This window comes from Agelaius phoeniceus, chromosome 3 (genome assembly GCF_051311805.1).
Source record: "Agelaius phoeniceus isolate bAgePho1 chromosome 3, bAgePho1.hap1, whole genome shotgun sequence".
In the NCBI taxonomy this organism is placed as follows: domain Eukaryota; kingdom Metazoa; phylum Chordata; class Aves; order Passeriformes; family Icteridae; genus Agelaius; species Agelaius phoeniceus.
In genome coordinates this window covers 106,512,027-106,578,677 of record NC_135267.1, presented here as the reverse complement: position 1 = coordinate 106,578,677, position 66,651 = coordinate 106,512,027, and the positions used below count along the sequence as shown (strand labels likewise).

Sequence of the window (66,651 nt, the reverse complement as noted above, 5' to 3'; positions counted from 1 at the left end):
GGCACTGCCGGGCCACCAGGAGCCCTGGGCTCACAGAACATCCAGCCCAGGCAAGACCACAGCAAGGGAGAGTATCTCCTGTGCAGCCTTTTCCAGCCTCCTGCCTCTTGGATTAGCCAGTGGAGGTCAAGCATCCCATGAGGTCTTTCAGGCAGGATTGTGAGGATCTCTGAGGACTGTGGCTTGAAAGCTCCCAGAGAAGCACAAAACCCTCTCCTCGGACACAGGCTGCTTCCAGCCCCGGCTTTCCTTCCACCTGGCTGTCTCTGTGTGTGTTGGAACCCAGGACATTCCTCTGGCTGCCCTGGAGGGCTCAAGACCCTGGCAAAAGGCTCAGAGATCTTGGCACAAAGACACCCGTGCCTTCGATTTTAACCCTTGGAAAAAAATTACCAGCTTTGTGTGAGGATTTACAAACCACAAAAGTTTGAGTAGAAAGATAGCGAATTTATCACAAAGTGAAAAAGTAGAATTTTGGGGATTTAGAATGGGGGTTCAAGAGGCAAGATGAAGGAATCTGGGCGTGTCCTGTCCTCCTTCTTCTTCTTCTTCTTCTTCTTCTTCTTCTTCTTCTTCTTTTTCTCCTCGTCCTTCATCTTCTGCTGTGATGGTGACACTTCTAGATTGGTTTAAGGTAGAGACAGACTGTCTAACATAAATAATAGGTATTAGAAAATTATTGTAAATAAAGTACACGTGGTTTCTAGTATAAAACACTAACACTGCTCCAAGGGCAGTCAGTGTGCCTCAATCCCACCTGCTGGACAGATCTCAGTGGGTCAGAGAGAGAATGTATTAGATAAAAGAAAATAAACAACCTTAAAAACCGGGCTGGGTAAAAAAAAAGACTCTTTAATACCTCGAGAGCCATTTCAGCAGCCCCAAACCCGAGCTCTGTGTCTGTGAAGAGCCGAGGCGCTGCCGGGGATGCTGCGGTGCTGCCCGCGGCAGCGGGGCTGACTCAGCCGGGTTTCGGCAGCGCCCGCCCCACGCACCGCGCCTCGCCTCGCCCAGGGCACCTTCCCAGCCACAGCACGGCCTTTGGGGGAGCACCGGCCCGCGGGGAGCAGGGGGATGCCGGCACTGCTGGGCAGAGCAAGGCTGCTGCCCCGGTCACCCCGTGTGCTGGCAGCGCTGGGGCCTGGCCGCTGGAAAGCGCGGCTTCCGAGCCAGGTTTGGCAGCTCTCCTGCTTGGATGAGGAAACGCTTCATTCACCGCAGCGGCAGGAGCCAGGGTGGCTCCGTGCCAGCATTATCTTGGAAGGAGGGAGCAGCGGCTCTGCAGGCTGCCCCAGTTTGGAGGGCGATCTGCTTTCCTTGACTGAGCAGGGAGGGATGGAGAAGGTGCCAGCTGGGGGGAGATGCCTCCCCGGGCTGCGGCAGAACCTGCCCTGCCTGTGCTTCGCTGCCGCGTTTCAAAGCACCCCAGCAGGCTGACTCACCGCGCTCCTGTCTCCCTGCCTCCCACGGCCCCTGCCACTCCCGGCGTCTCCCTGTCTTCCTCCACCTATGGCTCCGCTTCCTTCCCACTCTCCCCAGCGGCTCAGCCCCGTCCCTCTGGCCGCCCGTTCGCTGTGGCTCTGCTCCCTCGGGGCATTCAGCATCACCACAGGTTCCCACTGAGCCTACAGGTTCCCGTGCCTGTGGAAACAGCCCCCCTGTGAGGTCTGTGGTGGGTGCTGGACTGCAGCATCCCCTGAGCATCCTCCCCACTTGTATCCGTGGCCCTGTGCTTGGGGAAGGGGCTGCTGCAGGACCCTGTGTGCCTCACATGCCCTGCACGTGGTCCAGCACCAGTATGGGAGCAACCTGGGAGCATCTCTGCCTCTTGGAGAGATGCCCACTCTCACAAGGTGGCCAGCAGAGCCCTGAGCTCTCAGACTGGCATGGAAAGGTGATTGTGTGAGCATCTGTCTCTGGAGGTCTCTGAAGCCCCTTGACAGCTTTGCCTGCATTGTCTAGCTTGGGGGCTTTTTGTTGCTCGGTTTCCTGCAATCCTACTGCCCAGTGTTTCCTCCCTGGGAACTTCAGTGTGTTCCTACCAGCCTGATCCAGCAGCAGAGGTTCCAAAGGCAGTGAAATCCCAGGAGTATCCTGCAGGAGTAGCTAAGCAGTGGACAGGAAACTACTGCCTCTGAATGTTTCTGCTGTGCTTCAAAATACATCACCTTTTTTAGAAACCAGCAAATCCAGATGGGCTCTAACTTCCAAAAATTTCAACCAGTCAGTGCTGGTGCTGGCCCCCAATGCCCTGTGTTTCCCTGGTGCTTTCACAAGAGACCAAACCAACAGCTGTGTGAACAGTGAAGAGATGAGGCAGCAGCATCTCACCCTTCTTGCCCAGCTGTCTGGATTTTGGATTCTCTCTGGCAGGTCACAGGGAGCCTCAGCCAGGCGGGTTTGGCCTCTTGAGCAGCTTCCCAATTCAGTCTCTGGAGGGGGCTGCTGGAATGCAGTGGAAAGGATACCACAGGTGGTCTGCTGACACCCCACTCCCTGGCTTTACCCTTGTGAGAGGCATTTTCCCTCCTTGCATTATCATCATCATCACCACATCTCCCTGTTCCCATTTTGCTGCCCAGCCTGAGCCCGCTTCCCATGGGAGATGGGAAGATAGGAGGTATTGCCGTGGAAAAGACACATTTTCCCTGGCACTGGGATGCATGGGGATGCACTGCCACCAGGATGCACTGCTGTTGGGATGCACTCACGGAGGCTGAGAGCTCCAGGAAGGAATGTGAAGCCCATTAACTGACTGGGATGACAAGCATTTGTCGGCGTTTGGGGAAGACAAGGGGAAAGCTCTCCGTGAAAAGCTGGTGGAAAAAAGCTGGATGAGCCACAACTGGGGGCTGACTCAGTCAGTCTCCTTCCAGGTTCCTGAAAATAATGAGCGTGCCTTTGAACCCCGTGCTTCCCGCAGCTGGCACGGCGTGATAAGCTGTGCTTCCCCCCTCCCACGAGCCCTGCCATCTCTGCCATCCCCCGCCGAGCTCAAACCTCGGGGGTAGAAAATCCCCTGTCCCCTCCCCAAGGACAAATGGCACCTCTGGGGCCCCCCAAGGCTTCCTCATTCCTGCCGGATGACGGCTGCCATAAATCCCATTGTATGCGTAGGGAGTTCAAGCATTTCTTTACCATTTCAAAAATCTCCAGGAGGGGCTAGGCGCTGGCCCTGCCATCGCTCTCCTTTTGCAGGATTGTTGGAGTGAGAAAGAAGCGATAAGGGCAGAGAGGAAGGAGTAAGTGTCCCCAGCTGGGTGCTCTGGGACAGTCCCATCGCTGCCACCGCTGGCTGAGCACCCTGGCAGAGCAGCTCCCTGGGGTTTTGGCAGCAGGAGAAGGAGAAGATGGTTCTGCTGCACTCCTCCTAGCTCCTCCCCGATGAGGAAGACCACCAGGACAGCCTTGGCCACTGGCTGTGGTGATGCCAGCCCGGGCACAAACCGGCCCCAGGCAGGCCCAGGGGACAGGACAGGATGTCCCCAGCCCTGTGTCAGGCACTGCCTTGTTAGAGATGCACTTTTCCTGCTCCTTGTCCCGGCGCAGGGGCAGGGCCACTTCCAACGGGGATCCCGCGCTGCTGCTGGAGAGTCCCTGCCTGTCCCGCCTGTGCTACGGCAGAGCATGTGCTCCAACACGCCCAGGAGGAGCACACACACAGACACACAGACACACAGACACACAGACACACTGCTGGGAATGGCCATGGGAGCACGGTGGAGCCGCTCCCAGCTGGGTCCCTTTCCTTACAGCTCTGGTTTGACCACCGAGGGGGCTCAGAGCTGGCTGCAGCACCCGTGGGTGCTCTGGCCCCTCCACACCACACACACCCAGATGAGCCCTCCTCTCCCTGCTGCCTTCATGGCTGCAGCCCCGGAACCCCTCCTGCCCATGGGAGAGCCCTGGCAGGGTGTGGGCTGGGGGTGCAGCTCACCCTGCTTTGGGGGCCAGGACCCCCCACACCTTCCTGCCTTGCTGCAGCGTTACCCTGCCACCACTTTGGGGTTCTGTGCACAACGGGTTTGATCTGCCAGAGCCTTTGACAATGATTTCCAGGAGAGAACAAGCCCAGCCCTAAGCCAGCAACACCCCTGCCCGCAGTTCCCAGCAGCGCTGCCGCTGTTCCCACCTCCCGTGGGCAAGGGTCTGTGCAATTAGCACCAATATAATGATTACTGCTGGGGTTACATCCTCTCCCTGCTCCTGAGCAGGCAGACTTTGGCCTCTGCCCGCTTTTCATCCCCCTCTCAGGGGAAGCACAAGCAGGAGGGAGCCAGGCTGCACTCCCTGGGTCGGGTACCCTCTGCAGCACCCCAAAACGAGGGGCAGGGACCCACTGTGCCATGGGGAAACCAGGGAGGGATATGGTGGGGAGGCACATCCAGACCCCCCTCCTCATTCCCTCATGCTGGTGATGCCAGGGAAGGAGTTTGGGGTGTCTGGGGGCTCCTTTTCCCCCTCTGGCCAGGGCAATATGAGGTGTTGGTGCCCGGTGGCAGCCCCACAGCTCAGCTGGTTTAGCTGGAGGTGACCCGGGGCTGGCTGCCCCACTGCAATCACACCAGCCCGGCTGTAAAAGCAGCACGGCTCCGGCTGCCCGGAGCTCCTGCCCTCTCGGCTGGAAGGAGGAAGTGCAGGGGGAATTTAAAATCCCAAGTAACTGTTTCACAGGCTGTCCTGCAAATGGAAGGAAAGTTTCAGCGCTCCTTGCTCGTAAAGGATTCTGTCATCTCCCCCCCTAATTTATCTTTACTCCATCATTCAAATCTCAGGACAATCAGATTTGCTTCCCTCCAGCTCCCTGGGAAGAACTATCAGAGGGCCCTGTCTGAATGGGAGGAGCAACAAAATTCATCCAAATTGCTGGGGAGAACAGGTTCACAGAGCTTCTTTCTGTACAAGTGCTGAGGGTATGAGTTCCAAGGGCTCTCACTTCATTCATGCTCATCAAAAAATAAAACTCACCCAAGCCAGGCACACCTCCACCTGCCTGGAAAGGAGGCTGACCTGGTCAAAATAAAGCATTTTTAATACATACATTTCATGAATTTAAACTACTTTTGCTGTTTCTGTGCACAGAGAAGCCTCTGAATTACAGAGGAGGGACACAAAATTACACATTACAATTTTTTCCTCTGCATAATGCACTTTTGATTACAAACAACACGACCCTGGCCAGCAAATCCTACAGAAACATTTCCTGCAGGGCCAGGGTGGCTGCACCAGGGCCATCAGTGCCTGCACCACCACAGGCAGGTCCATCCCTGCTGCGGAGGAACGGGAATAATTCTGTTTCTGGGAGGGGAAAAGGTATCACGGTGAGATAAAAGTGCCTACAACACGGCAATTAGCTCTTTTTGCTGCTATAATTAGCACTGCCATAAGGAGAAAATCGATGCTAACAGCAGCAGGCACAGCCTGCCCCCTTCCCCAGCCCTGCCTCTACCCCAGACCTTGGCAGAGCCGTGCAGGCACCCACACCCACACTCAGCCACGCTCAGCTTCACAGGGCAAACGGAACTCGCTGAATTCAGGTTTTGGCTTTCTTTTGTCTTCTTTGCCACTGAGGCAGGCGAGCCCCTGTGTCCCCGTGGAGAGCTCTGGGTGTGTGCAAAGTCCCCCGTGTGAGCACACACACAGACAGACACACAGACACACACTGGGAGGGAGGGAGAGCTGCCTCTGCAGAGAGGGAAGGACAGCCAGCACCTCACCAGAACGCTGGGGGAAAACCCAGAAAGGTTTGTGAAAATGTTCCTTGAGGATGGTTTCTGAAATTTTTATTATTATTTTTTGTTGGCTTGCAGTTTGATTAGAGAGGTTGGCTCCTCACATTACACAGGGCAAAGGGAGCAGGAAGGGGCTGTGGTTCAGGACCAAACCTGGAAATATGGGCTGTGCTCAAACTTTTCTCCCTCCCCTTCCACATCTCGCAGGGGTTTCCTTAGGCTTCAGTCCTTTTTCTTTTGCCACAAGTGAGCAGCCCGTTTTCTGGATTCTCTTGTGGTGGCTCATACAGGCTTGAGCTGACATTGCCACCCCTTCTCCTCTCAGAGTGACCACCCCTGGCCCAAAGCCTGGCCAGAACTCCTCCTCATCCACCAGAACGGCTGGAACAGGGAAACAAACATGGGAGTCTTGCTGAGACAGGGCCTGCAATGCAGCCCTATCAACGAGGGTGCCAAATGCCTGTGAAAGAGCGTGGAGGGTGGATGAGGCACACACGGGTTGCACAAGCTGAATTTTCTTTGAAATCTGGGATAGAAATGCCCCCTAAGGATGGACTGCAGATGTTATCCGAGATCATTATCCAGATCTGAGCTGTTTGCCCAGGGGGAAAATGGCCTTGAGCTTTCCAGTCTCCTTCAGGTGTGACCCAACCCTTTTCTGCCTGGCGCTTGGCCCCACCTCCATCAGCGCCGCTATTCCCGGGCCAGCTAAGGAGGAACCAGGCACGGGAAAGAGGGCACCAAAGCTCTGGGCATAGCACAGGTTTCGCCAGCAGAGAAACCCTCCTGATCCAGCTCTGCCTCAGCCTGAGCCCATCCTCTGCCTCTCCGTTTGGGAGTCTCACGGACACAGCCACGAGGCTTGTGTTTGTCGGGCTGAATTCTTCTCTCGTGTCCTCCTGCCCACCGACAGCTGGGAAGGTTTTCCCCAGCAGGAAAACATCCACCAGTGGTGCACATCCATCCCCTCTGGGCACTCCTGCCCTCCCAACTCCATCACATCACTTCCCCTGCCCCTGCAGCCGGGCTGAGAAAGGAAAATGGGATTTAAACCAGACCAGCTGCTAATCCGGGCCTGGGAAAGGTCTCCTCTCACCTCAGAGCATGGAAGGGGGCAAAGCAGAAGAGCAGGACCAGGGCAGAGGAGCTGAGCCCTTGGGAGAACGGGAGGAGCAGGAGCACCTGCACCACCAGGGCAGAAACAGATTGTGAAAGCGCAGCCTGAATGCTCCCTGGGGATTTTAGCCCCTCCAGGGATTAATGACAGGGTTGGGTAGAGCTGGGGGAGCTACACCCTTCCCCAGTGCCAGGGGTTCTGTGCTGGCTCCCATCCACCAGGCTCCACCCCGTTCTTGGCACTCCAGTGGCCTTGGACCCCTCACATGCACTCATGCACAAACCCTAATGAGAGGAAACACAGCCATGAGACTCCATTGGATATTATCATCCCCACTAATGTCACCTTTCACTTTAATCACGTTCATTCAGCAGAGAGATGGAAAATATTATAATGAGGAGGGATCAGTCTTGTTATAGATGGATAATGAGATGATTGGCTCTCACAATTAAAAGATAACTATTGTGTGAATATTAAGAAAAGCTTCAGTGATGTGTAGTTATGTTATTGTAGTTTAGATGTCCTCTGTTCTCCCCATAGTTCCCTTTCCCCCCCTGTATTGTTGCCATCAGACAGCCTGGGCTGTCTAGGACAGGTACAAAGAAGGCTGCACACGTGTCCCTGGCATGGGGCAGTGGGGAATGGAAAAGCTTGGGGGTGCTTAGGGGCTGGGCATGGCAACACCTGAGCTCCACTCCAGTGAGAAGCAAGCAGTCTCCACCGATAAATGGCAAAGAAGAGCTGACTGACAGACTTTGGGAAGGGCCAGGACTGGCTGATGTAACCCCCAGGGGTATAAAAGACTGAGCATCCATCTTGAAGACAAACTGACCACATGGAATGCACGAGGGGCAGTTCCCACTGCTGCAGCTTTTTCCTTATGTAGTGCTTTGTTGCATTTTTGTTAAAATCTTAAAATTTTCAAAGTGAGCAGTTGTCTCTCACAGCCCAACGTGTGTTTGATTTCCCTCTTCCACTGCAGACAGGGCTGAGGATGGAATAATTCTGTGTTCAGAGCACGAAAACCTGGCAAACACGAGGCCTTAAGGCCACACACTGAACAATGAGAAGAAACCAAACAATTGAAGAGCAGCTTTCTCCAGCTGCTTCTCCCATGCAATTCGGCATTTCTGGGAGAGAAGAGCGCAGGACTGGTGGTCTTCACTTGACAAAACCAGAAATGTTTCTTGCACGCACAAGAAAATTCCATTTTTTCGTGTTGGCTGCCAGGAAGCTCCAGGGAGCAGCCCCAGGAGACGCGGGCACAGCTGGGCACCCAATCCCCAGCGGCGCTGAGGGAACAAAGGCCCGTTTTTTGGGGTTCCCGGCCAGCAGGGAGCGAGTTTAGCACCCATGCCAGGGTTTCTGCCCGGTCCCGGGGCGGTATCACCGGGGAACCGCTCCCGCCTCCCGCCTCCCGCCGCCCCGCCCCGCATCGGCGCTCGGCTGCTCGGGCCTGGCTCGCTGCGCTCGGCGCTCGACAGGGGCGGGGCGCGCCGCCTCACGCTCTCCCGCTCCCCCACCCGCCCGGCGCTTCCCCCGCCGCGGCCCCGCGCCGCCCCGCCGGCCATGTCGCGGGGCTCCCGCCTGGCGCTGGCCGTCTCCGCGCTGCTCTCCGCCGCCATCGTGGCGGCCGTACACATCCAGCAGCGCCAGGAGCTGGAGGTGAGTGCGCGCCGCGGGCCGCGGGGGGGAGGCGGCGAGCGGGGCCCTGCGCCGGCCCTCAATGCGGCCCCGCCCACCGGCCGGGAAGGCCCCGCCCCCTCACCTGGCGGCCCGGCATGCCCCGCCCCCACCTGCGGGCTCCGCGCGGAGCCCCGCCCACTGCCAAAAGCCCCGCCCACCGCCAAGCCACGCCCCATGCGCCCACCTGAGCCCACGTGTCCCTGCTCCATCCCTCCATCCATTCCTCCTTTCCTCCTCCCATCCCTCCATCCATTCCCGCAGCTCCGGGCCCTGCCCGCGCCTGAGCCGTGCCCAGCCCTGGGGGCTGCGGGCACTGTGTGTGCCCAGCCCGGCTCCCAGAGGCCCTCCCTGCCCAGGGCTGCCCCCGATGGTGCTCTCTCCACAGGCCACCCCTTCCCCGCGTTTTCCTCCCTTGGCCCCTGTGCTTTCCGTGCTCTTTCAGCTGCTCCAGCTCCTCAGTGCTGTCCTGTGCGTTTCCCTGCAGGGGCAAATAGCAGCGGGGAGCTCTAGGTGAGAGGTGCTTCCCGCCCTCTCCAGCAGCCAGCATGGAGAGGGGATGTGATCCTGCAGCCTCTAGCCAAGGTCACCCCCTTGGCAGCGTTCCCAGGGCTCTCCCCTGTCTGGCTGTGCTGTCCCACTAGTGTGCCCTGTTTTTCCTCAGCCCCACAAATGCAGCCTGCTGGAGGACAGACAGCCCTGTGCTGAAGGACAGACATCCATTCCTGTGCTGTGCCATGCCCCTGCTCCCGTGTTCTGCCAGGGCAGGCACAGTGCAAGCTGTCAGAACCACCACGTGGTGATTGAACAGGGTAGTTCTCTGTGCTATGTTTACAAGAATCAGGGAATTCTTGGCAGGCCGCCTGTGTGCCAGGGATCCCACAGCCAAAAGGTGTCAGCTATGACCATGGTGAGTCCTAGAGCAGAGCAGTCTGGGACTGGAAGCTGTGTGTTCGTGTAGAGCTGTGCTGTGTGGGTAGTGATGTGCTGGTTTGGACCCTGCTGATGAGCCCAGGGTTATATGAGGGCACACAGCTGATCCTTCTCACTTACATACAAAAAAATCTAGAAAATGCACACAGAAACAGCCTGTGTTAAGTGACACTGAGGCAGTCAGAAGTTAAAGAACACCAGAGTTCAGCTTCCCAATCCATAGCTCAGCTCAGCTGGCTGTTGCTTGGACTTTATGATACATTCTGTAATTAGAGGATTATACTTTCTTCCCCTCAAGAGATTGTCTCTCAGTGCTTGAGAGGGATGGAATTTGGAGGATGAGAGTGGTCTGGGTACAGGAGAGGCAGGTTTGTGTGAGCAGGAGTGGGAGAGCACTCTGAAGGGCAAGGAGAGGATGGTTGGGATCCTGGAGTGGCAGCCAGCAATGGCTCTGCACTTCCAGAGCTGATGGATGTGCTGGGTAGATCACCTAACATATTTTGGGTGGATCACATCACATTTGTGTAGCTGTCTGCTCTCTGGTTCCGTGTGCCTGCCTTGAGGCACTGAGGATCTGGCAGGAATAGCTGCTAAATGCTCCTAAACCGAACTGCAGCTGCAATTAATGGCAGCTGTACTTTGAACATGTGCTGCAGAATAAACATCACCCTCGGCTGTTCCATGGGACACCTGAACCTCGTGGATCTTTTTGACCCAAATCCCATTGTAGGCTAATACCTATTCAGAAGCTCCAAGGCTCAAAGCTTATGTTTTGTAAATTGAATCTGAGATTTTCTTTTTATAATTCTTCATGGCCAAGTCAAGCAGTAGTGGCTTCATGTTCAACAGATCCAGTTATTTAGATAATGGAAATCAATAATGTGGATATTTTACAGTCCTGGCATAGAGATTATTTCAAGTTTATATTTATGCAGATTAATAAAGGTTTGATTTTAATGAATTGATGTTCCAGGCCCAGAGTGCTTTGAGATTGCACATGCTTTTCATGCCTGCAGAAGACAAGCAGGGCTAACTTCCAGTAATAGAGGAAGATGAGAAGATTAAGTTTTTTATTTCAGGTCTTTGTATCAAATTCTAAAGGTGTCTTTTGCAAAATGTGCATTTTCAAAGTAAAAACATCCACCATCTGAAAGATTGCAGTGTTTTGTGAAGGAAAAAGGATTACATTCTTGGTGCAGTTGATCAGTTACCTTGTATCTCCTCACATCTTTATTGTTATTAACTAACAGTAACATAATAATAAGTCCATGAACTTTGTGTTCAGTTTCAAATTACTGATTTCTAGTAATCAGTGATTACAGTAATTTGTAGCCTGAGTTCAGTTGATGGAAGCTGGTGGGAAGGAGCAGGTTTTTTTAGATTAATTTCTGGAGAGTTTTGATTATTGGCAGACACGTGTGGCTGTGCATTTTCTAACAAGATAAAATTATTTCTTAAACAAAACCTTTCTGTTGATCTTGACAGGAGAAATGATTGCATTTGAAGTGTGCAGTCATTGGCATGCTAGGTGAGGCATTAAACCCTGTGATAACTTGTTAAATAATAGTCACAGACATCCTCTCAAGTGATTTCGGGGTCAGCTTTCAAATAAATTATTTGCAGGTGCATTTTGGCATCATTCAAACGGGTCAAAAACTATTGATCTTTCACCTAATTATCAAAGTATTAAAAATGTCCAGGTAAGAGAGAGAGAAGCATGTGGAGGAAGCAGCTGGGATTTTCCTGGGGCTTTTCCCACCCCTTGAGGGGTGGCACCCCAGGTTGAAAGCTGCTGGTGTTGTGTTGCACATGATGTATTTATTTATTTATGTGTCAGATATTTTCATGATTTATAACAAACATTTTGGCTAAAGGGGATATTTGTGAAGCAAGTGCTTTGCTTTTTCAAGAGTTTGGCATAAGCAGATTGTGGATTTTTTTTTTTAAGATTAAGACATGAGCAGAAAGAAGCAAATGAAGACACATGCCAGTTTTTCTTAAAATAGTTTCCAATTTGTCACAAAATTGCCTCCGAGCAGAGAAGTTTTGAGGAGCTCATTCTGATTTGGTAAAGATTTAGGCCAGAGACGACAGGGATTTTTTAGATCACATCCATCCTGCATGGCACGGGAATTACAGGCTCCGAGCATTCATTTGCTCAACAGCTTTGTCACTTAGTAAACCCAACCATCTGAAGTGAGTGCAAAGAAGGCACTTTGCATTATTTTTTTGCACACTACACATTTTTGGTGTAGTGATTCTGGATATCCTGAAGATTGCAGCCAGGTGAGTTGCTGTGGGAAGACCCTTGCGGGAGGGGTGGAGCCCGGGTGGGGTTGGTCCCGATCAGCGCCCCCCGGGCTGTGATAAACCCTGTCCTTTGTGCTTTCAGAGGCTGCGAAGTGGCGTGGTCAGAGATCTCGAGCGTCAGAATCAGAAAAAGGAGAACGTTCGCCTGTTGGAAGAGCAGATTGCTCTGACAAAGCAGCTCATTGAGGAGAGAGACAAGGCGCTAATGGAAAAACGCTCCCAGCAGCCCTAGACTCAGGCCTGGCTCCTTCGAGGTTTGATTAAAGACGTTTGGAGGTCGTTTGCGTCTCACTCCTTGCAGGTGTTGTAACAAACAGAGGTAATCTGTGAAAGACTGCTTATTTTGTATCAATTATAATCCAGCCTCTGCAGCTTTAGGGCAGATACAAACCCATTTGGTCTGTGATTGTACTCGCACTGTGGGGGCCTGGCTGTGCCACGTCCGAGGCTGGGGAGGAGCGGCTCCTTGTCGGGCAGGCTCCCTTAGGATGGCCAACAACGTTCACATGGGTGGGCTGCTCAGCCGCCACGATGATGAAGCCACCAGGACCTCCACCTCCGAGGGGCTGGAGGAGGGCGAGGTGGAAGGGGAGACTCTCCTGATCGTGGAGTCCGAGGACCAGGCTTCCGTGGATTTATCGCACGACCAGAGCGGGGACTCCCTGAACAGCGACGAGGGGGAAACGTCCTGGATGGAGGAGATGTCCTATTACTGTGAGAAGTGCCAGAAGTGGATCCCAGCAAGTAAGGCTGTGTGGTGCTGGCCGTGCTGGGTGTTTGTGCTGTCCTGTGTTCTTGTTTCACACCTTGTTGGGCTGCTCCCCGTCCTGCCTCGGTGGGTGATGCCTGCTGGCAGGGGCTGTGTTAGACACTGCAGTCCCAGAGCTGGTGCTCTCCCGAGGAAATCAAACTGTCTTCTTCAATTATTAGAGAACATCAAAGTTCAGAAATGTGCCCACCCTCACAGTTCTTGCAGCTGTTTGGGGGCTTGGGCCAAGCGACCTGACCTCTCTGCTCACTCAGATAGTGACCCTTGCTGTAAAGCTCTGGGGACGAAAAGGACTTTGTGTGTTACTTTTTTCCCCTCTCTGTTGATTTGTCACATCTGTGGAGCATATGGCTAACCCTCAACTTTAATGTTTTCCCAATAATGTGAATTTAAATTCGCTTACAAACATGCCCAGCCTTCAGCAGCCAGCCCTGGGGGGTGTTAGGAGCAAGCTGCAGAATTTGTTGCCTCTCCTCTGGCACAGATATAAGCTGTTAGGAGTGTAACAGACAGTTTTACATTCTAAATTCTGGATTATCTGGTCTGTTATTACACTTTAGAGCCAGATAGTGATAAACACCTTGGCTTTGGTTTTTTTTTGGTTTTTATGTTTGGTGTTGGTTTTTTTTTTTGTTTGATTTGATTCGGAGGTTTGTGGGGTTTGTTTATTTTTTTGTAGTTAGAAATAAGGAACTTTTTAGGTGGCACCTGCCTTGCAGATATGTCAGAGCTGCCCTTTTTGCCTTCTTAGGATTTGCTGAAATTTAGAGTGTAAAAATCTCTTCTCAAGGCATCTCAGTGAATGTTTAGGTGTTAATGTAATGAAACCAGCACCAGACTATTTAATTACTATGTACTAAAGGGAAATATTAATTTGAAATGTATTAATAGAAAAAAGTGAAGCAGAGTTAAAGGTAGCATGAGCTATCTCACGTGGAGCACTTGATTTAACACTCTCACTTGATTTAACACTCAACTTGTTTTATTTTACAAACATGCTCCTCTCTGCAGTTGCTGTGGAACAAATCCAAGGAGCAGAAAAGGCCAGTTGCAAAGCAACGGTAGCCACGTACGAACGTGCAGAGTAAACGAGCTGCCAAAGGGAGATACTGTGCTGTTTCCTAATAATTCAGTTCTAGAGAGTCCACATGGCTCATGTGAAAATGGCCAATGCGCTCAGGCAAATAATCACTTTATTACATTGAATTGCCACCTAGAAATTCTCTTCATTTACCAAGTGTGAGGGGGTTTCCCCCCCAGAAGATGCAGTTGCAACTTGAATTCTGTAATTCAGTATGGAAGCAGGATATCCATATGTTAAAAATTCTAAAATTATACATTAAAAAAGATGACATCCTTGTCGAGAAACATCTTTTGGGTGGGACTTTCCAGAAACACTCTAGTCTTAACAGTGTTTCTCTGTCCTCTGGTGTCATTTTTCAATTGTTCATGTTTATGTAAATTAACTCCTGGTGAGTGTAGAAGCCCTGATTTCTTTTTCCTCTGCTGTAGAAACATGGAATTAAAACCTGTAACTTTGGTTGCATGGGGGTTTACAGGTGGTTCTGTAATTTTTGTTCAGACAAACCTGATCTTGGAAGAAATCCAATTTTCTTTTGCAGCACTTCTTCCTATAAAAGGGCCAAAAGATTGATTTTGACCTTTTCATTTTAGGTCAACTGAGAGAACAGCTCAGCTACCTCAAAGGAGATAACTTTTTCAGATTTACTTGCTCTGATTGCTCAGAAGATGGGAAGGAGCAGTTTGAACGCCTGAGATTAACATGGCAACAAGTAAGTGAAATGTTTGTGCCAGCACAACTGCCGTGGGACTTTCTGAAATTGTTGGTTGTTGTGTACATGCTACCTGGAAAAGGAGGATCAGGTATTGGTAACAAAGGACCATTTGCATGAACTTCAGAAATTAATTAGCTTGAGGATTGCCTGCACATGAGAACTTCAGCATTTGGCAGGGAAATTGAAAGAGAATAATACAAGCCACATTCCTTTTCTTTTTTTTTTTTCCCTTCCCCTTATGTTGCTCATGAATTCATGGCTTCAAGCAGGTTTGGAAAAGCAAAATAAATGCAATTTGGCTTCTAGGCATGAGCAGTTTTTTGTGTCTGAGAAAATGTAAAACTGGTGAGGTGGCAACATAGAAACAGAAAGCTTGCCAGCTCCCTGGGTATAAAGCTCCAACCTGGCTGCCTGTGCACTAGCTGGAATTCACTGTTCCAGTCATTTGCACACCTGAGCAATCAAAATAACATCTGTTTGCATTCTTTGAGCCTGTAATGGTGTGTTGTCCCATAAAATATCACAAGATCAGCTAGGATGGAAGAGACCTTTGAGATCATCAAATCCACCCCATGACCTAACACCACCTTGTCAACCAGACCATGGCACTGAGTGCAGCATTCAGGGTTTCCTTAAACACCTCCAGGGATGGTGACTCCACCAGCACTCTGGGCAGCCCATCCCAATGCCCAGTCACTCTTTTTGTGAGCAATTGCTTCCTAATGTCCAGCCTGAACAGATGATCTGGGGACGTGTCCCATCTGAATCCATGCTGTAGGTGCCAAGTGATGGCACTCAGGATGATCTCTTCCATAACCTTGCCAGGCACTGAGGTCAGGCTGACAGGTCTGGAGCTCCCTGGATCCTCCTTCCAGCCCTTCTTAGGGATGGCTGTCACCCTGGCCAACCTCCAGCCATCAGGTACCCTCTTGGTGAGCCAGGACTGGTGGTAAATGATGGAGAGCAGCTTGGTGAGCTCTTCTGCCAGCTCCTTCAGCATCTAGGATGGATCCCATCTGCTCCCATAGTCTGGTGAGCATCTGAGAGGCTCAGCAGGTCACCAGCTGCTTCCTCCTGAATGACAGGATTGTTATTCTGCTCCCTGTCCCCATCTTCCAGCTCAGGAGGCCACCTGTCCTGAGGACAAGCTGTCAGACTGTTGAAAATATCAGCCTTATTGGCTTTTCCTTGATTCTTACCCATAGGCACTCAGCCTTATTGTCATGTAAGGTAATTTGAGACACTGATTGTAACTCCTGCACTGCTTTCTTGTGGTGGCCAGTGCAGGGAAAAAGGTTAGTTTAGGCAGGGCTCTGTGCTGGCAGACTGGCAGAGTTTCACCAGATTCCAGACTGGGAAAGCAAAGGCTTCTGGCATTGCTCAGGTCTCTCCAGAGTGCCATGGGGAAGGGGCAGACAAAATGAAAATGGGCGAGGAGGAAAGCTGTGACCACCTCCCTGGGCTTCCAGCAGCCAGAGCTGCTGCTGCTTCTGGGTAAGTGGAGTTGAGAGAAATGGTCCAACTAACTTACCTGAAGCAGGAAGAATGGGCACAGTGATTTCTGGATTTTTTTTTTTCAGAGTATGTGGCCTCAACAAATCCATATCTTCAGCCAGTTGAAAAAAGAATTATTTTTGACATCCTGAGACATTGTCCCACGTGACTTTAAAACGCACAAAATCCCAGTTATCAAACTGAGAGGTAGAGATAGGGCGAAGGGGACGTTAAAACTGTCCACGTTTCCTCATTTTGGCATCTTTGACAATGCATCCCAGAAAGCCAAGGTCCACTTTGAGGAGACCCATCTCCCTGAGAAAAGCAGATTTCAGACTCCTCTGAGGGTGAAATGCAAGTTGTTATTGGAAGTAGTGCCAAATCAAGGCTGTGTGATTGTTGAAAGGTGATCCCAGCCTGGCTGACTTTAGTTCTGTTCTAATAAATTCATTGAAATTATTTAAGTAAACATAATTAACAGTTGGTCACCTAGGATTTACTCGAAGGAGATGAGATGTTTTTCAAAGCTGCCCTTTAGTTTGGGTATGTAAAAGGTCAGAGTGAGTGTGGTTGTGAAGTGTGTGAAAGACCATTGTCACAGTGTTTCTGATGTATTGGATAGCAGGATTACTTGTGACTTTCTTTTTATTTATTTGAAAGACTGTTTCCCTACCTCCACATTACATTCAGACCCCAGCTGTACTGTAATTCATTTATACAAGAGCTGCACAATTCTTGTGTCTCAGCACAAACCTGCATAACTAGGCAGCTTGTTATTCCCCTGGGATGGAGAAATCTCTGGAAGAATGTGCATCTAACAATAGAAAGACAAGAACAGGCAGCACAAAACCAGGAAGAAGATGGATTGCAGAAGTTGCCCATGAGTTGTTGCAAAAATAAGATATTTATGAGGGAGCAAAGATCTGTGTGTGTGTGGCATCTGTGGGGGTCTGTTCAGCAGAAAAAGCAGAAGGGATTCACTTGTGTCCAACACTTTCTGTTCCAGGTTGTCATGTTGGCAATGTACAACTTGTCTCTGGAAGGAACGGGCCGGCAGGGGTACTTCAGATGGAAAGAAGACATTTGTGCTTTTATTGAGAAACACTGGACTTTCTTATTAGGGAACAGGTAAAGACATGATGTTTTCCTGAGGGTCTGGTTGGTGAGCCAAAGGAATTAAAGCTTGTTATACAGATGGACAAGAATCCTGGTTAATTTGGTGACATCTCTGTTGAGCCTTACAAGTGATAAAAAGGGAGGATTTAATATCGAAAATGTGAATGCAGTCATGGGGGTACACTTGAGAAAGAAATGCCAATTCTTACTGGGGAAAAACAACCCCAGGAATGTCACACAAAAGGAATACAAATGCATGTATTTTGGATTATTTCTTATCTTCCTTTAGGCAGCATGTGAACCTGCAAAGAATTGAGTTTTTCTAAACAAGTCACAATGGGTGGGCTGATCCTGGTATTGCCAAACTTTAGGGACAGAAATGTGATCCAGCAAATTTCCTTGGCTATAAAACTTGCAAAGGACCAAGTTCTTCAAGAAGAACTGAGCCTCACCTTTTAGATTGTTTCAGATCTTAATGAAATGGCTCTTACGTAGTAGGTGTTAAACAACTGAAACGTTTTTCACACTGTCAGAGTAGGAGCCCCTCTGGTAGAGGGCAGCCTTCATTTTCCAGGTGAACAGCACATTTCTTCTGAGCATGCTGAAGCTGTCAAACCCAAGCCTCACTGTTAATGTGTGTGCTGTGAAGGCAGGGAAGGAACTGACCAATCCTTGGAAGTTGTAGATTTGATTGACTTCACAGCTTCTTTTCTTCCCCAGGGATTTCCTCTGTCGTAAGATCTGGCCTTTTTTCCTAACCAGATTTGGTCTTGGCTTTGCTTTCAGTGCTTGTCTGTGCCTGCTTGCTCTGTTCTCAGAAATGATGTTAGCATTTGTCCTCTCTGGAAGCCACAGAGACCCTGACAGGAGAGCAGCTGGTGGCCCATTGTCCCTCATTCAGGGAACCAATGCCTTCCAGGGTTTGCTGCTGCCTTTTGAGACTTGCCCTGGGAACTGGGCACTCCTTGCTCTGATTAAAATTCAGAGAGTGATTCCTGGCCTCAGACACAGCCTTCCCGCTTGCCTGGACAAGCCACTGAAGGAACAGAGACAGCTGAATCGTGTGTGCAGCAGTACAAACTGTGCAAAGATCTTCCCTGGCATATTGAAGTGCAGTTTATCCAGATTTACTGCAACACTCCAGACTTTGAGCTGCAGCAGCTGGGTTTGATCCCCCACCTTTGGTGTTCAGTCCCTCAAGGTGTGTAAGGGCAGCCCCTGGGCAGCAATGAACACCAACTCAGCCAAGCCTTGGCAAGCACAGAGGTTTCTGCATATGGGGGTGTGCAAAGGCAAGAAGAAATCCTGAGATTCTGGACAACTCTGCTCCATGAGCCTGACTCTCCAGAGTCCAAGGGAGTACCTCAGTTATTGGCTACAAGGGCAATTCTTCAGTATTTCTTCTCACCTCTTCTCTAAGTGACGTCTTAGTTAGCCCTGTCCCCAGATCCCAAAGGAACTAAAAATGCTCAGGGACCCAATAAGAGTGCACTGCCCAGCAGAGGGAAAGGCTTAAATGCAGCTCCCTGCCTCCAAGGGGCCATAAAAGTGCTTCAGGAGTAGTTCAGTGATTGTGTGTCAGTGCCTCTGGCAGAAACACTCTGTCCAGGATGGAAGCACAGCTGGTGAGTGGGGACCTAAGCGTTGTTTTCTTCTCTCCCACCACAGGAAAAAGACCTCAACATGGTGGAGCACAGTTGCTGGCTGTCTCTCTGTGGGGAGCCCCTTGTTTTTCCGCTCGGGGGCACAGGAATTTGGAGAACCAGGATGGTGGAAGCTGGTTCATAACAAGCCCCCAACACTGAAGCCTGAAGGAGAGAAGCTGTCAGCATCTGCACTGAAGGCAAAAGGTAACTCTGTCCCCAGTAGTGTGTAGATTCCTTGCTGGGCCAGAGCTGAGAGATGTGAGTAAAGTTCAGTTTAAACCAGTTTGTGTGCGTGGACAGCTCCTTAGTTTTGTTCTGCTGTAATGGTTGACTGAAGAGAACTATGGGGCATATACTGTAGTGAGGGGTCTGTTATATTTTATTACTTTTTTCCATTGTGCTGACTTACGGGGTTTTGAGGCTTGTGCAGAGTGGTTTTCTTTGGGTTATTTTAGCTGAAATCCACAATTTCCCCACTTCTCTTCACCCTGGGGAATGTCTTTTATCTTTTGTCACTAGATGCAAATTCTCCTCTGTGCGGAGGAACAAAATTTGGGCTTTAACGAGGCTTTAGTCATACACTGGCTTAATGCTATGTGTCCCAGAGTGAATTTCTTGGTCACTTTGAAAACCCCATCTTTTAAGCTCAGTAGTCAGTGTGATTTTGACTGCACAGTGTGAATCCAGTGACTGCAAGAGCTCAGAATAAGCAAACTCCTTCTGCAGCAGCTTCCAAGCCCCCGCTGGATCCCATCATTACCGTGGAAGGCCTTCGGAAGCGCGTGAGCCGCAATCCAGTGGAGTCGGCCATGGAGCTGAAGGAGAAGAGGTCCCGCACTCAGGAAGCCAAGGACATTCGGAGAGCCCAGAAGGAGGCAGCCGGCTTCCTGGACCGCAGCACCTCCTCCACGCCCGTCAAGTTCAGCAGCCGCTGCCGCCGGCCCGACATCGTGCTGGAGAAGGGAGAGGTCATCGACTTCTCCTCGCTGAGCTCGTCCGACCGCACGCCTCTGACCAGCCCCTCGCCCTCCCCGTCCCTGGACTTCTCGGCTCCCGGCACGCCCGCCTCCCACTCGGCCACCCCCAGCCTGCTCTCGGAGGCGGATCTCATCCCCGACGTCATGCCGCCACAGGCGCTCTTCCATGGTAAGAGCCACCATGGGCTTCCTTCAGTGATGAACTGTGTGTGCTTTTCTAGGAATGTATTGTAAAAAGGAAGCTCCCAGTGCGGTGCAGGATCCTCTCAGGATGAGATGGGAAGTAACTGGCAATATTCTGTCTTAGTTGAGAGTGAGAATTAACTGGTTTTCTGTTGCAGCCTGGATAGCTGCTAGCATAGTCCACTTGTGGTGTTACATTTTAGTTAAATGGTTTGCTCTGTCTCACCCCTCGAAAATGTACGGTTTATTCCAAGGCTGTGATCCTCCCCTGCAGTATCATGTATCTGTAATCCCCTTGGCCCAAGCCTTATTCTGTGCCCACTTTGAATCTCCCTGTTAAACTGTGTGAAGGAGATGAGAAGCCTCTTAGCCCTTTGCTCTCTCTTGGCCCCTTTTCCTCCTAGGCTCTCCCTCCCCCTTTCCCCCTTTTCCCTCAGAAACCATGCTGCTCCCAGCGGTGGGACCCCCAATAAACCCTCATCTAATTAGCACCCTCAGAAGCTGTGTGGAGTCTCCTTGCCTGCCTGCTGCTACCAGCAAACATACAGCTTAGGGAGCACCCCCCCCAACGAACTGCATCAGTTTTCCATAGTTTTATCACCAGTTTCTAAGGCCAGAAGAAACCCCCATTGTTGTTTTCTGAGAGATCCTGAAAAAACAGTGGGTAGTCTTCACACAGCAACTGCTGGACCTCTCAGGATAAGCATTTCACTGCAACACAGATAATACTGTTATCTGTAGCAAGTCTAGTTTTGTCTCAATTGTTTTTCGTGGGAGAAATTTTATTCCCATGGTAATATCCCAGTATTTTATAAGTTTGATTGAGCTGATTAATGGATGCTAAATTTCAGTGAGATTGCAGAGCAGTGATACAGGCTGAATTCGCTCAGTTCCTTAAGGAGCCAAGTCTTCTGGGTGACAGGAAGAATAGTGAGGGTGTGCTAACTGAAGATACAGCTCACCAACTTGACTTTTTCATTTCCCAGCTTTGGGAAGTTTCAGCAGCTTAACGTTCCTCAAACAACATGTGCTTGCAGCTCAGGAGGGGCACTATTTCCAGGTGCCAAACTACAAGACACTTTAGGAGCAGGATTGATTCTGTGTCCTGAAATTGGACTCTTTTCAGCATCTCCCATCCAAAATCAGGAGATCTGGTAGTACACAGAAAATGAAATGTGTTGGGTAAACCCACATTATTGTTCCTTACCAGGAAAATGCTGTGATAACCATTTTTTAAATGAGACTTTGATGTTTAAATTATTTTTTCATTCCCTCAAATTATTTTGCTCTGTTCCACAGATGATGAGGAGATGGAAGGAGATGGAGTCATAGACCCTGGAATAGAGTATGTGCCCCCTCCCAGTGGGACAGCTGGTGCTGGCACCATGATAACAAGCAGGAAAAAAGTGAAGACAGCTGAGCAGATCAAGCAAGAGGTGGAGAGTGAAGAAGAAAAAACAGAACGGATGGAAGGTGACAGTGAAGATCCTGAAGAGTCAAACACACCCTTGCAGGTGAGAGGACGAGACAAGGGGAAGTCACAGCTGGAGAAGGATGCCAAACCCAGAGTTCCCAAGCACACCTCAGTTAGCATCTATGAGGAGAAGCTGCTGCTGAAGAGACTGGAAGCCTGTCCCAATGCTTTGAGCATGACCCCAGAGGCCCGGAGGCTGAGGCGCAAGCTGCTGGTCAGGCAGGCCAAGAGGGAGAGAGGGCTCCCACTCTTTGACCTGGACCAGGTTGTGAATGCTGCACTGCTCCTGGTTGATGGGATTTATGGAGCCAAAGAAGGTGGTGTCTCCAGGTCCCCAGTAGGGCAAGCAACATATAGAACTACTAGCCAGGACTTCAGGATCTTGGACAGATACCAGGTGGGTGTTCCCAAATCTAAGTTAGCTTTTGGCACTGGTTATTGTAAAGCTTTTGCTGCAGCCAGCAGTGTCACGTTGAGGTTATCTGACCCCTAGAGTGAAAAGGATCACGTGAACAAGACTCATTTTGGCTTGGGGCTGTGTCCCCACCAATGCTCTCCTAAGTCCCTTTCTTCTTGGGACATGCTGGTTCAGCACTGCTATCTGTCAGTGTCAGCACCACAAATGTCACTGTGTTTGTACTCCAGCCCTGCCCAAATGCTGGTGCTGGAGGCCTGGAAGTACCCAGACAGGTGGGTGCTCTTCCATGTGTGTAGGAGGGGGATGACCTGCAGCACTTTTAGTTTGGGTTCCAAATCTGGGAGTGCTCAGCAGAGTCCAGAGGTGGCACCACCGTGCTCCATCCACCCTGTCACACTGAGAGGCCCTTACTGTCCCTCCATGTGTTCAGTCTCTGCCTGACATGTCTGCAATTGTTGTGCGTTTGTTGTGCATGCAGACGATGCTGCCCGCCACGAAGGGATACCGCCAGCAGACAAGCAAGTTCCTGTACCGCCTGGTAGGCTCGGAGGACCTGCTGGCAGACCACAGTATTGTCAGCCCTTACACCTCCCGTGTCCTTAAGCCTTACATCAGGTACAGAGGGTCTGAGCTTGCTCTTGGCTTGTGCACCGCCAGCCCACGGAGAGGACACCTTTCTTGGGCAGTGCTCCTCACTCCTCCTCAAAGTACAACCCAGTGCACCATGGTAACCCTGGAGGGATAGTGTTGGATTTAGCTGAGTAGTGAAACGGATTGCATTGGGAAGGGGAATCTCCAAGAGGGGGCAAGGGCAGAGAGGGTGTTGCTGTAGCCATTTAAAGCAAGTTGCACCCGCTCTTGGGTCAGAGCTGTGATTTCCTTGCTCATGCTGTAAGGAAAGACTGGCTGGACATGCTGTGGGTCTGGAAAGCGTCCTGGCCTCTAGCACAAGGGTGTTTTGGCTGAGCCTGGGGCTGCTTCCCCATGTGAATGGAAGACTGTTCTTTATTTTCCTAAAGTTGAGCATGTCAGAAGATATTTCATGGGCAGTACCCATTTAGCTGCAGTGGCAGTTCTTGTTGCTCACTTGCTTTTTCTGTTTCCTTTTCACTTTCCTGGCAGACGTGATTATGAGACAAAGCCTCCAAAACTCAGGCTGCTGGCAGAAATCCGGGCAAATCCACACAGGAATGATCTCAACTGGAAGGCTGAGCCAGAAGCACCCATTGATTACTGCTATGTTCGCCCTAATCACATCCCCACTATAAACTCCATGTGTCACGAATTCTTCTGGCCTGGTAAGATTCCTCCAGTGCTTGGGTTTCCAAGAAAGAAGTGGTATTGTTCAGAAAAAAAAAAATGTTCTTGAGCCAAATTTTATTTCAGTTGGTGTCTGGCTGGTTCTTAGAAACCCATTATCTGATGTTACAGGAATGTATTTGAGGTGGAGGCGTGGATTTGGTGTCTTTGTCTCTTGAGATCGCATAGAACTGGGCAATTAGGCCCTAATTAGCACAGCACTTAGAAAAATAGGTGCTAATAGGAGTAGTAGGTAGGTTAGTAGTTACCTAAACTTAAGCATCCAGTGAAATATTTTGCAAGAATCAGGGGTTGAAATCAACAGTTTTATACCAGAGATTACTGTTCATTACCTTTGTGAGAAGGTTTCTTCCTAGCAGCCGTAAGCTGCATATGTCAGAGTGAAAGTTGGGAAGTCGTATGAGGAGTGGCTGAGGTCACTCGGTCTGTTCAGCCTGGGGAGGAGGAGACTGAGGGGAGACCTCATCGTGGGCTGCAGCTCCCTCAGGAGGGGGAGCAGAGGGGCAGGCACCAATCTCTCCTCTGTGATGACAGGACCCAATAGAATGGCTCTGAAGCTGTGTTAGGGGAGGTTTGGGTTGGGAATTAGGAAAAGGTTCTTCTCCCAGAAGATGGTTGGGCACTGGAACAGGCTTCCCAGGGCAGTGGTTGCAGCTCCAAGCCTGCTCCAGAGGAGTCTGGACAACACTCTCGGGCACATGGTGTGATTCTTGCAGCTGTCCTGTGCAGGGCCAGGAGCTGAGCTCTGATCCTTGAGGGTCCCTTCCAACTCAGCTTATTCTGTGATTCAGTGAATTGCTTTTACAGCTGTAGGCTCTACTGTGATGTCATTTATTTCTTCAAGCCTCCGTGGGAAGGTTAGGTTTGTGTTTTTCTGTGTCCTTTCTGGAACTGCAGGTTCTTTGGGGACAATGGCCACCCTTTCTGGGGGCGGTTACGAGGCTGCACTCTTTAGTTGTTCTGAAATAATAACAGGGATGTTCATCTGCTGCATGCATCAGCTTCTGATCAGCAAACAACGCAGCAGACTAATTTAGAAAAGGCCAGTGCAAACAGTACACACCTTTATTCCAGGTAATTGCTGGCTTTGTGTTTTGATTTGCTGGTGGTGATTCAACAGGGCTGTAGTTCAGCAGTGCCCATGTGCCCCAGTCAGGAAGGGAGCTCTTTTTGCTTCTCATTATGCAAATTGCGCAGTGTGGGGGGAAACAACCTGGCACACCTTTCCTTTCACGAGCTGTTTGAGAGCTTGTGAGACACACTTGCAATCCCAGCAGAGGCTGAACCGCTTTGTCATAGTCATAGTCTCTCCTCTCCTGATAATGCATTTGAAGTTCTGGCCAAGTTGGGTTGCACCTTCATTAAGTTCTTCAGGACTCACCCTGTTTTATTTAACATAAGGAGCATGGGTGTGTTCCACCCAACTGTGAACTGTTCATCATTAAATCAGAAAGCTGACACTCCTGTCAAGTCTCCAAACAGGAATCCAAATCTTTTCCATGGTGAAAAAATTCTGATGCTGGGATATGATTGTTGCACCTTGGTTCCGTTTAGCAGGAGAGGGAAGTGATGCAGAACATAAAGCCTGGATGCAAAGGGTTTAGCTGGTACAGCTTGGGGGTGGGAGGCAGGGATATGCAACTGGGTAAGCATCATTAAGCCAGCACTTAGTTCTTTTATGCCTCCAAATCCTTCCTTTCAGAGCTGTTCTTGCCTCTCCCAAGGCAGAACTAGGTTTCCAGGTAGAGAGATTGCCAGGTGTTGTTTGTCTCAGTGCCTTGGTGCCCTAACGGGAAACCTCTCCCTGGCAGGGAGTGTCTCCAGTGGTGAACCATCCTGAGCTAAGCATCTCCCTACAGGAGAAACTGCACCCCTGCAGAGGCACCTGGGGCAGTGAGTGTTCTGTCCAGACACGCTGCAAGGCACTCCACAGGCAGGGCAGCCTTGCCTTAATTAACACAGCTCCCTATTGCCAATCGATCCCTCCCACGTCTCGCTCCACCCAGCCTACTCTGGAGCAAGAAAATAACTCACCCACTTCTCTGTGCCTGGTGCCTTCTGAAGTCTTGTCTCTCACCAAGAGGGATTGCTGGAAAACACACTCTGCTGTTTTGTTACCCTGTGTTCCAAATACATTGCAATTGCCAACTTGAGGCTGAAGCAAACGTTTCTGGCACATGTCCTCTGTGTCTTGCATCTCATTTTGGGTCTGTCCACACAAATTATCGAGCAGTCAGTCTTCAGTGCCTCGAGCTGCACTGCTTGGTGTGCTGAAGGCTGTGTGGATACTCTAGGACTGCAGCAGCAGGGTGATAAGGCAAGGTAACAAACTCACAGTCTCTTTCTGTGTCCAGCCTCTGACTCACAGAAGCACCACTGCCTGAGAGGCTACTTCATCCCCAGATAAGAGAATTTGCATGCTAAAAGCAAGTGTTTTGATAGCGTTGGAAGCTGTGGTCAGGCTCACAGTGCAGCCCCACAACCAGCTGAGTGTGCACAAGAGACAGCAGTAAGAGCTGCAGGGTGGAGGAAAAAGACAGAAACCATAGCAGGCAATGCTAGCAAAGCTGAAGCTCAGTTTCATGCGTGCTGCTTCTGAAGAGAGTTAAGTTTCAGTTTCATCCTTGAGTCATTTGAAAGGAAATCAGCTTTGTTAGTATTTCCATGCAAGCTTCCCTGCTAAGCAGATACTGTTTTGTCTGTTTTGTTGTATCATTTTTTCCCCTTGCATGCTTACCAGAGCAGGCAGCTGGTTTTCCCAAGGCAGGGTTCATCCCCTGCACTCGGGGTGTCCTGACCCCTGGGATTTCCCAAAATGTGGGAAATTTGGCTGCATCATTTGTAGTAACAGAGGACTGCTCTAGCAGGGACCTTGGACTACTCTGTGTTGCTGTGGTCTCTTGCTATCACAAATTTGAAATAAAGGCAAAAAGAAGAGATCAAGTGTTTCTAAAAAGCCTTAAACTCCTGGATTTGAACCAAACTTTTCTTTTGGTTTGCAGTGCTTCCAACTGCTGTTTCTCTCTTTCTCCCTAGGAATTGATTTGTCAGAGTGCCTGCAGTATCCAGACTTCAGTGTTGTTGTCCTCTACAAGAAAGTTATCATTGCCTTTGGCTTTATGGTGCCAGATGTGAAGTACAATGAAGCTTACATCTCTTTTCTCTTGGTGCACCCTGAGTGGAGAAGAGCTGGGATTGCAACCTTTATGATTTACCATCTTATCCAGGTAATGAAATGAAATCATCCCGTGAATCTGCCAAAGAACTAGCTCTCATTTCTTCCTTGTGTGCACACCTGCAGATATTGGAGAGTAAGAGCCCTTTTTGTGAGTGTTTATGGGAGGGAATAGCTCCTGCTTTGGAAGTCAAAATGCGTTTAGGAAAACAGCCATCCTGGTCATGTCCTCAGCATTAGAGGGATGCTGCACACTTCAGCTGTCTTGGGGTTAGCTCTGTGTTCTTCAGTGCTCAGTGCTTTGTGTACAAGGGATACTGTGAATGGGGGTTTAGGGAGGAAATGAGGTGAGAGTGGGCAGGGTCAATTAGAGTTATTGCAGCTTTCTTGACTCCACCTGGAGGTTTATTCCATGCATTAAATCACTTACTGATCTCAATCACTCACTTTCACTCTTATCCTCTGGTTCAAATACAGCTGAGTTAATGATGGAGTGTTTGCAACCTCATTGTTTAAAATGGGCCTTGTTCCACAGGGATACTTGGGAAATTAATCTCAGCTGACTAAACGGGTGATACTAAAGGAGTTAAACTTCATTAAATCTCTGAATGAATACTGTTATCCAACTGGTCCTAATTCCACTGACTTTCTTGAATTAAATTGCAGGAAAGGCAGCTTAACTGTGAGTAAAGATGAGTAAGATATGTTTTTTACAGAGCCCAACTCCACAGTTTTACCACTCCCTGAACTCTCTTGGCAGAGCTGCTGATGGGAAACATTGTAGTCAAGATGAGCTTCACTAACAAAAACTCACCATTGAAACTGTTTTTTCCTCTTTCTTACTTGGCTAAAGCAAAGTAGGGAGTGCTGGCAGGGCCTTGGGGAAAGTGATCCCTGGTTTGGAAAAGCACTTTGTGCTCCTGGGCTGCCCGAGGGTAACTCTGCTACCTGCACAGCTCTCTGCAGTGCTGACACAGGCCTCTCATCAATATTCTTTAAACTCACCCTTTGCATCTCCCAGGCAGCTCTGTGTCAAGTGTTGAAGGAAATTGCCCTCAGCTCAGTGTGTTGATGTGAGATGTCAACACCCAGTGGGAACAGGAGCCAAGGTTTGTAGGGATCCAGCAGGTGGACTCTCAGAGACTTCCCTCTCCAGCAGAGTGGGATGCTGGAGTTGGCAAGTCAGCCACAGAAAATGCTCACACCTTTCTGTAGGATGTATCACATCAATTAACCTAATCCTGCTTGCATGAAGTTCCCTGTTGAGAAAAGCCAGGCAGATTTGAGAGATCTGAGTCTGATTAGGCACGCTAGCAATGAGAGATCAGCACTGTATGTTTGGCTCACATGAGGTTTGTTTTGCCATTGCTGCCTTTCTGGCAGTGGCAGAAGGGCTTTAGTCCTGTGGAACAGTGGTGGTTGTGACCTTCTGTTCCTTAGTCTCCAGGTTGTAGGTGCTGCTCTGCAGCCTCCTTGGGCTTGGGGTCTCCTCTCTGTAGCTTGAGACACTTGGATGCTCTGCTTGGATTAAGAGTAGGTTGCTGACTTTGGGATCAGTGTGCTGAATTTGGGGCTGAATTCTTGGGAACAGTATAACTTAACAGGAAAATAGTTTGATGCAAATAGTGGTGGCTGGTTTTGGTGTCAAAATTTATCCTCTCATGCATCTGTCCTAGAGGAATAAACTGCATTTTCTTAATTATCTCATTCAAATTTTCTTTTCCCCAAAACAGCTTCCAATTATTTCTTTTTTTCCTTCCCTCCCTAAATTCCTGAGAGTTTTCCCCTTGAATGTATTATCTTGGAGATTTCCTAGAGGGTATTACTGTTCCTACTTTAGAGTTACCATACACTCAATATACATGGAATGCTATTAAATCACTCGATGAAAGCAGAAAATAAATTATTTCAGCATCTTAATCAGAGTGTTGCTGGTTACAATAATTTAGGATCTTCAAGGTAACTTCAGCCATGCTATTATTTGCTGTCTGAACTGAATTTCTTGCCTTCTCAGGAGGCGAGTGCTGTGCCCTGAAGGATGGGAGAGGAGCTGGGTGGGATAGGCAGGAATTCCAGCGTGACAGCACAGAGGTGCTCAGGCAGTCCCAGAGAGCTCAGCTCTGTTTGCTGACAGGGAGGAGTGCAGAGCCTGATCCTCTGGCATGTTTTGTCTTTTCTTCAGGCCATTGTATTTGAGATCAGGGCTGTACACCAAGATTATTTTTAATTAACAATTACTGTAGTAATTTACAATGGGCAGATGACAAATTACAATCCCAAACCTTTCATTGTCAGAGAATCCACGTTTCCCAGAAACAAAGGCTCGGAGGAGCAGCAGCAGCCCTCCCTTTGCTGTTGCTATGTGTGGTAACTCCTGTGACTTTTCTCACATTTCCTCAGTACCTTGGATCCCTGAGCTGATGAGTCTGCTCACCTCCGCATTCCCCCAGAGGCTGTCTCGTTCTCTTGCAGTGATATCTCCTTTTTGTTCCTCTCCCCCTCCCTTGGCAGACCTGCATGGGCAAGGACGTCACCCTTCACGTCTCTGCAAGCAACCCTGCTATGCTGCTCTACCAGAAGTTTGGATTTAAGACCGAGGAGTACATTTTGGATTTTTATGACAAGTATTACCCCTTGGACAGCAAGGAGTGCAAGCACGCCTTCTTCCTCAGGCTGCGGCGCTGAGCTGCGGGAGGGCTCTGGGGAAAAGCCCAATCCATCCAAAAAACTCCCCCAGCTTTTGGTGGAGGATGTTGGCTGCCACAGGAGAGCTGCAACACGCTGGTGTGTTTATCCCTAGGACTTTGGATGTCAGCAGTGAGATGTTGTGTGTGGAGAAATGCAATCCAAAAGGATTGATTCCTGTGCTCCAAGGGGAGAGGCCTGGAAATGCCAACTAGGGTACACTGAAACCACTGGAAAATTGAATTCCTTCCAGGGCATTTTCCTGCCACTGTTACTTTGGAGAGCCTCATTAGCAAACAAAAATACCAAACAAAAAAGTGTTTCTCACTTAAGAGGGGCCCCATGGATTTCAAGTTTTGAAACCTGTCCAAAAAATGTTGCAGGTTGTTTGTCTCTGTTTTTGTTTGTTAGCAAAAAATGAACACCTAACCTTAAACCATTCAGTGTTTCTGTGGTTTGATTGCTTTGTTAGGAACTGTCTTGAGTCTGTGAAGGGACATAAGATATTGGTGCCTGTAGCTGGATGTTAATGTTAGGAAAGTTCTGCATATGCCAGAACCATAGTCCTGGAACCATGTTTCAGGAATACTGAAGGATGTGTGCATTCCTGTTATCCCAAGTGCAAGGCTCAGAGGAGACTCCTTTGTTTTGCCCCTTCCCTGCTGCCTTCCCTTCCCTTGCCCTCCTGGCCCTGTGCTCAGTGTGGTTCTTGTAGCGCGCTGTGTTTTGTGTTCAGGAACGGTGTCGGGTGCGTTTGTGTCTAGGCAAGGCAGGGCACCACAGCTGCCAGATCAGCTCTTTGAATCCTTCCACCTCTCTGTGGTTGTGGGTCTGCAGATCAGCCCTTTGGGCACACCTCTAGCCTCAGAGCAGCCTCACAGGCTCCAGCACCCACCTCCTCCTGCCAGCAGAAACCCAGAGCAAAAGTCAGTGGGGATGTTTGAAATGCTGATTTGTAGAAGCAGTCTGCTCGAAGCTGGGAGCGAGGAGGAGAGGGCAGAGGTGGTCCAGATCTAGTTCTTGGAAGCACCTAGGCTCACCTAGCAAAGAATAAATAGAAATAGCCAAGAATTTAAAAATACAACCTCAAACGCTTTCTCTGGTAGTGGCTCTTGTCCTTTTCCACAATGTAGCAGCTTCTCTCTGCTTGACTTTCAGTGCAGATGAACAGAAAGCTGCACAGACCAAAGGCCGGGCTGGGCATTTTAACTACAGATGACATCCATTGGGATGGTCCTTTTACATCCAGCCCACAGAGCTACACACCAAATGTGACTTCTCTGTCCTTAATCTGCTGTGTGTACCTGCTGGCTACCTGACTATAGCAGTAATTGCCTTAGTGGAGTCTTCATTTTGGTAACAGAAGAGAAAGGGACATAAAGTGTGTTTTAATGTAGCCAGTGTCCATCATCACCAACAAAAAACCAGTGGTAGTGGAAAGGAAAACCAGCCCAGCCAAGGGTTGTGTGCCCGAACATTCATGCACATTTCTGCCTGTTTCATGACTGTGAAAATTTTCAATGTTCTTAATGTTATGAGTTAGCTGGACTTTGAAAGAAAAGAAATATATGTCTTTATGAATGGAATTAAAGCCCTTCCCTTGGAAAAGCTTGTCTGTAGTCATACTGTTTATTAAGGTGTCTCTCCATCATCTTATTTCATTGGAATCTAGCAAACTCCAGTATGGCCATAAGAGGATGTGTGTGGGCAGCTGAGCAAGGCAAGAAACTCATTTCCCTACGGGCACCCCCAGAGAAGGCACACACAGGCAGGCCTTAGCAAGCTCCTCCTTTCCAGACAGAATTAGGAAATGCAAAGTAGTCTTAAGAAGATCATGGTTCTGCATTGTGTTCTCAAAGGTGACCATGAAGATCTTGAGGACCACCTTGCTCTGTGGCTTTGTCCCTCAGGGACTGCCAAGTGACAATGCTGTTATAACAGCCCTGTGTCACCTGCTGAGCTGCAGCCAGCTTCTTTTATCCAGGTCCCTCGTTTAACCGCAGATCCTCAAAGGCAGTGAAGAGATCCTCGGGGTGGGAGCCGTGGCTTTGCAAGGGGTGAGGTTCTTCTAAGGTACGCCGTGAAACAAGCGGACAAACGCTGTTTCCAGCCCTCTGCTTCCCTCTGGTGCCTCGGGAGCCCGGCTGCTGGGTCACCCGAGCTGCGCTTGAGGAGCCAACACCGCGCTGCCCGAGGAGCCAAGCACTGCCTAACAAAGCGCGGCTTTCCCAAGCATAAAGGCGGAACCTCATCCTTTCCTACCGGGGGAGCAAATCCCGAGTGTTTCCCGAGCTCTGATTCGCTGCCACAAGGAAAAGGCTTCCTTTGGTCCGGCTGCGCGGGCGCCCTGAGGGCTCCGTGAGGGCGGCGGGCCCGCCCCGCTCCCGCCCTGCCCCGCGCGCGCAGCCGTTTGAACGGGGCCATGGCGGGCCGGGAGCTGCTGCCCGAGGGGTGGCGGCTCTACTTCCACTCCGTCCGCGCCGCCACCTTCCACAACTGGCCCTTCACCGAGGGCTGCGCCTGCACGCCCGAGCGGGTGAGCGCGGGGCCGGGGCGGCGGGGCCGGGGCGGCGGGAGCGGAGCGGGGCCGGGCGGGCGCTGACGGCCTCCCGTGTGCCCGCAGATGGCGGCGGCGGGCTTCGTGCACAGCCCCAGCGAGAACAGCCCCGACGTGGCGCAGTGCTTCTACTGCCTCAAGGAGCTGGAGGGCTGGGAGCCCGACGACGACCCGCTGTGAGTACCGGGGGAGCCGCTGGCGGCAACCGAGGGGCTCGGCAGGGAGAGCGTGCGGCTCGCTGGGAGCTGCTGCCTCCTCTTTTATTTTCTCTTTCTTTTCGCCTCTTTTCAGGGAGGAGCACAAAAAACACACTGCGGCCTGTGGTTTTCTTTCTCTTCAGAAAGAACCTCCTAACCTGACGGTGCAGGAGTTCCTGAAGCTGGAAAAAATGCGAACGAGAAAGGCACTTGTACGTACACGGCATCTTGGCTTTGAATTGTTCAGCTGGCTTCGTTCCTTACCACAAGGCTTTGTGCAAAGTGCTTTGTTGCATGCAGGCTCGGGCTGCATCAGCCGCTGTTCCCTTTCCTGGTTCTCAGCCATGCTTTATGTGGGATGTATCCTGCTTTCTCCTCGAAGCTGAATGATACTCCACTTAGTGGTAGACAGTAACATCGTATTATTTTTACTCTTTGCAGAAAAAAGAGGTTTCTCAGCAGATGACCAAGGTTGAAGATAGAGCCAAGATCCAGCGCTGTAGTATAAAGAATCTGGCCTAGACTGCTGCAGCTTCATAGTTGCCAGTGACACCTGTCTTGTCCACATGCTATGGCACTGCCCTGTGACTGAATGGCCGTGTTTCCTGAGGCTGCTTCCAGACTGGCTGTCCCTGAGAAGCAGAGGGAATTCTGCTTCACTCCTCCCACTCTGTCTGGGAGGTACCTGGGGTTTGATGCACTGCATACAAAATCTTTTTCTGCAAGGATTCTCCTAATTTTCCTGCTGGTTTTTAAAGGATTATTATTTGTGGGTTTACTTGTTTTCTTTTTTTTTTTTTTTGTAAATCTACCTGTTTAGAGGTATTGCTGTCTTATAGAGATACTGGTAGTTCTGGTGCTAAAACTTGTATTTCTCATAGGAGCTGACATGCATTTCCATATTTGTACTGAATATACCGATGCTTTTAGATACTTTAGGACATAGAAAGGAGAAGGAGTTTAAAAAATTCTTCAGGGATTTAGGATTGTGGCTAATAACATTGAGTTATACCACACCTTAGTGTGCCTGGTATTCTTGTAAACTTCTGTCTGTAGTTGGCTGCTGCCTCGTGTTGATGCATTTATAAATAAAAGTTGAAGGCAGAACAACAAAGTAGTTTTACTCATTTTTCTGGAGGACAAGACTCTGACCTATACTGCAATGGGCTGCAGTTTTAACATCAAAAAAGAAATTAAGCTCATCAGTTACAGTTGCAGTGCTGTTGCTCAAGTGTCAGTGTTCATCAGGCATTACAGACATTTCAGAGGCATTGAAATGTATTTGTGCCTGGGAAGGTTTGGTTTGTCCCTTTGCTTGGAAAGGAAAAGAAAATTTGCAGGATAGAGTGCAGTCAGAGGGGAATTGTGCTCTGAACTGCTGGAAAAGAATGGGGGAATCTTGGAGAAACTATCTGACTGTTATAGGGCCCAAGCTGATCCAGGGTCGTGGATTCTGCAGACAGAACTGGACACATGTGGTCAGCTGCTCCCAAAGTCAAAGAACCTTCAACTTTATTTGGGGATTAAGTTTGCTGTAATAACACATTGATGAGAGCAATGTTCCTGTGTCACATAAGTTTGTTCAGTGCTCTCTATCCACACTTACTTGGAACAGGGAAATAACCTTATTATCTCCAGCTGCAACAGCCAAATCCAGCGCTGAGTGCCCTGCTGCATTCTTTTTTTGCACGCTTGCATTGCAGCTGTAAATACAGAACACATTGGTTTAAACTGCTTCAATTCAGTGCACTTATGATGAAGTGGCTTGTAGGTGAATGTTGATGTGGAGTAACTTTGGAATTTCTGGATGCTGCTTCCCTCAGGGACACAGGGCAGGCTCTGGGCCCACCACAGTACCTACCCTAAGAGGGCTCGGATGCCCTCCTCTCCCTCCAGTCCCAGCAGAACTGCCTCATGGAGAGCTGTGTTGTTGTCCCTGCACAGGAGGAATGAGCAATGCACTTACTACCTGAGGAAACTTGGCAAATAAAACTTAGGAAGATGAATAGGAGGGTACAGAACACATAGGAAGTGTGGTAGGCTTTGGTGATGTTTATCATATTCAATTGAAGTGGGTAGAGGAAGGAAGTGAATAGAACAGCAGCTTTTATAACAGAAGTTATGAGAAATCTTCAAAGCTGGCAAGTGGAAGAGGGAGTGTGGATAGTGTCCTTGAAAGGAACATATTTGTGGAGAAGAGATGGGGTTTAGTTCTCTCTGGAACTGGAGCATGTGTGATTTCTTTTGTTAAAAGTTGGCAAGAGCCGAGGCAGAGGATCGGAACTCACGGCCCTGACTGCTGCTCAATGTCAGCCCCTTTCTGCACCAGAGGGGAGATGGCTCCTGTGTGCTTGTTCAGGACAGCAGCTGTGAGGGCAGGGCGCTCCTCCTGGCTCAGGGACTTGGGGTCAGCTCCCTGGAACAGAGCACAGGCAAAGGGGGCTGCTAAAACCTCACAGATTCTTCAGCTTCCACCTCGCTTTTGTGTTAGGCCAGTTCAAGTTGGCAAATGGGCTTTGTGCTCAAGACAGAGGGAGGTTCAAAGTGTGTTGTTTTGCTTTCTTCTGAAAATGTTTGTCATCTCCTAGCTCAAAGCCAGAGTTAATGTGTGTAACAGTAGCCACATCAGATCCCAGAGCAAAACACAGAGATTATGCTTGCCTTTGCTATACAGAGGACATGATCCTAAATTATAAAACTAATACTTTTTTTTGTTTGGCTTTGACAAACCCAGAGAAGACTGCCTTATCCACTGACCAAATAGAGATTTGGGGAGATCATCTGTAAATGTAAAACAGGCTCCATCTTCTCTAAAATGCTCTTTCAATCTGAAGCCTGGTATTGCAAGGCTGTTGTCACCTAATCATCAAGCTGAAGTTGCATTCCAGGCTAATATTCATGCAGTAGACAGCCAAAGAGTTGAAAAAGGAAACTCCAGCAAGTGTTACTTACATCACTGAGTAACTGTTCTATGAAGGTGATTCTTCCTTTCCCAGTTTTACCCAGCTCATCCAGCAGCTGTCTGGACTCTGGCTGTGGAGACACAACAGCCAGGAACATTTCACACAGAGAAAATACAAGTAAGTGGGCCAGATTCTGCATAGAATGAAAGTTCAAAATGCACACTGTGGCAAGAATTTGATGTATCTGAGCCTCAGTTACTAATCCCTGACTTCTTTGGGAATGTCTTTCTGAACCTGAGCAAGTGTTGGGTAACCCTGGCTAATATCTCACTACTGAGGTCTTCATTCAGCAATGTGTGTCTGCAAATTATTCACTTTATGGCAATGCAGCTCTCCAGGGCTCTACAAAGATCTCCTCAACACAGTAAAATTAAACATGGCTACATGTTTAGGAGTAAAGTATGAAGCTTCCAGAACTTGTGGAAGTATTTTGTTTTAAAAATATGTATGTTTTGCCTCAGTGAATTTACTAAATCTTAACAAACAACAAAACCTAAAACCTTTTCCTTTTATTTCTTCCCAGCTTTCAACCTTTTCTTATTTTGAAAGCTCAGTCACTTGGCAAAGCATTTTTATCTCTGGACTCATCACAGAGCTCTGTATCTTCTCCCACCTGTTGAGTTGGCTGACTGATCCAAGCTTAGATTAATGTACATTTCCCTTTTGAAATTTTCCATGTCATTACTGACAATCCCTTTAGTAGACAGTTCTTTCAGGAAATTTGGTCTCCAGGGGAAGTGAATCCTTGCTTCTTGAATTAAACTAGGCTTCTATGGAGTTAAATGTTGTAAAGTTAAGGGAAGATGACAATACCTCCATTTGATGTTGCTTCTGAAAAAAATCTGTAAGAGAATCACTGCAACAGTCCTTAGGCTAATGCAGTGTCAAAATTGAAAGGGTTCAAAATGAGAGAAAAAAATCTAATTAAACTCTGAGAAAAATAAATTAGTTATTTTCAGTTCTGAACTAAATGTCACTTACCAATGTCTAGGTTTTATATTAAGTTGGACTTTTATCCCCCACCCCCAGTCAGGGTTAAAACCTTTCTATTTTAATGCCTGGATGCCCTCCTGCATGTTAGTGCTGCTCTGTGAATCTATTTTCCTGGATTTGCAGAGGATACTTACAGAGAGCTTAGATTCCTGTCCCATGAGTGTTTTTGACTTGGTTCTCTTTATTTTGCCTCTTGAATTGAAGAGATTAGGATCATCTCTGCCTACCAGAAATGAAAACAAGTGTTAATTCAAAGCAAAGTGAGTATCCTAACTAGAACTTGGAGCAGAGATCTGGAAATACTTTATCCAAAATCAAAGCAGTATTTATCAGTTTTCCACATGAGAAAGTGATGAAATACTTGTTGCAGTTCAAACTGGTTTTAACAAAAGGTTTGCACAGCTCCCAGTGCAGTGACTGCCTCTTGCCAAGCCTCAGACTGGAAGCACAAAGTGGATGAATCTTACATGTGAATTAAATATGTCAAATGATGCTATAGGAATTCCTGAATTGTAATGCTGACTTTACAACTGGTTGATTTAATGAAAACCTAAGTCCAAAATGAGATGCCCAAAATGCTGAGCTGTTACTGACACCAGTGGGAGACTGCAGTTTAACAACATCTCTACATGAATGTATTTCATAATTTCTCATCTCTGCCAAATGTGCCAGAGCTGGCAGTCCCTGGCAGAGCTCAGAAGTAGAGATAATATTGATATTTATGGTTCTTCTTGTGAGAGAGTATGTGAAACATCTAAAGTTTTAGTGCTATAATAAAAGCACTGCTGTGACCTGTGGCTGCAGTTCACTGCTCTCCTCAGCTCTCCAGGGATCAAGTTCCTAGGAATTTTTGAAAGCATCTGTACATTGCTTAAATCTCAACTTGGACATGTTTTGAGACTTAAAAGACCAACTTAAATAGGCACAGAATGTTTGCCTGCCTTTGTGTTTGAGCTTCCAAGCACTACTTCTGTATTCCTCGCTGCTCTATTTATGGTCTACTGTAAAGACAGGGAGGAAAAAAAACTCACCAAAATTAGTCTGACTGCCATCCTGTCCATCTGTGAGTTCTGTTCCAGCACTCAGGTAATTGCTGAACTTCACTGCTCTGTTAGGATGACTATCCTGTAGAATCATCAAATGCAGGCAGTTACTAAGATTATCATGTAATGCTGCTATAATGTTAGAGGCACAACACTTGCCTATTAGAAAATACATAGACTATGAATATAAGTGTCAAATTACCACAAGAACTTATCATATGTAATTAAACTCTGTTTTGAGGCAAAATTATGTAGCAATTTTTTCTGAACCTTGTGTTAGGTATTTCTTTTGATTTAGAAAAAAAGTGATACAACCTCAGTTAATGAAATGAAGATTCTCATCTAAATGAAAGTGTTTCTACCATTGGAGAAATTCCACTTCTGAAATGATGTGATACCGTTTTTCAGGCATCACATGGCAAGGTAAGCTTTCCAAGATCCCACACAAGAGATGCAGTCCGAATTTTGGATTTTTGAAATGATAGATTTTCATCTTGAAAAGCTGGAAATGTGTATGTTGTGATTTTTGGAATGTGGTAATTCCTGAGATAGAGATTCCAGATTTTGAATAGAGCTAACTGGAGCTCTGACAAAAGTTATCTCCAAACTATTGCAAATTACTAAGCTTAATTTTTAAGAGCACACGTTGCAGGCTGAAGGAAAGCAGGTTCTGAGATCAAAGGCTAAGAGGTGCTAGAATCATCAAACAACATCAGCTGAAAGAAGACAGTTAATATTAATAGCAAACCAACAAAATGTGAGATGATAGCAACATAACCATGAAGTCTGGCTTAATCAGATAAAGATACCTGTTCATCCAGCTCCAACAGAGAAACAAAAAGATTATTTTCTCTGAAGAGGTAAGTTAACACCCTCTGAACAAAAGCATTTCTTGTTTAGACCTGAATTTAAAATATATCAGCATTACACTGCTCTAGTGACAGCTTTAGATCAGCTGCCTCTCAACAGGCCCCATGCCCTGAACTGACCTTTTTAACAGCAGCAAAATTCAATGTAATAGTGACTTCATAGTCATCTTCAGAGATGGTGGCATAATTGATCTAAAAGGAAAGAGCAGCCATTAGTATATCTTAGCAAAAAAACCCCACAGAAGTACTTTAAAGAATAATTCTTGCTGATGGTGTTTCTTGTGCAGCCAATGCACAAAATCACAGATGTGGCTTTTGCCTCCCTGTGATATTGTACCAACACTTCCCATGTCAATGAGAAATGGGCAGGTGTGTTTTGAGAAACTGGAAATTTCATAACAACTGAAATCCAAAACTGTCATAAGGCTGCATTTCATGGAAGTTCAGTCATTCTCCACTGAGATTTTGTAGCTGCATAAAAGGCTGTGTTGTTCTTGGGACTCCCAGATCCAGGAGAACTGGTGGCTGCTTTAGTGACACCAGTCTGTATTCAAACTTTGGTACCTTTGTGTATCAATTCCTTGAGACAGTACTGCTGGCAATAAGTCTATGGAAGTTATACAAAAATGAGTGCACAGGGGATTGTAAAGAGGTGGAATGAAGATTATATTGCAGCTGGTCAAGAATTTTGAGGTAAGGTTGAATATATTTCTAATCCACATGAAAAACTGAAAAAGCAGCATTAAACCCAGATAGTTGGCATCTGCTTTGAGCCATTTGTTACTTCTGGGGGCACTGCTTTTAGTAAATAATAAACTAATAAACTAACAGAAGGCCAGGAAGCAGCAGGAATAGCCTTCCCTAGGCAATTTTATATTCTTTGAATCCTCTAGCAGAGGAAATAAGTTGCAATAGACTGTATCTCAACTCTATTAAGCAGATATTCTCTTGTAGTTGCATTACAGCTTCTGGACATCCTGGTGCACAGTAGGTCTCAGTGAATATAGAAATCAGATAGCAAGTATCTACTGGAGTATCTATTCCTTAGGAAAGAGTCCTAGAAGGTTTCCACCTTCTTACCATATAAAAGCAGCTGAGCAAAGGATTTCTCACTCCCCTTACAGCTCTTAGGTGAGAGAATAGGAATTGCCATTGGAAAAAAAGCAGAAAAAAGTCTTCAGGAGAAGACTAACCAAAAAATGGAACAACCAAACAAGACAAATGACAAACAGATCAACATCTAAAGAAAAGGGAGACATTTACTTTTCCAGTGTTTATGTAGCAGCCACAATAATCTTTTCATGACCCTCCATAGGGAGATGTTACTCTCAAGCTCCTTCCTACCTTTCCCATTTGAGGTTCTCCAATCAGTGTTCTGAATTCAAGGTTGTTCTGGGAATAACTTCTTAAATGAGCACAAACATGATCCAGCTGTTTTCTCCAGTAACCTGTTCACAGGGAGAAAAATCCTTAAATGTGATTAACATTCCTTCTAGGCAAGTGATGGAAGATTTAAAAGATAGCACAGTTTCATTGAGATAAAAAAAAAAATAGAAAATTCATCTAATAATGAGAATGAGAAGGAAGTTATACCCTAAAAAGCCAGGTGAAACACTGTTTTATCTGTAGTTATAATTCATCCTTAGGGCCCTCTATTCACACAAAGCCATGTCTTGGAATGATCCTTAGGAGTCAAAACTGGTTCTATGTGAAGGGAAAAATCTCACACTACTCCAGATCATAAGAAAAGAAGTAAAATATTACAATTAAGCAATTATGTGTTATTGAACTGATTTTTAGTTGATTTGGGATAACTGACAGGGAACAATAATCCAAATCTGGAAACTGCAAACACAGAAACTCAGGATACACAACATTTTGGTCTGTGTAAATTATCCTCCAAATGAATTCCTTTCAATTCTGTATGTAAGAGCATATTAAAAGCTTAAGCATTCCTGCTCTTTTGCCTGTCAGGATTGCTGGGAGAGAGTCAGCATTCCTTTATGCTGATAGAAGGCACATAACATGAGGGGCTGAATGTGCCTGGATTAAAAACTCATCTTAAGCCATTTAGAGCTTTTTGCATCTCCTGTCCAGGCAACTCCACAGCTCCATTTTGTTTTCATCAGAGAAAAAAAACAAATGGACTTGTTCTCATTTTTAACTGATTGTTTTCAGGATCTGGCTGATTTTTTTTTTTAGCATCCTCATGGTAAATACAGAGCATGATTCATTTTGTTGTAAATAAACTGTGTAGGCTTGGTAACCTCATTTAACTTACACAATGCAGCTGCTCTGACCTTATCCTTTCCTTCATGTTAAGTGGAGCTTAAAACAGTGAAAAGAGACCAAGCCAGAAGGAAAGTGCTGCTCTGGCTTTTACAAGATAAAGAAAAGGCACAAAGAGTTTTGTGCTTGGAAGACTCAAGGCTGACAAATGATGCTATGACAAACTAAACCAACAAATCTTACTTGTTAAGCAGCTTTAAATGAATAGAAAAAGAAGGATCCACAGAACAACATAAATTGTTCCAAATACTAATACAAGCTGAAAGCAGTGTTTAAAACATCTAAAATAGACTACTTGCTGAGTGATCTCTCCATAGAAGTCAGTATTATTTGCAATAAAGTGCTTCATAACTAGCCCAGATCCCCAGATTTTATTTGAAAAAATCCAGATGGTCAGGAACATATTCTTGCATGGTTGATGTTCTATTAGATCTCGTTATACCTATATCACACTGATTTAACCTTTGTTAGAGTAGAAAAGGGAAGTTCATTGTAATGTTTACCTGGTAAATGTCTTGCTTCCTGTTCAAAACAGACTGAAAGTACAGCAAATAAAAGAAATACAGCATACACCAGAGGATTAGTGTTTTGGTACTGCTGTTGTTTGCCCCTTTCTTAACTGTTTAATTTTTTTTTTTTTAATCTTCACACATAAAAAGGTTAGTTAATAGTTGATAGGGTCAAGAAATAATAACCTCCACCATTTTATTTAATTGCTTGCTATTTAAAAACTTGAATATCAAATGTCTGATCCTATTTAATTGAAGAAATAATTGTCATATTTGACATAAATAAATGAGATTTTCCTGGGTGATAGTGCATGGTCTTGTTGATACAGATAGTTTCAAGCCATGTATACGACTCAGCATGAAATGACTGTAAGAGACATTTATTGATTTATGGAATGAAATAAGTTCCTCAGTCCTTGGCAGGATATAAAGGAGAATACATTACACAGTGCAACTTCAACAAAGTTACCTCTGCTAAGTGGATAAAAGTGAAAAGAATTCAAAAGCAGCTCAGAATTTCTGCCCAACTTTTCCCAGTGACAGCAGTTCTCACTCACAAGTCAAGAGCTGTGTTTCTGACAAAGATATACAAATATTCAGTGTGACTTTGCTGTTTTCTTTGCACTATTAGGAGCCAATCCTGTTTTATTTCTGACTAAATTAAGCTCCTTGACATGTTGAGTCAAGTATTTCCTACAGTGATGCTTAAGAGAACATGTCACATTTCACAGGAAGGGAGGAGGAAAACAGATTTCCCCAGTGATTATTTTGAGAATCAGAGGCCATCTGAATACAGACACACAGAGTCAAAAGAGGAATTTCTAACATTCATTACCAACTTTTACTACCCAACAGAAAATTGATTCTGGTAACAGCCTGAGGGGTTGATCATCTGATTGCTGAAGAGAGCTAGATGAGAAAGTGGATCCAAAAGAGTAACTGCTCCTCTAAACCAGGGTTTGGTGCTGTAATGATTTAAAATTAACTCATCCTGTGGATTGCCCAGCTGGACTGCCCTGTGAGATTAAAGACAATTTTGCCCACTGAGCCATTTATTAGATCCCTAATTAAAACTGATGGACTGTCTTCAAGGGTTGGGGATCCAGAAAGCTGAAGATTTCTCAGGATCGTAAAACTAAAACCTCTAAAAATGGCAAGCATTTAATGACAGCAAGCAGCCAAGTGATTCCACAAAGAACAAAGTTGTGGAGGGATAGAATGTAAGAGAATAGCACAGAAGGTAATCTCACCCTTGAGGAGTTGCAGCTGTACTAATCACCAAAGATGAGGAACAGGCCTGCCCTTAAGAGGCCACAGCTGTGTCCAGTAATGATGAGTGCTATAGAAGGGTGGGTTAGCTGGGTGAGGAGAGAGATGGAGTTTGTTGGTTGTGCTGTGAAGAAGGAGCCAGTGCTGTGAAGAGATGCCCATGGAAACCACTGAGAAGGTATGGGAGATTTATGATAAGATGACAACACAAAGTGACCACAAAACTCACTGTGAAAGAAAGTTGTCAGCACTACTGATACTGCTCCTACTGTAGTGTGTGAGAGGAAAGGCTCTTCAATGAGTGATATTTTTATAATCCTATTAAGAATCCCTTGCTCTAGTTCAGTTTTCTTTGCTTCTGAAGCTTCTATAAGTTATTCCACAGCAGCACCCCAAGCAAGTTGCTCATGTAGATGAACCTCATCATATTTTTAAGAGCTCTGACCCTCTGTGTCTCAGAGTTTTGTTTATCAGTATCCCTGCAGGTGCCATCACAGCTCTGCCTGAAGTTCACATGGCAGGGGCTGGGGAGGCTGCTGGGAACTGGGAGCTGTTCAGTGGTTTCCAATTCCCATACAGGACACCTGCCTCCAGTCTTGTGGCATCTGAAGAAATCAAAGTGCTATCAATTTAGTAAGGCTGCACAGGGCTCAGTAACCCAAATTTTGATATTGATGATAGCTTTATTTTAGGTATTGGTGGAGATCAGTGATTGAATTCTAAGGCAGTGCATTTACAAGTGGCTGGTGGAAACACAGACTTTTAAAGATGTGAATCAGTGTCCCATTGATGCCACATTCCATACACTATAATATTTTCAAGAAAAAAAGCAAGGTCATAAATTGTTTAGAAATCATAAACTCAGAACTTCTAACCTTTTCCAGGACTTATGGCTGTCAGGAGAGGCTTATGATCACTCATCTTTTCCACCTTTTCTTTTTGTGAAATCAGCTCAAGCTCCTTCTTTTCCAACAGTTTGCTGGATGGGTAAAAAAGTCCAATGGTTTGGGTTCCTTTATCTTCTCTTTCTGTTAGTTGTGCCCTTGATTTGGGCAAGGAAACAGGACAAGTTTGCCAGGCAACTTGAGCTTGTAATAATTTTGCCTGTGAGGGGTGGTGGAGAAGGGAAAATATAAGTAATATAGATATAATTCAATGGCTTACAAGCATAACTAACCAGAACACCAAACTGTAAGGGAATGAAAAAACTACCAAGAAGAATAATTAACAATTTTTAAATTTTAATTAGTGCATGGTCTGTAACAACAATGCAACTTATCACAAATATTCAAGCGAAATCCAAATTCTTCATGATTGCCAGGGATGCTTTTGTAGGGCAAAAGCTAGTCTTGTTAGGTATTGGGCTCCGTCTTAAAATAGTTTTAAAACAACTGCTACATTTGTGTGGAAGAATACCTTGTATTAGCAGACCATAAATAATTCACAGCCAATAAGATAAAACTACATGAAGAGCTAAGACTTTTGAAAGGCTGGCTGTTTCTCACTTTGCCATTTACAAAGGCTGGATCGAGGTCTTGGGCTGAGGCTGCTTTTCAGCAGAAAGCAAAACAAACATTTTTGCCCTCCTTGTGCTCCTAGCCCACAGCATTGTCCCAAGGAACTGGAATTCCCATTCCCAAGGAATGGAGTTGTGCTGATCCATCCCCCCAGTGGAGCAGCCTCTCACTGAGTTCAAACCTGGCTTTGTGTGTCCTACCTGGGAGGATGCCAGGGGGTCCCCACGGTCCATGGGAGTGCCAGGAGAGCTCTGTCTGGATGGGGGCTCTATGTAGACACCACAGCACACACAGAAGCGAGCATAGGGCTGGTTGCTGGTCCCACACTTGGAACAAGTAAAGTAGGATGGAGGAGGTCCAGGCTGGAAAGATCAATGCAACATTTGTCACTAGAGAAGCATAGGATGAATGACTCAGGAATGATAAGGGCAGAGGAATGAATTAAAAGGAAGTAAAGTACCACCCTGAGTGCCCTAGTACAGTACAGGACCAATGGTTATTTATGCATATAGGGAAGTGTTCAAATTTTATGTGCATTCAGCTCACAGAGAATAAATTCTAATTGAGTCTGATCTTTGGTAGAAGCACTGTACAAGGGGAAATTGTTTACAGTGACTGTAACTCTACTGAGCAGCAGTTAAGTACTTGTTCTTACTGAAGTTAAGGAGGCCTTCAGTCAAAACAATTGCATGCATCATCTCATATCTGGTAATTGCCTGTGAGGTGATTATAGCCCAGAGCTGTTATGGGAAAACTTGCATTGGGTCAGCCTGTACTTTAACCTTTGATGCTGAAGTTACTTTGCCTGAGCACAGGGCTGTTGCATCTCAGCTGATGCAATGACCTGGTGCCTGTTGACCCACGATAATTTGTTTGCAGCCCTAAACCCTGGGGGCACAGACTGATGTGGGGTCAGGACGTCATCTAAGCCGATCATTTTTCCATACCCAATCCTCTCTGCTCTAAGCAAGTATCTCGATGAGAACAGTGTTTAGTGACTGGCAGGAGCTTAGCACAGAGCAGTGTGGCACTGCAGCAGAGAAGCAGCCCCAGGAGTGTCCCCACAGGCAGCAGGAGCACGTGCCTTGGCCCCACACCAGGCACAGAAGCGGGCGTCGCTCTGGTTCACGCCGCCGCACTTGGAGCATGGAGCCGTCTGCCCTGGCTGCCCCTGCAGAGCCGGGCACGAGTCTCCTCCAAACGGGGGCTGATGAAACAAAAAATGCATTAGGCACAAAATGCTCCTCAGGAAGGAAAAGTCCACCAGCCTCATAAGGGGAAAGAGGAAAGCAAGCTGCTCTGGCAACATAAAGTAATATTCAGCCTAAAGGAATTCTTGCAGCTTAGAGTGACTTGGATCTAACCTAGAATTTTCATTCCAAAAACACAGTAAAATGTAGCATTAATTAATTTGAAAATATTTTTAGCAGAACTAGCACTAAAAATAGTGTGCTTTTAAACTCAGTATATATTAATAGGGCTCTATGTATAAGTCCAGATGAAATTAAGATGGAGGCTTCTGTACTGACAAACTTGCATTTCCAAATCCAACACACAACTTTCCTTGTACCTTTCTTTTTAGTAGTATGGCAGGGAGAATGTGTTCAGGCAAAGAGTTTCCTCACAGTTTGGAATTTGCTGCATAAATATTTTTTGCACTCTTTCGCCTTGTGCAAATTATATATTACCCAACTTTTCTACAATTAACTTCTATGAGTAAGCAAAACAGGTTTTTCATCTGAAACTTCCAGAGCTTAAGTACAGATCCCAGTTAGGGCTTAAAAATGTTTTGTTAGGTTTTGCCTTAAGGCTTATGCAGTTTATTTTCTCTACAAGTCAGGAATATGGATAGGGGACAGAAGCCAAGGAAAATTATTTTGATTACACCATAACAGCAAGTAAGCAAACACAAAATAGCCCTGTTTTAATCTGTGGCCTGCATTGCAATTTGAACAGTGCAATTTGGGGGTTCAGTTGGAAAATTAAATTTAGAAAAACACAAGTCTAAATATGTTCTAAATAGAAATTATTTAATAGCCATTCATAATGATATCAGCATTATTACTATTATTAAAAATACTATTGTTATCACTAATTCATCACTATTATTAGCAAATTTTCTGATTACTATTAATAATTCTTAGTAAACATTTAACTTTCTCAGCTAACACAGGTCTCACATTTGACTCATATGCCTAACTACATATGCAGCTACATATTATCTACACACATTTCTGCATTCAGTGAAGCAGCCAAACATACATTTATCTTAGGTAAGTACAGAATCCTGCTGAAATTCACTTTGAAATGACACTCAGGTGGCTATACAAGAGACTTTTGCCTCTAGCTATGGACAGTTTTAGAACTCAGGATATTAATAATTATAATCAGAAGATTTTAACTTGCAAACCATTCTTCTTCTATCATTTTTTTATTTACCACAACATGGAGAAGTGAAATGTACCAGACATTTTTCATACAAGATTTTTTCAGAACTGAAAATAAAATTCTTCTAAGGAACCAAGCTAAACGGGGAGTTGAAACAGAGCAATTTTAGGGGTAATATTTCAGTGCTTTTCTCACCTCTGTGCAGAGTCACAGCCAAATACAAGCATGCTAGCTGTATGCATGTAGGAGAAGCAGCAAGTGGAGATAAGAAAAATAATGTAAAAGTGGAGATATGAAAAATCATGCAAAAGCCTATTCTATTTTCAGAAAATAACTGAAATCAGTGTGAATGTTGTTCCTGATGCATATACTCAATTTTTCCATTGCAATTGGACGTAATGTGGACACAAATAAGACTCCCTTGGAATCAGGACTACCCATTTTCTAAGAGCATTCTGAGCTTTCTCAAGGGCATTCACAATCCTAACTTCCATGTCAGAAACTTGAAGGTACATGAGACACTCATGTTTAATTAATTGGACATTTGTGGTGGAGCTTCTGTGGGAGGACTGGGCTTAAATGTCACATTGGGAAGAGAATCTCTGCTTTGGTACTTCAGTTTTCAGAGATGAAGGATGTTGTGCTGTGGTTTGACTCACCCAGTGTGACTGAAGCCTTACCATCTGTACTTCAGGCAGTTTGCTCTCACAAGTTGCACAGTGCTTATGGTGAAGAGGATTCCCTGTGCCACACACCTGACAAATGACTTTGCCCTTTTAAACAGAGAGAAAACACATTTCACAGAGTATTTGAAAACTGTCAACAAAAAGACAAAGAAAGAGCCTTGATATTACAAAATGCTGTGGTTATTCAGCCCTGCAGATAGAGGATGTCCTTCAAGTCTGAGCTGTTTCACACTTTAGTCAGGCCATGTTGCCTCTCATCACATGGAGACTATTTCTTAAAAAATTATGGTATAGTTTCCTCAGGAGATTCAGTATCAGTATCTCCAGGTCTTTGTATACTCTGGTTTCAGTTTGCTAGTCACTATCCTCACAAAAACCAGACAGCCCAGTATCTGCATAGACCATTATTAATAATAGTATAATACCATAATACTATGTGGTGCCTTAAAAGCCCTCTGGTGGTGAGTTGACCCTGGCAGAAGACCAGGTGCCCACCAAAGCTGTTCTATTACTCCCCTCCTCAGCTGGACAGAGAAGAGAAAATATAATGAAAGGCTCATGAGTTTAAGGGCAGGAAGAGATTACTCACTGATTACTGTCAGGGGAAAAACAGACTCATCTTGGGTAAACTTACTGAATTTATTACCAATGAAATCAGAGTAGGAAAATAAGGAATCAACCAAATCTCAAAAAACACCTTCCCCCAACTCCTCCCTCCTTCCTGGACTTAATTTTCCTCCTGATTCTCTGTCTCCTGCCCTCCTCAGCAGCACAGGGAAATGGGGGTTAAGGCCAGCTCATCACACATTGCCTCTGCTGCTTCTTCCTTCTCAAGGGCAGCATGTCCATGTCTTTCTTGTACTGGGGAATCCTTAATCCCTTTTTCCATTCAAGCTGTTTTAAATCCCACTAACTCTTAAAGCTGTCCATAATGTAATTATACAAAGCCAGGTTGGATCAAAATATTTGTAACGAAGTCACCTGTTAGAAAAATGCATGCCAGGAGTTAAATCATTATTTTTTTTTTCTTATTCTCAATTACCTTTATGCAGATGCTGTTTTGGGGCTGCAGCTGTGGAGCTATTGGTGCCTCACAGATAATGCAAGTGGGTGTATTCATTGGCACAAGATGTCTGCATTCAAGGCACGGTGCCATCTGAAGGAAAAGCCACCTCACAGTTATGTTAAGGACCACAATGAGATCATTAAGGTCATCATGAGATTTCAGTATTTTCCTATCTGGAGTCTACATCAGCAGCAAGGTCATTGGAAACATAGCAGTTGACTGCAATTGATGCTGATACTGACTTTAAAGATCAAAGGATCATACTGAGAAAATATTAAGACATCTGGAAAGAGAATGACAGAAAAGTACTAAAGTAATTTTCAATAAAATGAAAATGATAGTATAAAATATAGTAGGACTGGAAAGGTGCTGTGGTTCTTGAGGGGACCTGTGAGAAGGCTTTCTTTCTGTTTCCAGGAAATTACAATCATATTATTCCACTGTCACTCACTTCATACAGGTAACTGAAATTCTCCTAATTATGAATCTAATCTAAGGAGGTGGTGAATCTCAGTCATTACTTAAAACTACAGCATTTCCCAGACCAGAAAACTTTCTGATGATACAGGAAGGGAAACACACCACTGACTTGTTAGATCAGTCTTGGGAAGAGCTTAGAGAAGACAGTTACACACACCACTCCAAAAACTTGGTACATATGCCCACACATCCCACCATTTAAAGTTTCAGGTCTGGTAGTGTTTCCTGACATAGGCAAATAATTTACTTTTTCTTTGTTTTCCTTATTAGAATACATGGCCCTTGAAAAAATCAGTTTCACCCATTGTTGGAGAATTTAATTGGGTCCAGTGCTAAAGGTATTGAGCAGAACAAAGCAATTAGAGCAGAACTTTGAAATGAAAGTGTGAGTAGGTAACAGGTTTGCCAGCACTGACTGTGTAACTTGCAGAGGCTGCTGTTCTTTGCAAGGATGATGTGTGGACTGCTGTGATGTTTTGCTGACCTGTGTTCCTTCGGGGACTGGGAAGCGCTGGAATGGCACAGGGGGGACAGGAGATCCACATTTCTGGCAGAAGTGAGCCAAGGGCTCAGACAGGCGAGGGGCAGAGCAATGTGCACATCTGGAAATAAAGCAAACTGGCTGAGCTGGGTTTGGGATTGCACTGCTGCATAATAATGAATAATCTGCAATTGGCTGTGACAGGACTTAGGCTGCTGATTTCTCAGCAGTGGTGGAACACCACACCATGCCCCAACATCCATGATATGGAGGTTTGAACTCCAAACAGCTTTGCAAGGTAGAAAGCTGCCTGGTCTTGGGGGTCTCTGTGGTCATGATGACCCTGAGATGTGCCAGAGTCTCTTTTCCCAGCCCAGCAGGCAAAGGAGGAGTCAGGATTCTTCTGTTCTGGTTCTCAAGGTTGTTTATTTGCTGTTTTCTATAACACTCTTTCCCTGGCCTGCTGAGGTCCATTCAGCAGGTCAGTCACTGGCACACTGACCACCTTCAGAGGTGATGTTATCTTTTTATACTAAAAACTGTGTGTATGTTATTTCCAATAATTTACCAATACCTATCACCTGTGTTAGACAGTGTGTTCCTACTCTAAACCAATCCAAAGGTGCTACCATCACCCAGAGGATGGAGGCTAGGAAGAAGGAGAAAAAAGGACAAGGCATACCCAAATTCCTCCATCTTGAGACCCTGAGCCCCCATTCTAAAACCCTAAAATTCTACTTTTCATCCTGTGACAAACTAACTATCATTCTACTTAAACTTTGGTGGCTTGTAAATCCTCATACAAGGCTGGTCATTTTTTCCATGGGTCAAGATCAAAGGCACAGAGGTCTTGGGCTCTGTGCCCCCTGGCAGGGGCTCAAGCCATCCAGGACAGCCAGAGGGATGTCCTGGGTACTGACAGTCTGGCTACTATGGAGTTTCATACTTTCCTCCTCATGATGGGAGGTAAACAGGTCTCCAGACAGGCAGTCTGGAGGTGTCAGGCTTCACTTCTGCACCACGGGGAGCCACTGATGTAGATCACAGAACATTTTCAATCCTGATAAGCATTAATGTTCTGTGAGACTACTCCAGTGAGCAGTGTTCACCTACAGCACTGAGGGTGTACTATAATTTGAAAAGACAGTTTATCCTCTGATCCTATGGGTGTTAGGAGCTTTTTTTTTAAAGGGATGATAAAACAGTTGATAACTGACAGTTGAAAACTACATTTAAGAAACAGAATTTTCAAAGTCCTATCTAGATTATACTCTGTAGCTATGACCCAGTGTCTGTCTTTGCCTTCCTTATTTTTAGAGAAGCCCACAGTATTATCAGCTTGGTTGCAAAAGGATCAGATATTTTTCCAAAGGACAAGTATGTTAAAAGGAGAAGCCACTTACTTAAGGAAATCTGTTTCACTCTGGATCCTTGACACATGTGTGCTTGCTAAGCTTTTCTGGCTAGTCACTGCAGAGGAGCTTGCAAACTGAAATAGAGGTAATTCTTTATGCTTTAGTAAGGAAATATTTGCAAACTGCATAGAAAGATAGAAAAATCAGCTAGTGATGCAATTTGAAATAAACTGCACTGAAGTGCACTGCTTTGAAGAGTATCTACCATTCTTGATTCCCCCATTAGCTGAATTAAGGACCCATGGCTTCTTCCAGTAAAAATAAATCAATGCCTTGCTACATCCACCACAGCATTACTGAATATTGAGTTTTAAATATTAATTTGCCAACAAACAGCAGTAAGTATTTGCTAACTGCAGATTCAGGAATGTATTATAAAATAATTAGTAGGGATGCAGTCAGTGCTGATTTCCTTTGCCTGGTTTTGTCCATGCTGACAACTATGTCCTGCTTTGGGCATTCCTATTCCAGTGCATCATTACCATTACATTTAAATCAGGACTGTAGAATCCAGGCAAAGGCATTAATAGCTGAGAGAGATCACAAATCTTCACCTTCTCCTCTTTTTAGACCTCTGTCCTTATGATAGCCTTGCAAAGTTTTCTTCAGCTTACCCCTTTGCTCACCTGTAATAATTCCATTGGTTGTTCTGAGGTGGATTCCTCTCTGTGCTCTGTGGCTCCCAAACCACTGGCAAGGAGCTGAGGTCCTTTAGGGGATCTGTGAGAAGGCTTTCTGTCTGCTTCCAAGATAAAAATTACAATCCTGTTATTCCACTGTCACTCACTCCATGCCTCAGTTAATGTATATCTGAACAGGAATGTTACATACTCTACTTAAGCATAATTAAAAACATATTTGGCCTCCACATTTTGGGTTCAAATAAGCTGCATGGAATTACAGGAAATGGAACTAGAAGAAACCCCACACCTCTCTGACAGAGCTGACTTTTGTGTTTTAATTTATTTACAGTTTTCTTCCTTCCTGCATGGTAAAAAAAACCCAGCTCCTGAGAGTAAATTAATGAGTAAACATTAATACAATTACCTGCTCTAAAACAGTCCCATTGCTGTTGCCATGGACTAAGAGACTTTATCTACAGAGAAAATCTGGGTGAAGCTTTCACTTCTGCTCAGTGTATTTATTTTGGAATCTTGTTGCAAGCAAACATCAGTAAAGAAACTCTGTAAAGGATTTGCAATCCCATCAATTTAACAGCATCTTCTGGCACAAAGGGAAATACAGACAGGGCCTTGTTGTGCTGCTGAGAAATGAATGACATTTTAATATGTTTTTAAGAAGTCATGTGAAATGTATGGAAGGTAAATTTTGTTCTCTATTTGCAGAGTTGAGCAATCCAAACTGGAATTTCCAGAGGATGTTCTGTCTTCTGAGAGGATTTTGAAATTACCCACATTTTAAAAGTGGTACAAGAGGAAAACTCTATGCTATTTTCTGCTAGAACAGAAGACTATCTCAGTTTTATGAAGTGGTACTTACCTTGAAGGTCTTGGGTTGTTTCATCCCAGGCAGGCTTGATTTCCACATTCAGTCTATTCTTCTTAGGTTTTGTAGTAAATGTTCCACCTTCCTTATTCTAAAATGTAATTCCATTTGAATTTCAAACAAAACTTTTGCTTTTGCTCTAATCCTCTCTTGCTATAGTTATTTGTTAAAAATTTAAAAGTACATCCTTAAGGTATTTATTTTCAATGCAAGTATGTTAAAAGCTTAATTTTAATATTACAAAAAGGATCAAAGCAGCAAAGATGGGCAAAAAGAGAAAATAAGATATGTGAATAAAACTGGCAGTCAAAGCTTAATATCTAGATAATATCATATATACAGTATTTTATACACAAGGGCTTACAATTTCCAAAACTTACCTGCGTGGCCATATCTTTTAGGAAATTCTTGTCGTCATCATCTTCAACAGGAAAAAGGAAGTTTGGTTGCTGGTACTCTACCACAAACACCTTTGTCACAACTGAACTCTCCCTGTAGTCCCTGAAAATCAGTATTCACAAAGCTAAGAACCTGCCACAGACCTGTGTGCTGCAACAAGAAAATCTCTGATGGATGTGGCTTATTAGGTGGAACAGCCCTTCCAAGCTTGCCAGTCATTATTGCAGTAGAATCCTGAGCAATATTTCTTTGATAAAACAACTGTCATTCTCTATTGCCTATTAAATTACAGCAGTGGATTGAAATTGCTGTAAATGTCCAAATCACTCTTGCATGATTTATTGTTATTATTGTGAATCTCTGAAAATGTCTAAAATGTCTTAGTATAGGCAGACTGTAAACAAGTGTTAATCCAGGCAGTGATGGCAAGAAAATAAACCTAGGCCTAGGTTTTGTGTGTTATATAAAGTTGTTGTATTGCAGAGCAAGCACAAGCACAGGCTGGCTGCAGGTGCTGCTAAAGGGAACAGCAAACACAAATCTCCAAGTGGAGTGGAAGTTCCTGCTCCCTTGGAAATAAAAGATAAAGCAATACAGTACAGACAGAGAACTGATGTGTCCTCTCTCTGTCTCTAAGCATGAAGCTATTTTGGACAAAGTCAGTGGTTGTGCAGTAAAATCCAGTTTTCTTTCAATGTATTGTATTTTTGCTTCACCTAATGTTGTACTTAAGCTGTGAGGTCCTGTGATCCCTTGGGAGAAATGAAGCAAATTCCTGGGAAGACCAGCTTCTATAAATCCACAGAACCACTGGATGACCCCAGAAACACCAGCCTGGTTTCTCTGGTGTTTCTGATGGTCACACTCCAAAGGAGGAGCTCTCAGGACAGTACATCAGCTTCTCACCCACAGCCTCTGGGATCACTGGACACCCAGAGTCCAGGAGATAATACCTAAGAGGTTACCCAACCACACAAAACATGGACATCCATTTTAATGGATAAAAATTATCCTGAGAAAGCCAAGTCAGTGCTATTCATGAGGCTCATTTAGACTGCAAACTGCCTGGGGAATGGCTCATCTCTCACCTGCAGGGTATGGAGTGCTTTAAACAACACAGGGATGTCTGTCCCTTGCTAAAACAGGACTAAAATAAACCAAAACAGGATACTCACTTTGTAACTGCCAGGGCCTTGACCATTATTCTCCCCTCTGGTAATATGATAGGACCCTTATACTCCAAGGTGTTATATGGCCCATAGCCAGGTTTCCTAATGAGTTCTGGTTTACTTCCATCTAAAGTGTAATAAATAGAGGCCTCAGGTGTATCTGAAAGAAACAGAAAAATTAATTCCTCAGACTGTAGGCAACCTTGGAAAAACAAAGTACTTACTCACTAATGTGCTTGATTTTTGTCACACAAAGAAAATAAAGCAGTTCCATAAGTGACCGAATGTTTGGGATCAAAATTGTTTCTCCCATGAAATATCAGTTACTTAACAAAAGCAATTTCATTGTAAGCAATATTTCTGACAGCAAAGTATCTGTGAAATGATTTTGCATGCAAACATTGCAGCAGCTTGTCCATTCCAATGACAGAAAGGGTATTTTCTGCCACAGCAAAAGGTGACAATTCAAAAATTGTAACGACAATATTGGGAGTGAGCCTGGCACATGATTCTTTCAAGTAGTTTTTGCAGTCAAAGCCAAATGCAACAGCTTAAAAGTTTGGCCTTGGAAGCAATTAAGACAGCTAACACATATACTTTTTATGTCAGTAATATTGTTTGGATGCATCAAATTACATGCAAGTATATTTGGTGCATCAAACCTGCTGGTCAATTTTGTAAGTTCCTTAAATGCACACTCCAAACATCATGATTAAATGTGAAAAAAAGTATAAAGAGCAAATATTTCAAATGGACACATAAGTACAGGTTTGAGGTGGGGTTAAACTCTTGTTCATACCTGATTTTATTTCTATGAGAGTATTTGTGTCTATTTCCCGTTGAGCTTTCCCTGGAGGTGGGATTCGAAGTGGGATGATCTGAGGAGCTGAGACAGAGCCAGCTGTCATTTTTCCCAGCAGTGATCTTTAAAACAGAAAAATAAAAAGGCAGACAATCATTTTCCTAAAAAAAAAGAATGCACTGAGAAATAAAGTCTTTTAGCATGACTCCTGGTCTTTGTTCCTCTTGAAGAGAGAACACTGGATTCTTTAAACCATCCTGTGACTGTGATTCCATGTGTTTGATCTAGAACAGCTTCAGCACCTCATGTCAGTGACACATGGAAGGAGTAAGGGACAGGAATCTCCACCCTAACCATGTCAGATGTGAAACCAGCCTCATCCACTATGGCCATCTGAGTAAGTACAGGGTGCCCTGGAAAGGACTAAAGAAAACCAGCTGTTTCTTAAGCTTATGCCAGTTATCATGTGAATCCAGAATATATCCATGAAACAGGTGCCAAACCTGATTTATCCTCATGCACATAGTCATGATCACGCCATGTAATTCAAGAATGCAAAATTGCATTTGGATATGATAACATTTTACAAAACAAAGATATCATATACACTCCAGATCTTGGGAATTGATGCTCAGGGCCAGGAAACACATCTGGGTTACAAGGATTTGGCTCTGTCACCAACCCTCCAGTGCCCCAGGGACACTCCCCAGCCTCTCTGGGCAATCTGTCCCAGTGTTCCTTTACAGGCTGAGGGTGAACCCTTCCCATGGGAGCCTGGAACTTCCCGCGCCCCAGATTCTCTCTGTTGCCTCCTGCCCCATTTTTGGGCACCACTGAGCCGAGCCCGGTCCATCCTCTGACCCCACCCACCAACCATGGGCGGATCAGCTCTGTCCCTGACCTGAGGGGGCGTTCAGCCTTTCCCTGATGCTCCCAGCCGCTCCTGGCATCCCAAAACTACAGCGGGCTCCTGGGGAAACCCAGAGCATTGGGAATATTTCTCTGTTTGCTCTGGGGTGCCCTGACCCCCAGGGGAGCACTGACTTTGACCCTCACTCATGGAGAATGTTTCCTAGACTTCAAGATAAACTAGAATCCACAAAAGTGTGAAATAGATTATAGAGAGTACTCTAGGTGTATCACTTGGGTGAGGAATTTAGGTTTTGGGATTTTTAGTATGTTGTGGATGGAAGCAAGATGGAGGGCACAGGGTGTTGTCCTGGGATTCTTCTTCATGCTTCTTCTTCCTCCTTCTCCATGGGTTTGGGTGGCATTTTGTAATTGGGCAGAAAAATCCACATTGCAGCTCTTTGGGATCAGTTATGTGATTTATGTTATACAATAATTTGTGCTAAAGGAAAATTAAAACCACAGCATCTTGTGTACCAAGCCAGTGTCGGACAAATAAAGAATGGAGATTCAAACACCAGGAGGACACTGTCTCCAGGGATGTATATTTCAAGGGATTTTTTTTCTGGGGTCTGACAAGACCCCAGCAGGAGGCATTTGATGGGCATCATCAGAAGTTTATGCCAGGAAGTTTTCACCTGACAGGATTCCAGGAATTATCCACCGCTTCCAGGAAACGCAGCAGCAAAAAAGAAAAACTATGATAATATGCTAAAATATGCTAAAGAGCCCCCTTCCAGAGCCCAAAAGACTGTATAAAACAGACCCCTTCAAAATGACATTTCAGAGACCCAGAGGGACTTTGGTGCAATAGAGACCAAATCCTGAGTCTCCCCAAAACTGATCACCTGGCTCAGAGTCGACTCACTTGTGGCTTTTTCCAAATTTATACTTTGATAATTTAATACATTTCCTTAATTATTAAATTGGAGTATCATTTATAAGAAGTTATTACATTAAAAAGGAAAATAATCTAAGTGTCAGCTCTTAATTGGATAGTTTAGTCTTAAAAGACCTTGTAACAAGAGATAGTTTGTCACAGACATGTTTTATGAAAAATCCTTAGGATTTTTTCTCCTGAGAAGCTGAGAGGCTGAGAGGCCTCAGGAACAAAATATAAACTTTGATTATCTGCTGCTGTGGAATGCAACAGGTGGATCTGGGATTGGTCTCATGTGGATGTTTTTAATTAATGGCAAATCACAGTCCAGCAGTGTCTCTCTCTGGTCAGTCAGACCAGTCAGTCAGGATTTTGCTATTCATTCTATTCTTTCCCTTTCCTTGCTAGCCTTCTGATGAAATCCTTTAGTATAGTTTTAATATAATATATATCATAAAATAATAAACCAGCCTTCTAAACATGCAGTCAGATCCTCGTCTCTTCTCTCATCCTGGGACCCCCGTGAACACCACTACAATAGTTGGCCATTTTGTGCCTTCTAATAAAAAGCTGCCAAACTCACCCTAATGAGACTTTTTTACTAATAAGAAATAATAAACACCTGAGTCCGAACACCAATTACAGTCTCAAGTGCCTTCAATCCAAACCCAAAAAACCCAACAAGTAACACCCCACAGGCTCCCTCCGGCCTTTTGGGGTCGCATCCCTGGAATGGGGACGGCCCCGCCGGCACCTCGGCCCGCTCCAGGGCGCCGCCCCCACACCCTGCCCTGCTCCATGGCGGCTGTCCAGCCCCTGCTCACCCTCCGGATCCTGCTCGATCCCGCTCGATCCCGGTCAATCCCGCTGGATCCCGCTCCGTTTCCAGGGACGCCGCTCCCGCCCCCCATTGGCCGTTGCCGGGCAACCGGCCCCTCCCGCTCCGGCCGTCGCGCATCTCTGACGTCATCTCTCCGCGCCGGAGCCCGCCGCGCCATGGCGGAGGTTAAGGTGAAGCCGGAGGTGCCCGATCCTATGGACATCGAGAGCAGGTGCTGCGGGCGCACGCAGGCGGGCATGGAGTGGCTGTGTGGAGGCCAAGAAGGGCGGGTTTCGGGGCGGGGGGGCAGCAGGCGTGGCGGGGCTCGTCGTTCAAGGCATGAGGGGGGTGGTTCGACGCCCGAGTGTTCATGAGGAGAATGATGCTGAAGGAGAGGGTGGTTGGGGACACTGAGAGTTTCGTGCTGGGAGGTGCTTAGAGGGCACTGGGATTTGGGTCAGGTGAATTTCGGCTGTCCCGGAGTTTTTCTGGTCTTGGAAAGGGAAATGGTGCACAGGGAGTTGGTGCCGAGATGCCTGAAGAAGCAATTGATGGACACTTTTCCCCCGAGTTGCTCTTGTCGCTCTCTTCCATCCTGACTCCAGTGCTGTTTGGATTTGGGTTTGGATGCAGCAGAACGTGAGTTTTAAAGTTGCTTCTCTCCTCCTGCAGGATCCTTGAGCTGTGCCACCAGTTCCCCCATGGCATCACGGACCAGGTGATCCAGAATGACATGCCTCACATGGAAGCCCAGCAGAGAGCTGTGGCCATCAACAGGCTGCTCTCCATGGTAGGGACAGCCCGCCTTCCTCATCTTCCTCAGCACATTCATAACCACAAGGCCCATTAGGGATGGGGAGTTAATTAGCTGTAGAGAAAAGGAGGGATGTGAGCCCTTCTCTCATAGGTGGGGGTGTTCTCTGAACCCCCCACGAAATCCCAAGCTTATGGATTGCTCTGAAGGCACTCAGGAACCTGCCAAATCTGGAAGAACTAGGCCTGTAACTGCAGGAGAGGATCAGCTGGCAATGAGAGAGCAAATTTTAATTAATGCTGTTATACACACTTACACCCTTAGGCTTGTCCAGTTGCTTTCTTCTTCAAAATAGGAAATAAGGACTTTGCCTGGCCACAAGCATGCACAGCAGAACAATCTCTTTGCCAGTAATTTGCTTCTAAGAGTCACTGTCCATCAAAGTTGGCAGCTTTCCAGTGATGGCCCCTTAGTAAAAAGCAGAACTTTGCTGCTGGAACTTGGAATCGTTCCAGAGCTCCACTGTGATTTCTGTGCTTTGGTGGAAACTGAGAGCAAAGTGTACAAGAACTGGATGTCCCTTGTGCCATGTGAAAGTCAGGAGAAATAATAGGAATTGTGTAGATATTGTGGGAAGGGTCAGGAACTGTTTGTTATTTCTGACAGCTGATCATAAGTGGAAATTTGTCAGGGGAAAAAAGTATCCTTAAGGCTGTTATTGTTTCCAGTGGTTAGAAAGGTTAATTTTCATTTTTCTTTATTTAGTTGACATTAAACAAGGTTTTTTATTTTAGAATTTTGGAATAGTCTTCAAAACACCTTCTGAAACAAGCTGTTTGAAGGGAAGTAAATGCATTGTGCCCATCTCTCCTAGGGGCAGCTGGACCTACTGAGGAGCAGTGCAGGTCTCCTGTACAGGATCAAAGATTCCCAAAATGCAAGGTAAACCTGTGTCTGCTGGGGAAGTATGTTGAGAACACAATTCTTGTTTAAAACAAATCCAACTTCTTTCAAATTTTGGACCTTTTAAAAAAATCCTGATGTCTGTGTTGTTTGACAGTAAAATGAAAGGTTCTGACAATCAAGAGAAGCTGGTTTACCAAATCATAGAGGATGCAGGCAACAAAGGTACTTTAAATTATCATTGTGAATGGTACTAACTCTGTTTGCTAACTCTGTCCAAAGTCACAAATGCTTGCCCAGACAATACAAATATAAAATCTAATGCCCCATACCTGCTTGTTTTTCCCCAATCCCTTCTGTCCATTCCTTTCATTTTGCTGGGAGTGGCAGGAAAGCAACCCAGGCAGTGTTCTGATGTGACTTTTGGTTGGTATGTATGGAAACAAATAATTTCTACTATTTATTTCTGTTCACTTCTCTGTTTTTTAACAGGTATTTGGAGCAGGGACATTAGGTACAAAAGTAATCTGCCTTTAACAGAGATCAACAAGATACTGAAAAACTTGGAAAGCAAGAAATTAATTAAAGCAGTTAAATCTGTGGCAGTGAGTATTTTGTGACCTTTTTAAACAATTTTAAACATCTGCTGCATGCTTTGTATGCTTTTAACAGGGGCCTGGGGGCAGAGAAAGCTGGAGGCAGAATGAGTTTTCTCTTTGAAAACTGTGCACCAGTGTTTGACTCTCTGCCTTTAGTGTGCAGCTTTGAGGTGCAACAGATCAGCTGAGGTCCACAGGTCAGCTTCTTGCTGTCTGTCTTCAGTTACCTGGTTCTCACTGGGTCTGGTAAAGCAGGTGGGGGTAGAGAAGTTGGACACAGCAAAGCAGAGCTTTTTTGTGTTCATGTGAAAGATGCTGGCTTCATCTGGTCTGTTATAAAATGATTAGGAATTGAAATGGGTTGATCTTCTCTTTATCTCTGTGTTACCTGAGGGTCAAGCAGGTTGAGGATAGCTGGAGTCAGGTCTAGGAGTAATAAACCTCTTTGGCAGATTATCTGCTTGTATATATCCCTTCCTTGTGAAGGAGGGCATATGTTGTTGAGAGCTGTACCTTTCCCTCCCCCAGGCATCCAAGAAGAAGGTCTATATGCTGTACAACCTGCAGCCCGACCGCTCCGTCACTGGAGGGGCCTGGTACAGTGACCAGGACTTCGAGTCTGAGTTTGTGGAGGTGTTAAATCAACAGTGCTTTAAGTTTCTGCAGAGCAAGGTGAGTGCCAAAGTCACTTGCCATTTCTTGTGTAAACAGGTGCCAGGTAAGGCTTAAGGTTTTCCATGAGTGTTGGCCATTATTGCAGCTAGATTGGCAAATCCATACTGTACTATTATTTTTGTCACATTAGGTGTGAAGGTGTTGTATTTAATGATGGCTATTTTTACACCCTGGGCCAGGAGGGAAGCCTTTTATCCCCAAGGTCCAATGACAAACTGTCCTAGGTGACCCAAAATTGTGTATTCCTAAGACCCAGCAACCCAGGAAAGGGGAACTTGTGTGTTTTATCCTGGAAGGAGAGGATGCAGGATCCCTTTAGAAACAGAAATGGACATGAGGGGAACACCTTTGTTCTCCCTGGGTGCCCGAGGGGATTGCCTGGGGCAGGTCTTCAAGTCATACCTGATGTGAAAAACGCCAATCACTTGTTTTTAAAATTTTAAAAGTTTAATAGGAATAAAACGGTTATAAAAATAGTGATATAATTAGAGTAATAAAAATTTGGGCAATTAGGATTTAGGACAATATGAGACAACAGACACAAAGAGTTACGGACAGTCCGGGTGCCTCTTTCTGGGCAAAATAAGCCTGAAAAAGGACCCACATTAACAGAGGATTAACCCTTAAAAGCAACAGCCTGTTGCATATTCATACAGCTCATCCATGATGCATGAATTCCATTCAAACACAGGATTCTGTCTGGTCAGTGTCAGCTTCTTCCTCTGAATCCTGACAGCATCTTCAGGACTGAGCGAGGCAGGAAGAAGTTCAATTCTTCTGATAAGGGAGCAATAAATTCTCTTTCTCTGAAAGATTTAGGTGTCCTGTGGCTGCTATCTCAGTGCAAGTCCTCTCTTTAAGAAAAGTATCTTACACAGCATAGTTTCTATTTTAACTTTATGTTATAACCTAAAACTATATTTAACATACTACTTAAGAAAATGGTTACAGCATAACTTTCTAACATAACACATATAATATTCATTTCAGTATTTACAAAAAGTCAATCACAAAATACGCATTTTTCACACCCAAGAAGCTGCATTTTGCAGTCCAGACCTGTTCCAGAGGGAATTACACAATACCTTTTCCAGCTGAAGTGCCGTCAGACGCTCTCTCCATGATTTTCCAGCTGCCTGCCATTTGTTTGTTGAGAAGGGGGTGGGCCTGCAACTTGCTGGGAAATTTTTTACAGCATTTTTGGCAGCATTGGAGATTTTGGCCAAAAATTGTCCAGATTTTGTTTTGTGTCTGTCCTCCTTTGATTGTTGTTTGTGGAAGTTCTGGAACTATTGAGGCTGCTGTGTTTTATTTGATATTGTTTCCCTTCTGTCTTGTCCCATTTTGTCTCTTATTGGTGGAAGGAGATTATTCATTTTGGAGTCTCCACCCAATATAATTGTCTTAAACTAAGACACAAACCAGGTAGTAGAGACCACAGGACCAAAAAATCTAGGAGAAGTCACTGTGGTTTCTGCAGAACATCTCATTTCTGAGAGGGTGTAAGGCAGCAGTCAGTCAGGCAGCTCTGCCTAGAACACAATTGCCCCTAGTCTAAATTGTCCCTGGTTCATTAAATATGTCTGCAGATTCTAGCATTTGTCTATTCCATTACAATATATTTTTAATTAGCTCTAGGTAGAGCAGAAACTTGTTTTTTTGTCAACAAAATGCCAGATGCTGGTGTTCCTTCATATTAATCTGAACTACAGTGTAAATTTTATGTCATTTATTATAAAATCATATTTGATTGTGCACTGCATTGTCTCACATACACCAGTTTTAAGAATGTGGCTTTAAATGCTAAACATGTCCCAGAAATGGAAAACTAGTTTTGTTCTTGAGTCTGCCTGAACTCAACTGAACCACAAAGCAGGCTCTTGGCAGTGAGTTCTGACTCTGACTAACCTTTGCTTTTTCTCAGGCAGAGGCAGCTCGAGACAGCAAACAGAACCCCATGATACAGAGGAACAGCTCGTTTGCCTCATCCCACGAGGTGTGGAAATACATCTGTGAGCTGGGCATCAGTAAGGTCAGAACACATTCATCTCACTGCTGTTCAAATTGTCAGTGCATGATGGGCTCTAGGAGCTGGCTACTGCAAACATGCTGAAGGTCTCATAAGTGTTTTAGCACCCCACAGCTTGTGTAGTGGGGGTGAGCTTTGTGGCTTCATTGCTTTTAGGGGAGGGTCATTGACACTGACTGGCATACCAGGATAGCTTGTGCACGTGGGTTTTCTAAAATGTGTAAAAGAATTAGCATTCACATCCTTGTAAACTGTCTCAGCTGGTTTAGATTTCATCATTTCTCTTAAGTTTACATATGCACTTCAAGGAATTTTAGGGGAGGGGAAAAAAAGAAGGGGAAAAATACCCCACCATTACTGGTCACCATCAACAAGTATATCTTTAGCAGTCTTGTCTTTTTCTTCTTTCACAATTGTTTTCTGCAAAACTGGGACTGTATTGTGCTAGGCTGATGGAGACATCTCAGGTGCACAGGGAAGTTCTTTTTGGTAAGACCAAGGCTAGTGCAAATCAGAAATGCTCAGGAGATAGGAGGTATTAGTATTTGCTTTTCTTTCTGCATCTGCACAACTCCATAAAGTTCCCAGTGAGATTGGTGTCTTTTTCTGGGCTGGGTTAGAACTCTATGGATTTGTTACTCATGTTGTTTGCTCCTTTCCTCCTTGCAGGACTCACTGGCACACATCTTTCCTAACATCTATTTCACAAATTGTTTCTTAGGTAGAGTTGTCAATGGAAGACATTGAGACCATTTTGAACACTCTGATCTATGATGGCAAAGTGGAGATGACCATTATTGCTGCCAAGGAGGGGACAGTGGGCAGCGTGGATGGACAGATGAGGCTGTACAGAGCTGTCAGTCCTCTCATCCAGCCCACGGGATTGGTCAGGACACCCTGTGGACTCTGCCCTGTGAGTAACTAATTCTGTGTATCATTAGTGCTGCATGCAGCTCTTGAACACAGGCCTGCAGTGGCCAGATGGCACAGGGCAAGCTCTGCCCATGAGTCAGCCTTGGGGCTGAGCCAGCTGTGCTTGAAAGCTGCCTGTGAGGAACAGGTTCTGGTTTTGGTCTGAACACCTGCTCTGCCTGGTGTTCCTCATTTCCAGCCTGTCTCTTTACTGGACTCTATGTGAAAAGATGCTGTCGAGTGTAGCCTGTTCCAAATTATGTTATTATATTTCTGGTCCCAGGTTTGCCTGTGTTTTTACCAAGCTAAATTACTTCTGTCTAGCTCTCCTCCCTGGTCTCCTTTACCTCCCTGTAGGTAAAACTTGCCAGCATGTCCCTTTGTGGTGGGATCTGTTTTTATCTTCTCCCTCAGAGCTGCCATAAGACTTCCTAGGTTTTGGCCTCTGTTAGACTAATGCTGATCTACTGGGAAAAAGCAGAAAACATGTTACACACAGCAAGCATCATCCAACTGGAAGCAATTACTCTGCTGACACAGGGCTTTCTTTTGCAGGTTTTTGATGATTGTCATGAAGGTGGTGAGATTTCTCCATCAAACTGCATTTATATGACAGAGTGGTTGGAGTTTTAAAGTGAAAGGAAACTGTAAACTGGATTCATCCTTCACAGCCAAAGTGACAAAGCAGCTTGCTTTTTTTAAAAGTGGACTTCTAAATTTGTAAGCAACTTGAGGACATGGAGTGACAAACCAGCCATGTGGCAGTTGTATGAACTCTCTTGGGAGTGGACTGGAAGTGGAGTCAGAGCTGAAGATCAAGGCTGAAGTGGAAGTGTAGATCCATTCTTCAGTCAAAACTGGAGATGGCAACTAAGGTGGTTAATAAAACAGATTTCTAAGCTACAGTTCAAAATAAAGTTCAAACAAGGTTGAGACATTTTAGTCTTAACATTTATATCAGTCCCTCACAGCTGATCAGAAAAACTTCTAACAAGTGGTACCAAGAATGAGATCCCAAATTTTGCTTTCAGATCAATGCTACTGATGGATCCTTAAGTTCTAAAGCTGACACTTTTCTCCCACGGTGGATTCCATTTAATTGAAGACTATGAATCTGAGGTGGGAAAGATCCTGAATATGTCATATTCAGAATCTGAATATGTCAAACACTTACTGGTTCTTTATTATATATATATGGTTCTTTATTATCTTTCTTACCTGCTTATTTATCATTAAACCCCTGATTTTTCTTATGTACATCTCTGCTTCATTTCCTGTATTGCTGCCTGCTGTATTTGTTCCTTCATCATCCAATTTCTGGTGGTGTTTTCTGCAGCTGTGTCACATATGTCTCCACTGAAATTTTGAGTAGAGGTGTTCTGGGAAGATATGTTTTCCACAAGAGAAAGGGTTCCTCTGGCTTGATGATACAGAGAAAAATTTTATAGATTGCAGCATCCAGAGTGGCAGAGGGCTGCAATGACACACTGGGAGGCAGGGTGGGGTGCACAGGGGCTCTGCACAGACAGGCTCACCCCCAGTGCCACTTGCTGCCTGTGGCTTCAGCTCCCTCTGGCCAGGCTGGATCTCTCCACAATTACTCAGTATCTTCACAACTGTCTCCCAGCATTGGGGAGCAATCAGGGGGTCAAGCACAACACAGGGCTTGTTGCATCTGGCTATTTTTAAATGTGCCTGGCTCAAAATAAGCCCTCTGGACAGTGTGTTGGGAGGGTGGTGGGGGAAAGCACCTCTGTGGCTGAGTTAGCAGCATTCTGGGTAAGCTTGACAGGTGGTTAACATAGATTTTGGATCAGTTTACCTCATAAAGGTAATAAGAGCCTTTACATCAGTATTTTTCAATATTGTCCAGGACTTTGCACTTTCTAAAGCAGTCTGGATCACATGAAAGTGTTCAAATCTTGCTTGATTTCCATTTCCCTTCTTACAGCATGGATGGAGGACAGAGGCTAATGAGGGTGCTGTACAGAGAATAAGAGAACCTCCCATGGTTCCTGTCCCATGCAGGGAGGGTATGGATGCAGAGAGAAAAGCTCCTTGTGTGGGAGCAGTTAGGTGTGTACTGGAGCAAACAATGAGCACTGATAAGCTCCTGGCAAGCCCATGGAAGGGCTCTGACTGTCCCAGTGAGGGGAGCACTGCCAGCAGGCTCTCCTTTTGCTGCAGTGTTGTCTCAGGTGAAGGGGATGCATATCTTACAGAGGCAGAAGGGCTCTGAGGAAAGAGATGTGGGGGTGAAATGATTGGAGCTTTGTTCTTCCTCTGCCCCCTTTAACCACTCAGCACTGAGTAACCAAGGGGAAAACGCTGCTCTCTTCCCTGGAAGGAGCCTTGGATCAGACACCCTTTATTCCACCCAAGGTTATTTCATTGAGATGTGGGGCTGGGGTTGTCTTTGTCTTCCTGTCTTCAAAGGGGACCTGACACAATGGGGTCCTGAGCCTGCTGCTGCAGAGATAACACAGTGTTTGTGCTCCACTGCAGCTAGAAGATAACTTCCAGGGAAACAACAGGGCTTTATCATGCAGGTATGTCACTTTATGCTCTATAATCACATTCATTGCCAAAAGAAAAAGGAGAAAAAGCTTCTCCTCAGTGAACAGCTTTAGGAAGTAGATAGATGGTTTATTAAGCTCTTTATTTTTGTCATTGGGTTTATCTGGCTTAGATGACCTTTGTGGTATCTGAAAGTTCTTAGAGTTGAAGTTGTAACAAGACTTCTCAGATTTGGGGAAAAGTGCCTATAAGGGAAAAGTAATTTCAATTTAGTTTCTTACAGATAGCAATCTGTCTGATCTATTTCTATATGAATCAGAGGAATGATCTTTCTGTCACTCTGGTTCTTCATGAACCTGGGTGATCTATCAGCCTGACATTCTTATCTGAAAAGAGAGTAAATGCTAAAAGGTAGCATTAATAGTGTCCTGAGTTTTGCCAGTCTTCTCCTTGGCAAAGCTGTCCCTATTCCAAACTGGTATGAAATGTAATGTTTTGAGGAAGCTACTACAGTAGCTCCAGTACTCAATATGAAAACACTTATGTGTAGAAAGCTGAATTATCCCTTAAAACATGGATGACAAATAGGAGGCATGATCTGCTCATTTATTTTCACAAGCCTCATGCACGAGGTCAGAGTTCAGCTGCTGCAGGACCATGAGATCCCTCCTGAGCTGGAGGGAGCTCATCCTTGTTTTCATGAGCCCTGATCCTGCTGTCAGCCCTTGAGCCTCTTTTGAGTGGTTGCCTCACTAGTAGTAGCCAGCTGTCCAAAGGCAAGTTGGAGGGTGGGCACACCCAAATGCCACACGGGATCGAATGCAAAATTGTGTTTTAATTCCAAGACAAACACTGACTATGGTAGCTGGCTGCATTGAGAACTGACAGTGGGCAGCCTGGCATGTGTAGCCTTAAACTCCAAAGTTTAAAACATGAGGATGAATGGCAAACTTGAAACTTTGGTCGTGAAAACATTTTCTCCGTGGTTGAGTGGCTGTTCGGTTTTTTCCTGGGTTTGGCTGTTTGGCCGCGGGTTTTGTATTTTTACTTTGATGGTAACTGAGCCGCTGGAGGTGCGATGGGTAATTGCTGCTCCTCTGGTACTGTTAGAGCACCATCTCCTGTTTCTTCCTGGGATGGCTCCCCCAGGGCTCCAACAGGGAAAAGGCTCGGTCTTAAGCCATACTGATTTCTTTTTTGCCTCCACACACAGAGCAGATTTTGGGAAGAAACTGTAGTGAGTGGAGACAACTGGGTCTCCTATTGCTGCTAAACACTTGATGCTTTGAAACAGGGTACAGACACCTCAAACAGAGCTGTCCTCTGCCACACAGACCAGCTTTCCCTCCTCTTGCTCTGCTTGGCTGGGACTTTCTGTCATTTCACCTGTGAGAAATGCATGGCTGGACCCTCCTCAGCCACACTGAGCCCAGCTTAGCTTGCAGCCTGGAGGAGACTAAAAGTTATTATGACAAGCTCCACAGGTGGTGTCCAAGTTCTCGTTGGAAATATTCACTTCCACCATGAGAAAGTTGGTCATTGCACTTTACTCACTCTTCAGGAGGAATGGGGAGGACAGGAACCAGAGCTCAAAGCTCTCTTTCAGCTGTTAAACACAAACCAAGCTGGGGCTTGTATAGGCAGCCTGTGGTGTTTTCCTTTCTCCCACTTTTTGAGCAAGCTTGTGCTTCTTTCAGGAAATGCTTTTGGGAGAGCTTTTATTTGGGTTATTTGTTCCACAGACACAGAGCTTTAAGATTGTGCTCCTCTTCCAAACTGCTTTGGTTCAACCCAGCAGACAGATAAACACCACACAGGTGTTCCCTTACTTCCTCCCCAGTGGGATGGGAGAGATGATTGTAAAAAAAAAAAAAAAGGAAAGCTTGTAGATTGAGATGAAGACAGTTTAACAGGGCAGAAAAGGAAGGGAAAATAATGATGAGAGATTATAGAAATCATGTGATGAACAATACAGTTGCTCCCCCTCTGCTGACCATTGCCCAAGGAGTGCCAGAGCAGTGGGCTGGAAACCAGCAGCCAACTCTCCCCAATTTTATCATTCAGCATGACACCATATGATAAGGAATAAGGAATATCCCTTGAGTCACTGGGCATCAGCTGTCCTGCCTTTGCCCCCTTCCAAATTATTGTGCAGCCCCAGCTTCCTGGCTGGCAGGAAGAACCTGAAAAGTCCTTGACTTCGCATAAGAACTGCTCAGCAAGAACT

At 45.8% G+C, this 66,651-nt stretch overlaps 5 protein-coding genes across 15 annotated transcripts; 4 read left to right on the top strand and 1 right to left on the bottom strand.

The window, feature by feature from the left end:
* Positions 1-8,329: 8,329 nt before the first annotated feature.
* Positions 8,330-12,007, top strand: PET117 (PET117 cytochrome c oxidase chaperone). The gene is made up of 2 exons (XM_054628651.2): positions 8,330-8,514; positions 11,858-12,007. The coding sequence occupies exons 1-2, from the start codon at positions 8,419-8,421 to the stop codon at positions 12,005-12,007; spliced, it is 246 nt and encodes an 81-aa protein (XP_054484626.2). The 5' UTR covers positions 8,330-8,418.
* Positions 12,008-12,263: 256 nt separating this feature from the next.
* On the top strand, positions 12,264-29,264 carry KAT14 (lysine acetyltransferase 14). Of its 3 annotated transcripts, none has more exons than XM_054628645.2 (10): positions 12,264-12,519; positions 14,219-14,337; positions 16,841-16,962; positions 18,619-18,800; positions 19,326-19,742; positions 21,056-21,627; positions 22,127-22,263; positions 22,771-22,946; positions 26,005-26,195; positions 28,655-29,264. In XM_054628645.2, the coding sequence occupies exons 1-10, from the start codon at positions 12,264-12,266 to the stop codon at positions 28,826-28,828; spliced, it is 2,346 nt and encodes a 781-aa protein (XP_054484620.2). In that variant the 3' UTR covers positions 28,829-29,264. The 3 variants fall into 3 exon arrangements, with proteins under 3 accessions (XP_054484620.2, XP_054484619.2, XP_077032200.1); XM_054628644.2 differs by having other exon boundaries at positions 19,323-19,742; XM_077176085.1 differs by lacking the exons at positions 26,005-26,195; positions 28,655-29,264 and having other exon boundaries at positions 19,323-19,742; positions 22,127-22,375; positions 22,771-22,906.
* Positions 29,265-29,408: 144 nt separating this feature from the next.
* BIRC5 (baculoviral IAP repeat containing 5) lies at positions 29,409-32,683 on the top strand. The gene is made up of 4 exons (XM_054628648.2): positions 29,409-31,364; positions 31,452-31,561; positions 31,677-31,794; positions 32,024-32,683. The coding sequence occupies exons 1-4, from the start codon at positions 31,251-31,253 to the stop codon at positions 32,102-32,104; spliced, it is 423 nt and encodes a 140-aa protein (XP_054484623.1). The 5' UTR covers positions 29,409-31,250; the 3' UTR covers positions 32,105-32,683.
* Positions 32,684-32,689: 6 nt separating this feature from the next.
* On the bottom strand, positions 32,690-56,138 carry DZANK1 (double zinc ribbon and ankyrin repeat domains 1). Of its 9 annotated transcripts, none has more exons than XM_077176086.1 (21): positions 56,040-56,138; positions 53,424-53,548; positions 52,631-52,784; positions 51,437-51,557; positions 51,051-51,147; positions 50,177-50,292; positions 49,539-49,624; positions 48,139-48,256; positions 47,151-47,264; positions 46,082-46,195; positions 44,119-44,241; positions 43,235-43,396; positions 42,393-42,621; positions 38,795-38,898; positions 37,571-37,642; positions 36,570-36,663; positions 35,673-35,761; positions 34,535-34,615; positions 33,871-33,998; positions 33,444-33,518; positions 32,690-33,285 (listed from the first exon to the last, which is right to left on the bottom strand). In XM_077176086.1, exons 2-21 carry the CDS (start codon positions 53,530-53,532, stop codon positions 33,165-33,167), a joined length of 2,307 nt encoding a protein of 768 aa, XP_077032201.1. In that variant the 5' UTR covers positions 53,533-53,548; positions 56,040-56,138; the 3' UTR covers positions 32,690-33,164. The 9 variants fall into 9 exon arrangements, 8 of the variants coding, with proteins under 8 accessions (XP_077032201.1, XP_077032203.1, XP_077032202.1 ...); XM_077176088.1 differs by having other exon boundaries at positions 46,103-46,195; XM_077176087.1 differs by having other exon boundaries at positions 50,177-50,289.
* Positions 56,139-56,172: 34 nt separating this feature from the next.
* On the top strand, positions 56,173-63,164 carry POLR3F (RNA polymerase III subunit F). The gene is made up of 9 exons (XM_054628647.2): positions 56,173-56,267; positions 56,708-56,825; positions 57,664-57,731; positions 57,850-57,917; positions 58,185-58,297; positions 58,820-58,963; positions 60,891-60,998; positions 61,717-61,908; positions 62,463-63,164. The coding sequence occupies exons 1-9, from the start codon at positions 56,212-56,214 to the stop codon at positions 62,538-62,540; spliced, it is 945 nt and encodes a 314-aa protein (XP_054484622.1). The 5' UTR covers positions 56,173-56,211; the 3' UTR covers positions 62,541-63,164.
* The last annotated feature ends 3,487 nt before the right edge of the window (positions 63,165-66,651 follow it).

Excerpts from the sequence above, each read along its gene's own strand:
- PET117 (XM_054628651.2), top strand. The coding sequence starts at position 8,419 with ATGTCGCGGGGCTCCCGCCTGGCGCTGGCCGTCTCCGCGCTGCTCTCC. Across the intron at positions 8,515-11,857 it reads AGCAGCGCCAGGAGCTGGAG|AGGCTGCGAAGTGGCGTGGT; the intron begins GTGAGTGCGCGC and ends TTGTGCTTTCAG.
- DZANK1 (XM_077176086.1), bottom strand. The coding sequence starts at position 53,532 with ATGACAGCTGGCTCTGTCTCAGCTCCTCAGATCATCCCACTTCGAATC. Across the intron at positions 51,148-51,436 it reads TAAAAGATATGGCCACGCAG|AATAAGGAAGGTGGAACATT; the intron begins GTAAGTTTTGGA and ends ATTACATTTTAG. Across the intron at positions 42,622-43,234 it reads ACCCCCTGGCATCCTCCCAG|GCAAAATTATTACAAGCTCA; the intron begins GTAGGACACACA and ends CACCCCTCACAG.
- KAT14 (XM_054628644.2), top strand. The coding sequence starts at position 12,264 with ATGGCCAACAACGTTCACATGGGTGGGCTGCTCAGCCGCCACGATGAT. Across the intron at positions 14,338-16,840 it reads TGAGATTAACATGGCAACAA|GTTGTCATGTTGGCAATGTA; the intron begins GTAAGTGAAATG and ends TTTCTGTTCCAG. Across the intron at positions 18,801-19,322 it reads ATCTGCACTGAAGGCAAAAG|CAGCTTCCAAGCCCCCGCTG; the intron begins GTAACTCTGTCC and ends CTCCTTCTGCAG.
- BIRC5 (XM_054628648.2), top strand. The coding sequence starts at position 31,251 with ATGGCGGGCCGGGAGCTGCTGCCCGAGGGGTGGCGGCTCTACTTCCAC. Across the intron at positions 31,365-31,451 it reads GCGCCTGCACGCCCGAGCGG|ATGGCGGCGGCGGGCTTCGT; the intron begins GTGAGCGCGGGG and ends GTGTGCCCGCAG. Across the intron at positions 31,795-32,023 it reads TGCGAACGAGAAAGGCACTT|AAAAAAGAGGTTTCTCAGCA; the intron begins GTACGTACACGG and ends TACTCTTTGCAG.
- POLR3F (XM_054628647.2), top strand. The coding sequence starts at position 56,212 with ATGGCGGAGGTTAAGGTGAAGCCGGAGGTGCCCGATCCTATGGACATC. Across the intron at positions 57,732-57,849 it reads AAAGATTCCCAAAATGCAAG|TAAAATGAAAGGTTCTGACA; the intron begins GTAAACCTGTGT and ends GTTGTTTGACAG. Across the intron at positions 57,918-58,184 it reads AGAGGATGCAGGCAACAAAG|GTATTTGGAGCAGGGACATT; the intron begins GTACTTTAAATT and ends GTTTTTTAACAG.